We start from the raw sequence: 70,861 nt of genomic DNA on the forward strand, positions 1-70,861 counted from the left end.
AGGTACCAGCCTGACTGGCTGCAGGGAAAAGTCTGCAGCTGGGAAGAAAGCAACAAAAAGGGTCCCAGCGCTGGAGCTCCGATAATGAAGAAACCACCCTGCAGTTTGTAGCTGAGCTCACAGTTTTGGAAGCCCACCTCATGGCTTTTGAAGTGCAAACCGGCAGAACACCCCCCCGCCACGTTGACCAGCTCACTGCCGAGAAAAGCCCCCAGTCCTTTGTGCCACCTCCATCGCAGGAGGTTTCCTGAACCCGTGAGCAAAGCCCCTGCCGGACACTCGTGCAGACGAAACTGCTGAGCAAGATCAAACGTGAACCGTTCCCCAGGCTCCCCCCTGCCTCCTCCAGCTGCCCGGATAATCCCCCGGGCTGAAAGGGAACCTGAACCCTGAGTGGTTTCGTGCAACGGGAAATGGAGCTGAGCCCCCAAACGCTCTTTGTGCCGGGATAATGGTCACGGTGCCTTACATCCCTGCGCTGTCCCACTCCCCGCCGGCACCAGCCGGGAAGATGAGCTCTGGAGCTGTCACCGCTCGGAGCTTCAATCCAGCATAAACCAAATTTTTTGTTTAAGGTAGTAGGTAAAGAAAAAAAAAAAAAAAGGCAGCATATGTCTTTGATCTTGAATAAAGCTTTTATCACAGAGCCTTCAGTCCCGGTGAGCAAAGGGGATTATCTTTCTCTTGCACAAAAGTTCACCTCCCGGTGCAGGTCACGGGAGGAAGATTTCACTGGAGTGGGAGGCGTTTTCTCTGGGGCATTCACCCCAAGTCCGGCAGGCAGCTGCTCCCAGGGAAAGCTTTTTATGAGCTAACCTACTGCCTCAAATCCTTTCAGATGCAAAGGGAAGGGGAAAAAAAAAAACCCTCTGAAAGAAAGAAGCGGGTGCAAACTCCCTGACAATTGCTGCCAGCCTCATTTAGCAGGAGAGACCTCAGCCCAGCATCCTGCCGGCTATCCTAACTCCCAGCAAAGAGCCAGGTCTCAAAGAAGTCGCTTGAGGCTGTGTCCTGACCCAAACTCCAGCCTGCACGCAGCCAGACCACGGGCTGAATTTAGTCTTGTGTGGGGTATGGTCCGGATCCGGCCACTGGCTGTCCCCATGAAGCTGCTCCCCACGCAGGGCAGGCTGGAGCCACGAAGGTCATGGAAAAGGCCGCTTGCTGCCCACACCATGGGTCATTGCTGACGCACCAGGCAGCCTCCCTGCTTTCACCTCCCCTGTCCGTGCACCAGGGATTTATCACCAGCGCCTGGAAGCTGCTGCTTGCTCCCAGGGTCCGGCAAGAGGTGGGAGCAGGAGGCACATCACCAGCGAACGGGCGGCCTGCCCCAGCAGGGCACCCACGCACGGCGGGGCTGCCCGAGGCGCAGCACCCACCTCCGCTCTCCTCCGACAGCTGGGAGCCGCAGGGAGGCAGCCGCGGCCGGGAAGGAAGGGTGGGATGAGGGGGGTGCCAAGCTCCCTGCTCCCGGGACATTAATCGAAGTGACAAATACGCCTTGACACCAATTATGTTGCTTTCTTGTTCAGCCAAGAAGTAATTAACTTAAGTGAAGCAATTAGGTAAACTTATCAAGTGAGGTTTGCAGCACTTTAAGCAAACAGCTAATTGGGCTGTGAAAGGAGTGGGGGCAAAAGGGGATGGGGGTGACACACAGAAAGGGGACCTGGGGGTCCCCAGCAGCCACCAGTTTGAAGGGCAGATCCTGTGACGGGAACGTCTGGAGTGAAACATCCCTCCTCGCCTTCGTACCTCGGAAACACCCCGCGTCCAGAGCAGGCTGCACCCCCCGCCTCGCTGTCCCTCCTGCTCGTCTCAGGACGAAGGCAAGAGGAAAAGACACAGCCCCAGGGGTCTCCTAAGAGCAGAGGTAAGAAATGAAGCGATCGATGGGGAACCCCACCGCGTACAAGAGATTCAGACAAACAGGTCTCAAAGCGTTTGCTGATAATAGCAGGTGAGGCAGAGGATGGAGATGGACTCTTAGCGATGCTGGATTCCCTGCAGGGACAGCAAAGACACGACTGTCTCACTCCCAGCCTCCTACACCAAGGAGCAAGAGAAAGGGTTGGGATGGTCTACTGAGACAGATGGTCACGGGGCAGTGTCCCATGGGGAGGTGGGATGGCGGCGCGGAGATTGGTGCTGGACTAGGAGCCCCCATAGCCTGGAAGTGCTCCTGGAAGCCCCCCTTGCTGCCAGGACCCATCACATTAGAAGAGACTTAAAACTCTGCAAAAGCTGCCTCGAGAAGAATGACAGAGGGTCAGGGCAGCCAAGCCAGGTGCCAGCCTCCTGTCATGTGCGGAGACGGACACCGTCCCCCGGGCCAGCGCCACCTCCTCGGGCAGCGGGTGCATCCCTGCGCCCATCTGCGTTACGGTCACTTTTCAAATATTCTTTAAGATTTTTTTTCTCCACGGTGCATCTCCCTATCTTTCAAGCCAATGAACTACTAAACTTTCAGATTTAATTCCCAGATTTCAGCAGAATCCACGGCACGAGCCGCTTTTAAAGTTTGCTAAGGTGTGGAATCAAAATGCAATACTATAAATCATTAATGCACCCCTGTGTCGCAATGAAGCTGGAATATTTTAATCACTGAATAATGAAGTCAATACTCACAAATCTCAGCTGTCATTAAAAGATCTGCATGCCTCTGTGCACCCAGCAGGACAGGAAATCTTGCAAGTGGGCTGGATTTGCCCACTGGAGGTGCAGCCAGGAGCGCCGTGGCAGCAGTGGGACACGAGGGGCTGGTTTTTGCAGCCCTGTTTTGTGATGGACAGTGAGTCAGCATCCTTCGTGGCACCTGCTCTTTGAGCAGCGCGGCTGCCAAAAGCAAGCAAGCCAAGCTACCCCGCTGCATGGTGCCTGGTATGGAATAATGGTGACCTGAGCACGTTACAGCTTGGATGAGTGAGGGGTTTTCAAAGTGAACGCTACCAGGCTGCTCGCCTTGGTACCATGAGAGTTTTCTCCAGCTCCACCGAGGACAGACTGGAGCTGGCTCAGAGCAGGAGTGTCCTGTCTACGAGGTCAGATACCATCCTGGAGCTGGAGAGGCCCTGGAGACAGCAGCGTGGAGAAAATCAGAAAGGGCAGATCTGGAAGATGGTGAACAGAAGGCAGAAGGGCAAAGTTAAAACAACTCTGCAAATGCTGGGACGTGCCTGCAGGCAGCAAGAGACGCGGTGTCCCCGGCACAGATGGAGCATGTGGCTTGGAGCCACAGCAACAGCGCAGGGGGGAGGATGGTTGGCCCTGCCAGGGGAAAGGGGGACAAGCGTCAAGCATTACTGAGTAAGACCAGCTTCCTCGAAGAAAGGAAACCCCTGGAAGGACAGCATTGGGCTGGCAAACAGCCACGGCCAGCACAGAGACGTGAAGAGAGAGGTGCTGATATCTCTGCCTGCCCCCAGTTAGGGTGTTCACCATGATGCACAGCTCAGGTGCCTGGTCCCACTGCTTGCAGGACCTACCTTGTGGTGTCTTGCACAGTGACAACAAGCCTGAGGCTCCAAAGTTGCAATACTGGCAGGATGGGGCTTCCATCCAGCCAGATGTTTGGGTACCTGTGGAAACTGCAAGGTCAAATTAACATTACAGGGACAAGAGAGCAGTGTGGTCCAGCATGGAGGGACCCGCAATTTTGGTACCTCCAGAGGTGGGTCAAAGTCACCTTCACAGTAAGATATAGCTGATGGGACCTGTGGGAGGTGGAAGAGGTGAGAAATTGCCCCTTCATTTCTTCACAAAGGTAGGAGCAGTTGGAAGAGTGCTGCCACGGGGCTATTGCAGTGGGCACAGACCTGCCAAATGGGCACCTGAACCACAGGAAACCTCCCTGGCTCTGGAAAGAGCAGGTCAAAGTATCATGCACCAGTCTTTCTGGATCCATGGCTTAACTAGGAGTCAGGTATTCTTCCCCCAGGAGCCAGGTGAGACAAATTTTCCACCCTGAGTTGACCTGCTCCATCCCATTTTGGCAGTAGGATTGCACTGAAGCCCACACCAAAAGTCTCTTGGGTTTGGTCCACTTTTTCTCTAGCAGGAAAGTGAATGCAGTGCTCTTGAGCTCAGGGCTTGCTTGATACTGCTCTGTGCTGCAGGAGGGAAGCCCAGTTAAAGCCATAGACTCAATCCTTGGGGGAAAAATTGGAAAGATCTGTAAAAAAACTGCAATCACAGAATAGTTCAGGTTGGACAGGACCTTTGGAGATCATCCAGTTCAACCCCCCTGCTCAAAGCCTTGCTGTGCCTTTTTCCTTCCAACATCACAAAGCACTTGGAGATGCCACACTGGTGTAGGTGGTTCACGCTGCAGGGTTTAAGAGCACACAGAGGCACAGCAGGACATTCAGCCAGCATCCTTCTGCGGGCAACCATCAACAGTGCCCACCAGATATGACTTATGCTCTACCGTGTTAAAGGCCATAATTTCACAGGTGGAGCACCCTGGAGAATATATGTCCAGAGCTGGTACTCTAGGCATGAGGGTCCTGGAGCAAGTCCTGCCGCTAACTCCTAAATTAATTTCAACCTGGACAATGCTCAAAGGCTTTGCAGCAGTGTAACAGGGTTTGGCCCTCCAATAGGGATGACCAAAACCTTTACGTAAAAGCTGAGGGGCCTTCAGGGGTCCGAAGGGATTTCTTTCCCCATCAGGCTGCTGCAGAAGTGTTTGCATAGGTGACAGAGGATTTTCACCTTTGGAGCATAAGACCGGTGGCTTTTGAAGAGGGGACCCTGAGCGGGCTGGACCAGCATGGCAAATCCCATTTCCTCATCGATTTTCTCGAAGGATGCTCTGGAGGAAGCCGGGCGTATGTATTTGTGTGAGCAAGGGATATTAGAGACTCGTGCAGTGAGATTATAACTGACACCGAAGGTCGTTCTCTCCTAAACCCCTCTTTTCAGGTGTTAACAACTTTAAAAAAAAAAAAGAATTCTTTGTGCTGGAAATGTCTCAGGCTTCAACACAGACAAAAGGCATTTTGGGGAAAACTGAGACGAAATCTCCATGGATGTGTTCTGCATTATCTGAGCTTAAAAAAAAAAAAGGAAAAAAAAAAAAAAGCAGGAGGGAAAGTGCTCCCTGGTAATTCTGTTTGTCATAATCCTCTTCTTCCATCATCCTGCCCAGCAACAACCACTCTGCTCTGCCACTGCTCCTCCTACAAGATCGGGCACTGATGCATCCTTGTGTGAGCACCCCTCTGCTTCCCCCATCACCGCTGGAGCCATCCAGAGCAGCAGGTGGGTGGACCAGGGCACCTGTGCATGCCCGTGAGATGCCCTTCTAGATCATCCTTTGGGCCAGCAGCTGGAAGACTCTGTCCCCCCACCACCTCCCTGTTGCCTCTAGGGCAGTTTCCAGGTTGGTTCCCCTGCACTCAGGACCAACGGGGCCATCCAGTGATGCCAGGACAAGGCAGGAGGTGCTTGGTCTCAGCAGACAATTCTTCTGCACTTGCCAGGGTAGAGAGAGGAAGTGTAGTCTGGGTCTGCCCAGGCCATGCAGCGCTGCATATAGAGCATGGAGGAAGGCCCACAAAGAGAGCTCAGTGAAGACAGGGAGGGATGCAGCACGGCAAGCAGGACCAGAAGAAAATGGAGCAACCCACTGATGAGCTGAGACCTGCCCCAAACAAATGAAACCAGAGGATGGGGATGGCTCCCCGCAGTGCAGGGAGGGACACCCCCCGCAAGCCCTCATCACAGAGACCCCGAGCCAAACAGCTGCTGCAGGTTAAACTGCCAGGCTCCAGACCCCAAAGGCTTGTTTGGGGTCTCCAGAGCACCAGCAGTGTGTTTTTCCTCCACAACACCGCAGCACAGTGTGGTGGGCTCAGGGAGGGCAAAGGGCCAAGTCAGCAGAGATGCTCTGGGGGATTGGGGAGCACTGGAGATGTCAATGTTGGAACCCCAAGGGCCCACCCAGTGTCCTCAAGGGTCAGGCAGGTCCTACAGCCCCTGCTGAAGCCCACCACCAGCCTGGGGCTGCACACACTGGCAGCCACTGATCCCAGCTGCTTTCAGATTCCTTCTGCTTCCCACCACGGGAGACAGCCCGGCTGCTTTCACATTTAAACCAGTACCAATTAGACCCCCCCCCAAATTACAGGTCTGAGGAACAGCCCCCCTTGCCCAGGGGAAGGGATTGTTCCCTTGTTCCCAACAGGAGACCTCTCCCTGCAAGCACCTGGCAAGAGCATAGCCCCAGGAATGGGCTCATGACACAGAAAAAGCAAATTGTGTTCGATCGCTTTGGCGAGGTGAGCTCCCCCCGCTCCGGAGGGGAAAGGGGAGCTCAAGGTCCCTCCCGGGGCTGCAGAGCTTTGGCAGGGGGAAAGCAGCCGGGCAGGCTGCAGAGGCAGGAACACAGCAGTCAGCGGCGTGCCAGGCTGTCCCAGGGCCATGTCCCACATCTGCGCGGGACGTGGCCGACACACAGAGGAGCGCCGGGACCCTGATCACCCCGTCGCTCCCCAGAGCCACTCCGAGATGCCCAGAATAATCTCTCAGGCGTTTGCAATTCTCTGCCAGGTGCTGAATCATCCTCCTGCAATGTTTGCATTAGGCATGCAGGAGCGGTAGAGCCTTTTGCAGTGGGAAACGGGAAGGGGGGGACAGGTACCGACACACCAGCAACGAGAAGTATCAGCAGGAAGGCTCTCTCCACACTACCTGCTCTGCTGGCCCTCCTAAGATTAAGCAGAGGAGGGGACAGAGCCTGCCAAAACTTGGCAGTCACCTGCATGTATCCCAGAGGGACAAAGACAAAGAGAGCAGGGCTGATGGTTTGGTTTCTTCAGCATGAATACAAAGTCACTGCGAACCCCCCAGAGCCAAGTCCTACCCGTCCACATCCTTCGCTAGAGCTGTAGGCAGAGCCAACCCCAACTGTGCAAAGCTCGTGGGATCATACATCCCATCACCTACCACAGGGTCCCATCAGCTGCACCAACTCCTGGTCAGCTGGATCACCAATCATCTGAACTAGCCCATTGGGTGAACATTAAAGCCTCACCTCTAAAAAAGAAAAGCCCTCTTGAACTACCGAGAAATGGATGAGTAAAAGTGGTTTATTTATTTAGACTTCCAATAAAACTTTGACAGTACCCTGCACTGGGGGATTTGAAATCTTGCAACCTACCCTGGTTATGCACAAGGACACCAGAACTTTTGTGTGTTTAATAGATCTACTGAGATGTGGCAGATAGCAGAGGATTATCTGGGTTAGTCGATGAGAGAGGCTGTAGGGAGCTGCGGAGGGAATTCACTGCTAACAGAGACCAGTTTCGCTGCGAGGGAAACGTAGTGTTGATAAATGGAAGTTCATACACGCCATAGGGATCATCTGACCTACTCCTGTGTATCGCCAAATTCACTATCATCTATAACCACACTGGAAAAAGCCCTGTGTGTCTCTGGACAGCTCAATAACAACAGCTATTAAATGCTCAGAGACAAAAGAAACAACTTAAGGTTTGAAGTGCAATGGGCTAAACCAATGTAATATCATTCTGGCATTACGTACCGACTGACAGGGTGGTCCTGCTCCAAACACTGTCTCAATTGTAGCCTCTGGGCTGGAACAAGTGAAAGCAACACAGGTTGGATAAAGGATACCAGCCACATGTTTGTAATTGCCAAGGAGTCCTTCCAGCCATCCCACCCAGCGCAGAGCCCTCCCTGAAACTCCTGCTGAAGGCCAGAACGGGAGTTATTTACCAGCAACTGGAGACTTTACAGATGTGCATCCACACGTAGTCTCTACAGACAGCAAAGCCCTGCATGGGGCTCAGCTCATGGCAAGCTGCATCGAGACGCACCATCTCCGTGGGACGAGCTTTGGGTAAGACGCTCTGGGTGACACCAAAACTCAGGTGCAGGTGGGTGGAGGTCTGGGGTGAACCTGCAGGGAGACCTTGTCCAAGTGAAGCACAGCAGAGCAGAGGGATGAGGGTGGCTGACAAAGATTGGAGCTCAACACTCCCCTACCAAAGTGCTGGCCAAGAAGGCCAATGCCAAGGAGTAGGTGGCATATGGCCTTGGCCTCCTTGGGCGGAGAAAGCCAGATTTGCATGTCAGGGAAAGCCATCATCATGCCCATTAGCAGGTTCAGCACAGCTGGAGGGGCACGGATTATCTCCACAGGCACCTGAAGCAAGGCTCTGCTCACCTTATTACAGCCAAACTCCATCTCTGGCAGGAAGCCTCCAGTGACCAGAAGACCTGTGGGCTGAGATGATTTTGGACGGCACCAAGCTAGATCTAATCTATCTGGACAGACCCATTTGTTGGCAGCTACTTTCTGCTCAAAGCGAGGCAGCATACAACAGACCCGTCCTGGCCAGCCCTCCCCATCTGCAAGAGGCTCTGGGGCCTGTGGGAGAAAGTCTGGGAAGCACAGAGAAGAACGCAAGCAGACAGCCTGCCCAGACCAGGCTTCCATATGCCGCAGGGCTCTAAGTATCCCTGATCCAGGGGATGAAGGAAATATCAGCCAGCACACTTGACCCTGAGCTCTCCAGCAACAAGACAGGGATCAATGGCTCCCATTAGAAGTGAAAAGGTCACTGTCTGGACTGCCCTCAATGCTGGGCATCTCAAGGGTGTCCAAGAGGGGAAGGGAAATAAAGCAAATCCAAGCATTTGTGCTCTGTACAGATGCCCTAACGTCGATGCCCTTCAGCGCTTTGCCTTTGCCAGAGTACGGAGATGGGAGCGAACACAGTCCTCCAGCACCGGGCGGGGAAAGCTGCCACCAGGTCACTCCTTCACCAAGCTGAGCAATTAGAGCTCCTTTGTTCTCATGCAGTAAGACAGATTTTCCAGCCCTTGACTTGTGCTGGTAGTTGTTGCCTGCACAGCCTCCAGTTTGTCATTTACTTGTCATGCGCTGCTGCGGGTGAGCAGCTGTACGGGAATGACACGCTCAGAGAGGGGGCAGGAGTAAACACCTCCCGACTTCTGCCAAAAGCAGCTACTAAAGCCCCAAACGCCACTCGCTGCTCCGCACGCCTTCAGTTAGGACCAACAGAGCTCAGAATGCTTTCAGACATCCTGACCGCAGTCCCCTCCTCTCTCCATGCGGCCGGCATCGCCTCTTCCCAGAAACGCAGCCTTGACATTTAGCGATGCTAAATGCCCGCGTGCCAGGAAGTTTGGATCCCCGCTGCTCCTTACTGCTTACGCCTCCGTCTCAGCCACACTCTTTGCCAACAAGGACTTTCTGTTTCCTCGCAGGTCACAGAAACACGTGCCACAGGCTGACCCATGTGTGCTTCCCAGCCCCACTCCCGTCCGTAGATGACAGCTATAGATAGCAACTTCACAGCAGGCGCTACGCAGCATCCACGTGTCTCGTATGGAAGGGACTGAGATACGCTTTATCAGGTTTGCTTAAATATGATTAGAAACCTGGGCAGATTTCCTGCTTGGAGTGATCAGAAATGGAGCAGGGAAGGCAAAGCGAGAGCTTCTGCTTGTGCTCTCGTTGTGTGCGAAAGGCTGGCTGGAGTCCTGATAAAAGGAATTACTGTTTTAACGCTGGAAATTAGGAATTGTGGTGACTTACTGCAGCGAGGCATCGTACAGCTGACTGTGCTGGGGGATTAGATGCATTAACTGATGCTGGAGAGGCAGTCGAGCCCTCGCCGTTAGCAAGCCTGCTCCTCCCCGTTACAAAAGGTTACTGAGCCCATCTCCCAGGGAAGTGCCTCGGCTCTCACCGTCTGCCGTAAACCACCGATATTCGGGAGAGGGAATTCCCTCTGGCTGCTGAAGCGTCTCGTCTCTGCCCTGCGAAACGCCGCTCGGCGTTAGCTGAGCTGGAGGCCGCTGAAAACGTCGCTTCCCTTTCCCAGCGCTTGAATTCGCTGGGGACACGCTGGCAGCCTGCCAGATCGATAACGAAATCTGCCAAGACATCGGCATCAGCTGGGGCGCAGGGGCTGCCAGGGCTTGCCTGACTCACACGGAGAGTTTTCAGACGGCTGGTACCTGCTCTCCTCCTCCTCTCCCCCAGGAGAAACTTCAAGCAATGTCCGAGCTCTCTCCATGCTCCTGCTGCCTCTATCCCTCACTCCCGGGGCAAGCAGCAGCATCTTTGCACCTAATCACAGATGGGTTGGACTTAAAAAAACAAACCAAAACAAAACAAAAACAAAGCCCAGAGCACAGAATTTGCATATACTGTGTTAAAATAACACCTTGGGGCTGCAAAATTACACTTTGCATTGAGAAATGCCAAGCGAGGGCTGCTCACAGCCGTTGCCGTACCCAGCAGCACTCTGCCTTTTTCCAAAGGATCCTTCAGTGAACAGGACAGACACCAGGTCAGGATGAAAGTTATGCAGAAAACGGATATTTCTTAAGAGTCACAAGCTTAGTCCTGCACCCTAAATGGCACCAATTAATGCGTGGAGATATATAAGTCATTAACTGATGTAACATCCTCCATGGGACGTTAGTCCCCAGGCTTCCGTTACGGGCACTCCGCCCTTTTTCCAAAAGCACCTGGTACCTGCAACAGGAGGACGCAGCAAAGCGCGGTCCTGTGCTCCGGCCCAACCTGGCAACAGCTTCTCTGCTTCCTTACAGAGGATGGTTCCAAGGGCAAGAGGAGCACAGGACCCTACGCAACCCAACGGGTCATCCAGCACCTGGGAGAAGATCTCCAAAAATCACATTTTCAGAAATAAGGATTCTTCCTTTCGATCAATTGCTTCACATGACACCGTGCAGCCACATCATTCATTCTCCATGTTTTATTTTTACAGAGAAAAACAGAATATGCAGCATCACAAGAAACGCCTAGTGATCAGCATCTTCAGCGTTGTGCACACCAGACTAGGATGTGCCCTGGGAAACGCATCTTCCTTTGGGGTAGGACACGGGTGTTGCTAACACAGCAGTTTGCTTTGACGTCCATATTTCATCCATCAAGAAGGAACTGGGATGGGGGATCGGAGTTATTATCTCCTCATAATATGTGAGATGCTTGATAGTCTCTGTACAGCTGCAGAGCTCTCACGAGGTGTATACTGCTGGCAGGACTCCGCTGAGGACACGTCCACGCAGGCTCTTGCTGGGCACAAAGGCAGGAGAGATGGCCCTAAACAGGCGACATGAGCCTGAACTGCATCTGATGTGTGATTTACACCGTCCTCCTTCGACTGCGACAACACTCAAGAGGGACCAAATGGATCGAAGTCAAAATGCATCACTTGCGTGCTCTTCCCTAGCTAAGCCTCATGAGAGTGCTATAAATAAGGCAACTTCTCCCCAAATCCTGCTAAACCTTTAGTCTTCCTCCAGAGTTTTTCAGGAACAAAGGGAGATCAGCTTAACCTAGTCTGTGCAGGATCTCCACAGCTCCCAGTCCCCTTGGAGCCAGAAAAGAGGGAACAGCTTCCACCTCCACCAGCCTGTGGGACAAAATCCACCCCTTACCTCCCAACACATCTGCTCTGAGACCATCAAGACAGACTTGCTTGTTCTGCCATTATCGCTGTGCTCATGCAAAGTGCCATGCACAGTTCTTCTCCTTCCAGGCAGGCATGAGATGGTCTCCAGCAGTTCCCTCTCTGCTCTCTTCCTGGCCAAGGGGGGTCCCAGGCTTTTTCACCGCTTCACCTCAGTAACAGATGCATTGTACCCTCTCCACAGGTGGTCACAGCACAGTTTCAGGCTCTCCTTTAAGCAGCGATATCCAGGGATGGAGGTGCTCCGTCAGGGCTTGGAGTTGTCCTTCAGTTTGGCAGTGGCTCGAGGTCTCTCCACGCCTGCCAGCCCGGGAGCTGGGGAAGGCCTGGGAAGGCTAAGAGGAGCTCCAGCAAAGGTGCGGAGGCACCTGGACATTAGCACTAATCCTCAAGACCTTGAGCACCATCTCCTGGTCATTCCTGGATTCAGTGGCAACTTAACCTCACGCTTCCTCCACCCTCTATGTCACCGTCACAGCAAAGCCTGGGGGACGAGCCACGCGTGCCACCGAGGAAGAGAAAGGTGGGAGTGCTTCACGACATGTGCAACACTTCAACAGGGTCATTTGCTCGCTGCCACACACCCCAAAAATGCCACGCAGAACATTAGCTCCACCAAGCCCCTCTCCTAGGGGCACCCCTCGCAGTTGTGCCAGGAACAAGGAACTATCTCACAGACGCAACCACCTTGGCACACTCCTGTGCCATCATCTCTGCCTGGTTGCTGTGAGCAGCAGGCACAAGATGCTGCTGGAAAACTCCAATCTGTTCATCTCCTGCTCTCCCGTGGCTCCGAGCAGCGGGATAAAACGGGCGCTGCTCGCCGCGGGGTCTCGGGCTGCGCGGTGCGGCGGGGATCACCGCTCCGTATGTAAATATCGTGGTGGCAGAGTTCAACCTTTTGGCATGAGGGGAAGGAAGATAAATGCTACCAGTCCCCTCGGAGCCACAGGAACCCTGCATCTATCTAATTGCACTTCATAATGGATTCAGCAAACCATTAATTATCAGATTATATTTTAGGAAACTGCAGATAAAAAAGCTTTATGAAATTTAGCCTTAAAGGAGCCAGTGTGTGTTGCATCGTGCTGGCAGCAGAGAAGCAAACTTTATAGTAGGTATCTGAATGCACTTTGCAAAGCAATGCCCTGTGTGCCAGGGGAACATCTATGTGCAGTCACAGCAGCTACTGCACACTTAGACAGAAACACCTTCCTAAGTGCCAGTCCACTGACACCAGTAACAAAGGGCTCCGGCACACAGGCACAGCTCCTCCTCCTTTCTCAGATGTGGCAGCTTCAGCATGTCCTCAGTGAATTAGAGGAGGGGTGGGAGATCCAAGGGTGGTTTGCTTGGAAAGGGGATGTGGATGCCCAGGCCTGTCTGTGACTCTTCTCCATAACGGACAGCCGCAGCAAAAACACGGTTGGGATCAGACCCATGCCACCTGAGGCTTTACCTAAACAGCTCTGAAGCCATTTAGCACAGCTCCCAAGAAGTCTCTGCCTGAGCAGAGAGGCCCAAATGTCAGCTCTGCGCTGGAGGACTTTTCTAGCTGGCACAACAGGTAGCACAATGACACAGGGGAGAGCAACAGAAGAAACAAAGCAGCCCTTACCACCTCGCAGAGCAGCAGATATCTGGGAGCACATCACTGTTTCAGCCATAAAAATCTCCACCCTGAATTCTCAGGGCAGCTTTTCCTTTGGTTTCACACACCGTACCACCCCAGCTTTGTCCTGCACTGGTCTCCTCTCCGCTCTGTTCGCCGCAGTGGAGGAACACATGTGAACGCACCCAATTCCCATCTTTTCCTCTGCTTCTTTATTTCTCTTGAGCCAGGAGGGATGAGTGGTCCATCTCACCTGAGCTGACTGCAGGGAGGCTTCCCGGGGCTCTGTGAAACAAACCTCTCCTGTCCTTGGCCATGCTGTGTGTGCTGCGTGCCACTTTTGCAGCGTTGCACACCCGCAGTTGCTTTCCCAAAGAAACCCTGATCTCCTTGCTGAAGCAGCACATCAAGGTACAGCTCCTGAATGAGTCTAGTGGATATCAGGCACCACACATAGGCACCTGCCACTCACCCTCATTTGGTTTCTTCACAAATCAGAGTGACTTTATCATCAAACAAGTCCTCCATGGTCACCGCCACCAGCTCGGACCCAGCTTGGCTCACTTGGGATTCAGGCAACGTCACAAAGACTTGGGAACTAGTGAGTTGGGCTTCATCAAAAGAGATGATGTGCTCTGCTGCTCCTTGCTCTGACGTCTGAATCACCTGCGTGGAAGATGAGCTGAGAGTCAGACGCTTACAGTACTGCTTTCTCCATGATCGCTTTGCTACCCACATCTTTCTTGGCCCCAGCTCTGGTAATAACATTTAGCTTCACACCAGAGGTCTGCAATTACAATAGGCATGAGACTAATGGGAAACACCAAAGCACACACACCGATGATGCAAGAGAGAAGACAGGAGAGTAATTTAAATATTTCTCTCCACGAAATTGCTATAATTTAGCTCCATAAGCAGTTGTAGACAATAAACGCTCTGTGATTACCCACCGGAGGAATGCCAGCCCAGGGAATCTTGCACACTGGGCTCCCTCATCCAAGGAGCTGTTCTCCACTGATGGCCAATATATCGAAGTTTGGGTTCAAGCCTAGCATTTGGCCTCCAACAAAACAGCTATAATCTCACCAGGTATATCACCTGGGTTTTAATAGCCTCTGAGTAACCAGGCACCACTGCACTCACTGTCAGTCCCTTCTCATCAGCTTCTAAAAACCAGGACTGAGCTCCTTCCCTCCAGCGTGCCCACCTCGTGCTAGCACAGAAATCCCAGAGCACTGTGGACTGGGGGCCTTGCATCCCGGACCTCTCTGAGAAGGGAGAATCAAGGAGCAGAAGGGGTGACAGGAACCACAGAGTGGATTTAGAAAGAATAAGAGGACTGGAGGGGAAAGAAGTATGAACAACTGTGGGGGGTGCAGCATAGAACAGTCTTTACCTGCACAATCTGGGCTGTGGTGGCTTGGGAGAAGACCACCTTGGGATGCTCAGCACTGTAGTGCCCCTCCAGCTCGCCCTGGGAGGGGAAGAGCTCCCCACAGAGATCACAGGTGAAGGTGCTCTCCGTCTGCTTGAAGTGCTCGGTGGTGACGTGGTTCTGCAGGGCCCCTGGGAAGCGGAAGGATGCTGAGCAGTACAAGCAGCGAAACGGCTGGGAGCCTGCAGGGAGAAGCACTGCCTTGAGCCCGGGCTTCAATGGCCAGGGCCAGCCCAAGGGCACGGGGAGCTGCAGCCAGCCAGGACATGCAGGGCTGAAGCCCACCAGGGACGCAGGGCACAGCATGTGCCAGTGTCCCTTCTGGCTACACTACTGTCTGTCAAACAGTTTGTGGCTGCTCAGGTCCATTTTAGCCCCAGCTCCCTGCAGCACTGGCATTCAGAAACCAGGATGGTGTATCTGATTGCAGCTGCGCTATCCCTTCTCGCAAACATCTCTTCTCCCTGTTCCCTTGCACCATCCAGCACTGCTCCTTGTTGGCCTGGCTTGCACCTCCTGATTCAGCTATTGCAAACCCATTATCCACCCCAGGGGCTCTCTCCTCTCAGACAGAGCTATGTCTAGGTCTCCTTCCTCACTCTCCAGGCTGCTGCTGGCTGCCTCCTTCAATGTCTCCTGATCCATCTCCTCTCCTGCCACCCCATGCACAGCCCTGAGGACCCACCTCTCACAGCAGTCTGGTCTGCCAGTTCACCCTGCCCTCCCAGCCTTGCTTCGGCTTGCACACTTGCCAAAGAGTCCCTGACATGGTCTCCCCATGCCCAGGTGCCTCAGATCTTTCTGATGTTAAACTCTCTTTTTCTCCAGTTTCCCACTAGCTGTCCTCCACAAACCCCCATATGCTTGGAGTTCAGTTCCTTGCTTCTCTGTGCTGATGCCTCCTCACCTGCACTTGGCTCTCTTCTCCTGTGTAACAAGCAAATCCAGATCCCTCCTTGACTCCAGTGGCTCCAGAAGCTTAACAAACATGTCCCAGCCTCATCAAAACCAGTGGTTCTCCAGTTCAGCCGTATTTTCTGTTTCCTCACACTCTGCTTCCTTACTATGTCCATCTTCACTCTCCCACTTACGGCTTAGACATCACTCACTGAGAGGAGCACTCATTGCTCACAAGGTTATCATGAACAACAGCAAATGTAACAGACCTGAGTGCCTGCACTTGACGTGGACCTGCAGGAGAGCCAGTGTGGGGAAGAGCTCCTTGCACGTCTCGCACTCATGGAACTTCACATCTGCAAACAAGGCCAAGAACAGAAAAGTGGGCACCCAAGGTCTTCTACAAGTGACGTTCTGGACCACAGCTCTGTTCGTATTTCAGCAACACCACACATGCAGACAGAAATGAGGAACGTCTTCGGAGATAAGGCAGGAAAAGGAGAGGCCAAGAGCAAGTGAGCTCAAAATGCTGAGATGACACCTGCTAGAAGAGACTGCTACAGGACACAAAGAATCTACTGTGATTCGCAGGAAAATGGAACGCACAACCCTGTCCAAGCAGAGTTACTACATCTCTCCCAGCAGTTCCCACATGTTTTTGTTCATTAATGAATGGGTGGTTACCTCTGTGCTCTGTCTTGACGTGCTTTCGGTGAGCAGCAGTGCTGGAGAAGGTTTTGTCACAGGAGCTGCACTGCAGGGAGGAGAACTTGGAGGAGCGGTGATTCTGAGCTGCAAAGACATCAGGGTGGTGGGTCCGGTTGTGATACCATAACCCTGACAACTGCTGCAATGATAAGGATCAAACCATGGTTACAACACGGAGCTGTGCCAGGGACATCGTGACAGCAAGAAACAGTGGGTTTGTGTCAGCAGGTACAAGATCTGCTCATTCTCCCACAGGACAAGAGCTAACAACTCACTTCTGCTTCTCCACTGCCCCCGAAGAGCTGAACACTGCTGAATCCCTCATCCTTATCTCACCCACTGCAGGTCTCCTTTTGGTGTGAATTTTTGTTCCCTTGTAGGAATGTGCTCCCACACACATTCCCACTGAGGCATGCCATTTCCAAGACGAGTATTTTTATTCCTAAACTTCCTGGCAGCTAGAAACTTGGATGAAAGAGACTCCTGAAGGTCCAGACAGGCAGGTATGTAGTCCTTTGCAGTCACAGCCCATCTCTCCCCACGGACCTGCCTTTTCCCTACAGACTCTACCTCCTCTGTGCAATTTTTTTCTTCTGCTGACCACAAACTGCTGCACTGAGCATGCACAGAGAGAGAAGAGACATCCTGGTGCAGGAGCGGGCAACACCAACCTCCGGCACATGAGACCAAATCCTCGCTACACCAGCTCACCTGGTAAGCTTTGTCACAGATCTCACAGCTAAAGGGCTTTCCTCCCACGTGGGTGACCATGTGGCGCTCCAGGAGCGACGGGGCGCTGAAGATTTTAGAGCAGGTAGGGCAGGGGTGGTACTCCCGGGAGTGGGCTTCGTGGATGTGCTTGCGGTGCTCCTGCAGGGTGGCAAAGCTCATCCGGCACTTCTTGCAGTCATAGGGATCTTCGATGTCTGCGCCCAGAAATACAACAAAAACCACAGGGGGCAAAGAAATCAAGGAAAAAAAAAAGAAAAGAATTATGAGGAGAATTCAGCGAGGGAGGAAAGAAAAGGGAAAAAAACACTTGTTACTTCCCAGATGAAAACTAGCACTGGAGTTCTGGCTTTGTACACAGATGTTGCTGCTCCTGCTCACCTACCACATGGTGGGTTCCCAGCAGCTCGAGGTTTGCTGGAAGCCACTCCTGCCATTTTCTTTGAGATAACTCTACTCATAGCATCAAACCACTAAAGCATCTTGCTTTCCTTGGGAGGGAAAAGTCCCACCACGAGACACTCAGCCAGCTTGCAGGCACCAGGAAGACCCACACAAGCCTCTGCTGGCACGGATGGGTCTGCCATGACCCCGCGGAAGCTGCGCCTCGCAGGCTGGACTGCCCAAGCCGGGGAGGCAGCTGGGCACACTCACTGTGGAAGGTCCGGAGGTGGATGGAGAGCCCGTTGGCCTGGCGAAAGCCTTTCCCACACTCCCGGCAGACGTACGGCTTGTCCCCCGTGTGAGTGCGGACGTGGCGTGACAGCTCGATGGACTGGGCGAACACAGCGTCGCAGTACTGGCAGGCGTACATCTTCCCTGCAGTGACAGCGGGGTGAGAGCCTGCACCTAACAGCACAGCAGCTCTGCCAGGACTATGCCTGACTTCAGAGGGAGAGGGTTGAGATCATAAATGGGACAGGCTTTCCTGGCGTAGCCAGGGCATCTCAGCGCAGGGTCAAAAAGGTCCTAGAGATGCTGGAGAAAACCACGCATGCGCAGGGAGTATTAAATTACTACAGGTCTCAAGTATCTGGAGGTAGTACACTCTTCTGTGTGAACCAGGACAGGCTCGAGAAGTGGGCCCACGTGAACCTCATGAGGTCCAACAAGGCCAAGTGCAAGGTCCTGCACATGGGTTGGGGTGACCCCCAGTATCGATACAGGCTGGGACATGAAGGGCTTGAGAGCAGCCCTGCCAAGAAGGACTTGGAGGTACTGGTGGATGAAAAGCTGGACATGAGCCAGCAACGTGCGCTGGCAGCCCAGAAAGCCAGCCATGTCCTGGGCTGCATCTAAAGCAGCGAGGCCAGCAGGTCGAGGGAGGGGATTCTGCCCCTCTGCTCTGCTCTCCTGAGCCCCCCCTGCAGTGCTGCGTTCAGCTCTGGGGTCCCCAACAGCAGAAGGACATGGAGCTGCTGGAGCGAGTCCAGAGGAGGCCACAAAAATGATCCGAGGGCTGGAGCACCTCTGCTCTGAGGAAAGGCTGAGAGAGTTGGGGCTGTTCAGGCTGGAGAAGAGAAGGCTCCGGGGAGACCTTATTGTGGCCTTCCAGTACCTAAAGGGGGCTTTATAAGAAAGACAGGGACAAACTTTTTGGCAGGGTCAGTTGTGACAAGACAAGGTACGATGGTTTTAAACTAAAAGAGGGTAGATTTAGACTAGATACAAGGAAGAAATTTTTTACAATGAGGGTGGTGAGGCACTGGCACAGGTTGCCCAGAGAGGTGGTAGATGCACCATCCCTGGAAAAATTCAAGCACAGGCTGGAGGGGGCTCTGAGCAACCTGATCTAGTTGAAGATGTCCCTGCTCACTGCAGGGGGGTTGGACTAGATGACCTTTAAAGGTGCCTTCCAACCCAAGCTGTTCTATAATTCTGGAGGTACTACACACTTCTAGAGGTGCTACATACTGGCATGTTTCACGTTCAAAATAAACTGCCCACCTGCAACATGCTCATGCCCTGGTAGTGGATAGGCAGGGTACAGGGGCAGGAGAAGCACTGGCATGAAAAACTATCCGAAATTCAGCCAGAGGAGGAGACAGGAGAAAGCAGGTTAACTAGAGCGAGAACTACGCATCTGAGGAGTCTAGATGTGAAGGGACAGAGAGGAGCTACTCAGGAGAAAAACATGGAAGGCAAACAAAGAGGGAGATCCCAGACTGCTAAATGTGTGGCTAATTGGAAGACCTGGAGAAGGGGATGGGGGAAAGGCAGAGCTGGAGACTGCAGGCAAAACTGTGCAGGTGAAGGAGACCTGGGAGCAACCTGCTGCCCAGGGCTCTCCCAAAGGACAGGGAAGAAGCCAGGAGACAGATGAAGGAATAGGGCACAAAGGAGTGGATGGAGCAAGCTAAGCCCATGGCCAGGCTCCTGCAGGAAAGACTCACCCTCAGCATGCTTCTTCTTGGTGTGGTAGGCAAGGGCTGAGGCCTGCATGAAGGTCATCAGGCAATGCTTGCACGTGAAGGGCCGGTCTCCCGTGTGCAGCCGCAGGTGATTCTTCAGTGTGGAGTTGGCTGCGAACTTGGCCCCGCACTCCTCACAGGAGAAGGGCTTCTCGTCAAAGTGCTCCGTCAGCTTGTGGTACTGCATCCCTGGGGAGGCAGGCAGGACACCAGGGTGGAACTGGTGGGACCCAGCACCATGGAGGTCCACCAGCCCACCCGTGACACCAGGGGTCCGCCAGTGTCCTCTGGCCTGGAGGTCCACCAGGATATCACGAGCTGCCACAGGGAGCGCAAAGAGACTCAACTCCTCTTACTCATCCTGCTAAACCCGCCACAGAACTGGAACAGCTTGATTATTTTTAGAGACTTTTAAATTTGCCAGTAGCCCCACTTTTCCTTGATGAGCCATGTGGAAAACCAATTAGAGAAGAGCTAATCAGAAAGCGGTTGTGCTCAGTGGGGCAGAAGAAACGAGCTGAGCCACATTTCTCACACACAGCACTCACAGAGCTGCAGGGAGAAGGAGGAGGAGGAGATTTCAGACTATCACTTTATTATATCATCCAGACTTCTGTCCAAACAGCCCTGCTCCCACCAACCTTACCTGAGGCATGAGCAAACTCTCGGCCACAGATGTCGCACATCACGGGGAGACGTTTCTTCTTCTTCTTGGCTGTCCCCACCATCCCGTGGACCTCCAGCTGATGCTTCTCCAGCTCCTTCTTCGTCGATTTGACTTCACTGCACTCCTTACACTGGATTTGCTTTCCTCTGGCCACCCGACAACGCTTCATGTGCACCTTCAGGCGGCAATAGAAGTGGAAGGTCTTATCGCAGGCTTTGCAAACAAAACTCTTCTTGGAAGAAGCTTTCTCTTGGAGTTCCTTTGGTTCCTTGGCACTGGCACCTCCCACCTTGTCCTCCTCTTTGTCCAGAGCTTCAACTTGGGATTCACTGTTCACCTTCCACTTCCTGATCCCAGGTTTCTCCCCACTTCTCTCAGTCAAGAGACCTGCAGAAAAATCAAGACCTGTTTTGGTGGTGACCCGTAGGCACCAGGCTCCCTGGTCTCCCATCTCCTGAATGCTCCTACACAGACAGTTGTCCCTGCACAGCAATGATGACACACATTGGACACGCTGTCCCATCACAACAGTGGCACATGGCTCCACTCAAAAGTGGCCCTGGCCATGCATGGTACAATGCATGAAAGAGTGGTCCCAGAGTTTCTTCATCCACACATATCAGGGGCTGGATTAGATGGCAAGAGCCAGGGCCAGATTTTCCAAAGAGCTTGCTCCTCAAACAGGAACAACAGTTGCTTCCAAGCATCTGCCTCCTGCTCAGACACGTGAAGTTACGGCTGTGATGAAATGTTCAAAGATCTGAGCCTCAGGTGTGATACTGTCTAAGTCTGCCATTGAGAATGGATATCCAGCCATTAATTACAAGAAATCTCAGGAATACTTCCCAAATGCAAACTCTTTGAAAGGGAACAGATAATCTTGCTACGACCCTTTTGAGTCTTCTAGTTAGGGCCCCGAGGTATTTTAAATCGCTCGTTACATTCACTTCTTACAAAGTCTAATGCTTTTCTGAGTCCCTGTAACACCATCATCTCAAAAAGCACAAGCTGGAAAATTCACCTAGGATCTCAATCTACAGAAAAGACCCACAGGGAATGCACGTATGGAAGAAATCAAAATACAAACAGATATATTTGGCTTCTTTGCTATAATGAGAACCACGCAACTGTGTGGCCATGGAAACCAGTGCAGACTTCTCCTTTTGCCAATGTACAGGAAATTCGGCCTCTGCTTGCGAAACTTCATTTCTGCCTTCCTCGCTATGGGAAGAGCTCAGCAAAGTGCCCTCCCTGCACAGCGCTAGCTACTGCCCTGGATTTCCAACCAACTAGAAAACAGGTGACATTTCAACGGATTTGGAAATCTTAAGACATCACGTGGTGACCCATCAACCTCTGAACACATTAAGGGAAAAAAACAGACGGTTTCCAGTTTGTCCTGCTCTGTCAAGATAGAAATACACACCTATCACCTTTAAGGTCTCCTCCCACATCCCTACAGCCAACACCGCCAGTTTTTCTGACCCAAGAGAAGAAGTATCTTTAAATCTCCCAGAAATGTTGAATGTCAAAAAGAGACCTTGCTGAGCAGGATGAATGTGGACAAAGATATGAACACTAAGGAAACCAAGACTGGAAATGTCTAGAAGAAGAGTCATGGCAGCAGGAGTGCAACCTGAGTCAGATGAAGCAGAGTTTGCCAGAGGCTCCAGTGGGCCAAAAGCTGGCTCATGGTCCTCCTGCTCTTATGCCTGTGCAAACGCTTGTTCAGGATTACAAAGCTTTAGCCTAGACAACTGCACAAGACTGTAATGGTATAAAGGCAGGGGAAGCTCTAAACTTCAGTCCACGTTCATGGGGAAATGCATAAAGGGGCTCCAGGAGCAGCTCTCCATCTTCAGGAGGGTGGTGCCCTGATCATGTGAAATCAATGGCTAGGTACCTGCATCCTGTAGTCAATGTAATAATATATATCCTGGATGGCAGGAGGAATCTTGCCTGATGGTCGAATACATCCTCAAAAGGCTGTCAAAGTCTGGCTACCACGAGGTGGGAGAATGGGACATGCCAAACTGCATGACGCAAAGCTGATGTGACAGCAAGGTCAGGTGTCAGGCTGCGGAACTTGCAGGTTTCTTTAACGGCACCGAGTACTGCGGGGAATGGGGAGCTGCAGGTCCGTTCATCACAGGTTGTTTCTGCTGCTCCTTTTTTAACGGAGGAGGCCTCCTGACACTCTTTTCCCCTGCTCCAACGGATCCCCTCCTCACGGGACAGTCCACAGGCCTCTCCAACGTGAGTCCTTCCCACAGGATGCAATCCTGACCCATCAGATTGCTCTGGCACAGGCTTCTTCCCCACGGAGTCACGGCTTCTGAGGGAGCTGCCATCCACTTTGGCGTGGGGGTCTCCACGGGCTTCAGATGCCTCTCCGCCTCGTCATCAGCCTCCAGCAGCTCACAGAGGCCATTCTGTACGACTCCCTTCAGTCTCAGGCATCTCTGCTCCAGCGTGGGGCTCTCCAGGAGCTGCGGGTGGGTCTCTGCTCCACTGTGAATCTCCACGGGCAGCAGGGGGGGCCGTGGACCATCTCCCCCTGGGCTGCAGGGGAATCTCAGCTCCGGCACACCTCCTCCTGTTCCATCTTCACTGACCTGGTGTCTGCGTGGCCATTTCTCTCAGGTCTCAGTCCTCTCTTTGCTGCAGCTGTGCCGGACCCGATGGACCTCAGTAGTGGCAGCCCAGGGGCCAGAGGCCAGCCCCCCGCCTCCTCTCTCTTCAGTGCGGGTCCAGCCTCAGTTCGGGCTCCGTTGTCCCTGTCTTAAATATGGCATTCGCAGAGGTGCTGATGGCTCAGCCCTGGCCTGAGGGGATGGAGGGTCTGACCTGGCCAGAGGTCGGTCTGACTGGTTTTGGAGCCGGGGAAGCTTTTCACAGCTACTTACAGGGGCCATTTCTGCAGCCCCTCCCGTAAGCCCAGCACAGTCTGTAATCCTGGTGGCTGCTCTACCCTCCCTGCAATTCACCACAGATATTAGACTCCAGAAGCAGAAGACCTCTTGGTGTATGAACATACCGTCTCCCACTCCATCAGCGTAAACTAGAAGAAAATTCCACCCACCCCTTCGCATCTTGAAGGTCATTCCGATGGCTGCTGACAAACATGGTGGCTTCTAACACAGAACCTTTATAGAGCAGACTGGCATTTTGCCTGCAGAACCTACAATTTAACAATTCATGGGGCTGACTCAGGCCTGTTAGATGCTAACTGTCTTTTTTAAACACAAGACTACACAGAGGAAAAGACTTTTTGCTGGTTTTCTTGACACATGTCTGAGATCTGACAAACTTGATCTCCCAAGAAGTGACTGTACGGAGACCTGGGAAGCAGCTGGCTAGAGAGGAGGGTATGGAGTTGGCTGGAAGAGCCAAACCTTGTCCTTGCAAGCACCAGCTGCCAATAGGGAAAGTGCTCCCACTACAGAAGGGACCCAAGGAGAAGCCAACAAATTTCATATTGTACCTCCACCAAAGAATCCAACCCATTACTTTGATGATGCTGAGTGTGGTTGGGGATGGACGCAGACAGTTTCCTCCACAGGGATGTCTGCTGTTTTCCTTCCCAAGTGCTTCAGCTCACCTAAATTAGGTATCAGAATTTTTTTTTTTTTTCCAGGAGAGATGTAAAAACTGTTGCTTTCAAGTGCAAATGCAAACTGTACGCATCTCCATGCTGCACGTGTTCTTCAGAACTGTAAGATCTCCTCTGTTTCAAGTGGAAGCTCCCATCCCTCAAACATGAGGCCTGCAGTTATCATTCACATCTCATGCCAAGACCCACATGGCTATTGATCCATAAAGCCACCTGCAACATTTAGGGCTGGTAAGCAGCGATATCAATGCTGAAGAGACTGGCCCAGAAATTAAGATATGGAAGTTCAGCGGAAAGATCCATAGGATGCCAAAAAGGGGCTGGTAACTGGCAATCATCCTCTGGACACTTCATACAGAATACATGTTTTTGCCAAGTAAATGCCATTTTTCCAGGGCTCATGTTTTTGATGTTGCTTCTTGCTTGATTTTGTCTCTACCTTGGCTTGAAGCCCTGCAAAGACACGTAGTAACAGCAGTCTGCTCTCTTTGATATTGGTGCCAGGGAAGCAGGCATCTGCCAGAGCAATCTAGCTGACTCCCCAAGTCCCTCGCTGGTAGCACTGCAAGGTGTCCAGGAGCTAAGGTGGGCTGCACGTTCACTTGCACGTGCAATTTTTGTTGGTTTACCTCCTCTAGAATCCCCAGGGCATGTGCCCTGGCACATCCCATGGTCAGACAGGGTCAAGCGGAGTGGGGCAAGTGCTTGCAGCATCAGAAGGAGACAGAGAAGGAATGGTAGATAAGAAGGAATCACCTCGTCTCTGGAAATCCTCATCAGAGCCATGACCAGGTGAAAAAGCACACAGGATTGGCAGCAGCTCTTGCTAGAGTTAGAAGAGAGGATCTAGATCTGAACCGGGCATGAATAGTGGATCTAAAGTCTAGTACATCTCTCAGGGAGACCACTAAGGCCACGGAGCCAAGAAAGGGGAGCAGAGCATGTACTGTCATCCTCTGAGCCCTATGGCTACCGCAGCGATCCAGGTCCTCGGTTTCTTCTACACACACACTGCTCCCAGTCACCCAGTCCCATCTACCACCCCAAGGACATTTCCCCATTGCTCAAGAACGCAGACAAGCTAACAAACCTGGGGTGCAGAGGTCACTCTCTGCCCCTTCCCAGCACAGAAGCAATATTGGCTTTGCCCATCACTGTCCCATGTGAAACAGCGGCAAGTGTCAAAGCCAGGAGGCTTGTGTTCATTCATAAAGACCCACCATGGTCCTGACCCAAACATCCAGACAAACCTTCTACCCCTAAAAAAGACAAGACATTAATAACAAGATGCTTATTCTAACCACCTAACGATCTGCTAGTGTTTCCCCACTGCGCTGTAAGCCAAGCAGCTCTGGCTCCACCAGTAAACAGGGATGGATTGAGCTGAACCAGCGCCTGTGCTTGGACAAAAATCACACTGTGTACATCCCAGTGGACTCTGCAGCCCAAAGACTCCGGATGAGGTGGGAAACACGATGCCATAAAAATGTATGTGAGCAAACAGAATAAGCAAGTCACATTTGCATTCTTTTCAAGAGAATGCAAACCTGCAGTTAGCTTCCCGTCCCTCTGTTATCTTCTTCATGAAAGCACCAAATTCTGTTAAGCGTTCTTCCTTCAAATGATGGATGCAGAGATACAATTCAGCTCAGCTGGAAAGCATCCCACAGCTCAGGGCATGGCCTCACACGTGGTTGTTGCTATGCATTTGTTTCTGGAGTTCACCAAATCGCTATCTGCACATGTTTTGTTCATACCTTTGCTAAACTAGTACAGTACGTAACATTGCCCTACTGCTGTGGGACCCTCCCAGGGGACCATTTGCTCCGTAAAGCACATACATAGCAAGACCAAATCAAAGCACAATGAGAAAAAAAACTCAGAATCTAGTCTGGGACTACAAATGCACCACCATGGTCATCTTTGCACAAGACAAGCGCACTCCCATGTGACCTTTTCGCAATCAGCCGGTGAAGTATCCACACACACACTGATAAAGTCAAGGGATTGTAATACAAGTCCAAAATTATACAGATCCAACAGTACAAGAAGAGCTAAAGAAACCCCACAGGTTAAGGATAAAAATTCTGAAAAATAACCCAATATAGACACGAATTACATAACTAAGTTGCTTAAATGCCTCCCGTGCAAGGGCTGGGGTGGAGAAATGCAAACGCAGTTAAGGAATACCAGTGTGGGGTTAGTTACGGTCTCCACAACCCTTTTAATGTACAAAACTTTAATCTGGTGCCTTTTACCAGCAGAAGAAATGCACACTGCAGGCTTGGATCGAGAGGTCACCCCTGTGAATCCTTCTGCAAGTCCAACGCCAACACATGGCCAGGAGATAGTTCTAGTCCACTACCACTCAAACTGCCCAAGACTCCCATAACTGTGTGTAAAAGAGCACAGAAGGATGAAAGCTTGTGCTTTTCTTACCCACACGGCTCAGCTCCTGCATCACGGGCTGCAGGTCTGGGAAGGATTCATGGACATTGCACAGCAGCTGACAGATTTTGATGGCTGGGACAGACTTCTCCTGGACTGCGCTCAGAGCTGCTTTCAAGGAGGCCTCTGCACTGCCCTTCTGAGCAGAAATACTCAGTAGCTGGAGAAGTAAAAAGAAAACGTCAGATGACAGAGATTTTGGGCTGTGAAAGGTCGGGATGGTCTGGGAGCGAGGGCACATCCTCCTTGTTTCATCTCTACTGCTGGGAACCTGCTCTGAGAAACCAGAAAAGAAATCCCTTTCCATGCAGGTCTTTGTCCCTCCACTGATGTACGCACATGAGCTGAGAGAATTTCAGGATTAAGAAAAAGTTACAACAAATTAACTTCTCAGACTTTCTGTTTTGGTATTAGCTCACTTAAAACCACCTTTCCATGGAAAGAGGTTCCTCAACACCTCACAGCGTTACAAGCTTACCTAACTCATAAACCCGTCTTTCACACACAACGCTCTCTGGGCTCTTCTCTCCCTTCCAAGTCCAAACCTACTTCAGCCAGCACTGCAAAGAGAACCAAGGCGAGGGTCTGTGCATGCCCATACCCACCTCACCCTTCCACATGTCCAGCAGGAGCTGACCAGAGCAGGAATTAGCAACCGCAGACTACTTGGTGGAAAAGTCTAGCTCGTTACTAACACAGACCATTTTCCTTGTCAAAAGGAAAACAGGCAAGGCATTCTGGGACACTACGTAATTATGGCATCCTCAGTGCCTTTCCTAGGAGCTTTTCATTCTCATATGTCCTGGAACAACCAACTCAAATGGAAAACCACTCCCTGGCAGCTCTGATTTCTCTAGGACCTCAGCACCCTTGCAGAGCCGACACAGTTTTGCTGAGCTTGAATACCCCCATTTTCACCAACTGAGAATCTCACTGGCAATTTCTTTTATCTGAAAACTCCTGCAGAATTTATATAAAACATCCAATACCCTTCTGCTGAAGGCAGCGTGTGTCTCCAACTTTGGATGGCTTCCCCAACCTAAGTAACGTCTCTTGATTTCAGTGCACACTACGGCCTGTCAACCCTTTGAGCCTGAACCATGCTGGCTCCCAGAGCATCCCCCTGTACCTCTTTTACTGCTTCCGTGAGTCCTGCCTCCCCTGGAGCCAAACCCTCCAGCTCTGCTCTCTGCTGGATGGCCTCCGAGATCAGCTTGCTGTGCCTCAGGATGATCTCAATGGCTGTGCTCTCGCTAGTGGCCACTGAAGATGAAAACAAAAAGTAAAGGTATTTAAAAACACGAAACCCAAGGAGAACCTGAAGGCCTTAGTTTTGCTATCTTTGTCCAGCCCACTCCTGAAGCTGAGCCGTTCACAGCAGGAGGGAATTCTTTAGGGCGCAGCAAACAGCGAGCAACTTCAGGCAAGCTTTGTTTACACTGACTGCAGCACTGACATCCAGCCTCAACCCCAGCACACCTCCCTCTCACTGATGGTCCAACTTGGGGTGAGAAGATCAGGTTTCCCAAAACATGTTGCTGAAAGAGATGCTGACAACCTCAAAAGGTGAAACATCATTCTCCCAAGACTCAGGATTTCTCCTCTCCTCCATGTATTCTGACATTCTATTCTGACTTTTGCAGAGAAATAGGCGTTTCTAGGCACAATTCGCCTCCTCCGAGGACAGCCATGTAAAAAGCAGCTGGAGGTACCATGCACCAGAAGTGCTGGTTTCTCTGGGGTGTGCACAGAGGGGCTGGAGGAGAGGCTGGATGGAGGCAGCTACACCACAGGCACCTGACTGCAGGCAGGTGAAGCCCAGCTTTGTGCCCACCGAGCAGAACACACAGCCAGGCTCTGCACAGCCCACCTCTCCTGCCCCTTATGACCACCAACCTGAGCACTCCTCACACTTGCACGAGATTTTGGCAACGATTTTGGGGGAAAAGCATGGCTTAGCTTTTAAAGTACAAAACCTCAAAGCCAGAAGCCATGGCTCTGGGAGGACAGGCTGGGGGATGCACACAGAACTCCGAGGAAACCCATGTTTTCCATCTGATGAGCATCCAGCTGGTTATTAGGGCAGGATGGTGGTCAGCTCTCAAAAGGTTGACTCATTACAAAACCTGAAGGCACAGAGCCACAAACAAAGCAGCCATGTTTGCAGACAAAAGTGCTTTTCCAATCAATCAACTGTTTCACTGAGGACACAGGTGTTGAGACCCATTGGAAGAGAAGAGATTCCTGGCCAGGGAGAGGGTGAGGAGTTAGAAAGCAGCTCCTGCCAGCAGCAGGAGAAGCTCAGGGAGAGCATGGGGGGACACCAAGGCTGTTACCTGCTTGGAAGAAAAGCTCCGCGCCAGGTTGTTTCCGGATCTCCTCCATGAGCAGGCTCAGCGGCGCAGGCTCCCGCAGAGCCAGCAGCAGCTGCCAAATGGCAGCGACCGACAGAGACCGCTCCTCCAGCGCCGCCGACACCAGGGGGGCGAAGCCGCCAGCCTCGCGCTTCACGGCCTGCTCCATCGCCTTGGAAAGACCCACAGTGAGGCACGACCGAGGCACCCACCCACCTGCCCTGCTGAGCCGTGACCGGGGCTCACCCCAGACCCAGCCTTCCCTTGCTGCCACCCTGCTTCCGACCGGGCTCACGGGGCAACTCAAGTGGTGACCACTTGGAGCTCAAGCTCTTCACCTGAACGCATCAGCCATTCCCTCAACTCGCTCCACGGCTGAGCATCTCTCCTCAGCGCCCAAATCAGCCGCTCTTACTTGCCAACCTTCAGCTGCACATACGTTACCTGCTTCACTCCCGCTATGGGATACTATGGAATCGTTAAACTGAGTTCTGCTGGAGGACTGCCCCAAACCAAGCCACGACAGGTAGTAAAATTAAGTCCTCGGGACTTAACAGGGATCCCAGATGGGGATTAAAGCTCAGTATCTGCCTGCTCACACACAGGAGACCGCTCACCTCTCTCTCAGCAGGAGCCAGGCTCTGTGCAGCAGAGATGCCCTGCAGCAGCATCTGGGTGTCTGTGAGGAGCTCCACTAAGTCTTCTTGGTATCTTCTCAACAGTTTGGCTCCATAATCCTCTGGGCTCCATCTGGCTGAATGCAAGTGAATGACAATAAGAACAGCTCAGCCTGCAACATCTCCCCAAAGGGCTTCAGAGCTAGGGGAGACCAAAAAAGCCAAGGCAGCCAGTTTTCCCTGGGTCATTAACACTCAGGGCCTTACACTCAGGACACTTGGATTCATCTTCAAGCAGAGGATGAACATGAAAAATCAAAACTTCTTCAAATCAAAGACAACACAGAAAATCCTCTGCCCATACCTAACTACAGAAATAGATCTCTGGCACTCAAATGCCTTCTGAGTCTCAGTCTTGGTCTAAGCCCAAAAGAAGAAAATCTCAGTTTTCATCCATGTTCAGCAGGCAAACATGTGGCCTTGTCTGTGAAGACAACACCTCAAAATGTTCATAAGCCTCTTCTGATGCCCTGGAATCAAGAAGACTCCATTACTGACTCCTAAGCGTAGTTTCACTGAAAGAGGTCTGCAAGTGAGTCTTTGTTCCACTCCACTGAGCAGGAGCTCTGCAGCACACTCCATCTCAGCAGTACATGACCATCAAACACACCAACACTTTACAAACACCCAGATGGTCCGAGGTAATCAAGAACTTAGCGGGCTGAGTTGTCCTTGGTGAAAATGTTAAGGGAACACAAACCAGAGTTGTGATTGCAAAGCAGCAGTAACACCCTCCTCCCTCCCTTACACCAAGAAAATTGAACTTTAAACTCATTCCTTCCTCCTCCCCTACCCAGTTCCAAGCTGGGTTTGCTGAGGTTTGCCCTGACGAATCTGAGAAACGATTACTCTGCCGTACCCTTTAAAGACACTCCGGTATCGGGACACAATGGACTCATTCAAGAAAGAGGAACAGTGTTTATTCAGGATAACAGAGACTTGGGTAAAATCCATTGTGTACCAAAAATAACATATAATTGTACTTGTCACCAGGTTAGTTGATAAATAAAACTGGAAATTGCCAAATAGATGAATCTGAAAAGGATTTTTTTCACTGTTGGAGTTACTAAATTGGAGAAGATGCCTAGTTATACTTCCGTAGGAGAAAAGGAAACAAAAAACTGTAGCTCATCCAAGACATCTGTGTGTGGTTTTTTGTTTGTGTGCTTAGGTCTTTTAATCATTTTGGTTCAGTCCCAAACAAAAATATTTATTATTCACACAGCACTACTTGGGAGAAAAGCAGCTAAATATACACAGCTTGGTGAAAATAAAATACAGTCTCTGGGACCCAGAAGACATACGGTGCCGGTTAAGAAGAGAATGGTGAAGGAGGCAATGGCAGGCTGTGGGAATACTCAACAAAAGATTTTGAGCTAATATGGAAAACTCCCTGGACAAAGACTTCTTGGAGACATGAGTCTACTCCCCAGCAAAGCTAAGGGAACCTCATTAAGCACGTGAGCCCCATGGAGTTTAGGTATGTATGACCTGGATGTGCCCCACCTGGATCAGGGGGTGGTTTACAAATAAAAGTGTTTCCCCCCTTCTCCCATTGGAACGTTTCTGATTTTATATACGCAAATTTGAGTTGCTACGAATACGCTCTCAGCTCTGCTGCCCTACCAAGGTGAGCTCCATGACCAGAGCACACCCTGCACCGCTGTACCAGACGTCCTTCTTTCTGTTAGCAGGACAGCCCAGGACATCAAACGCTGCCATCAGTGGCTCAAATCGTCCTGTCCCTCTTCATTGCCACGATAAGAAATATTTGTGCTTCTGTTTGCTCAAGTTGCAATTTGAGGAGATTCAGCTCCATGTAATTAAGGAATGCTCCTCCTTGGAATGGGTATTACCACCAGATAATTAACCATGTTGGGAGTCTGGTGTTTCGAGAAAGCAATCGTGCTTAACAAATGACAAAGCAAACTGCCTGTCGGGAACGTTCGCTGCAGACGAAATTATCAGCACTATGAGCACAGTTTTGCTTTCTATTAAACACTCATTTACATTTCACTGCATGTTAATTTAGTTTTTAATTTTTATGTGACTTCAGAGCTGGTGAAATTTGCCCCTCTATCTGAATTGCTCAGGGGTGTGCCTAAACCCACCCAAACTTGGAAGGCTGTCCCACCAGTCAAAAGACGAGGACTCACGAGTCCCTAAAGCCATCACAGGCAAGCAACAAACAATAAATCCCCACCAAAACAACAAGAAGGAGGGGACTAGCTGCCCAAGATAAGGATGTCTAACGGGGACACTAAACGTGGGACTCCGACCAGCACACTCTGCTCCACACAGGGGACAAGTCAGTGACCACGATGTGCAGCAATGCTCCCTGGATCAAGGACAGGAGCACAGCCCAACCAAATTTTCCCCACAATCTGTCTCAATCACAAGGAGTTCACAAAGACAGCAGTGAGGTAAGACACTGTATTTAATGTCAAGACATCTACAACTTTGGGGAAGTTTAGGTATTTGCTCTCAAAGCCAGCAAGTACGACAAGTTAAAGTCACCAGTGGACCAGACTTTGGTAAAGATGCTTTCACCTATGAGGCATTTATTACGTGAAAAATGTTCTATTTATTTTGGAGACACGCGTCACTGCTGCTTTTAAGTGATTCAAACCAAAAAAATAATTTGACATCCTAGTTTCTGCCCTATCAGTGACAAACTCAAGGAAGGAGTCCAGCAGGCTTCTGCCCCACACTGCTCATTTCATTGCAAAGCAGAAGCCTTCTTGCTGGCATAGTCCCCCCACTCCAGTGCTCCCAGATCATTTTTGTTTGAATAAAATGGCCATCCCATTCCCTTACATGAAAGCAAGATTATAAGAGCATGCTGAAGTCCAGGTAAGCATCCAAACTGCCTGGCAATTCCCTGAACTGAGTCCCCAGGCTCTGAAGTTTAGTACACTCATACCTTTGCTATTAGAGACGTTTGCTGTTGCCACCAAGTTGTCTAGCAGAAGGTGGAGACCAGGGAATGATGATTTCACAGCCCCCAGAAGTTTGACCAGACTTTCTGCTTTCAGAGTTTTCTCTTCATCCACCTTCCTGAGCAGATTGTCCATGGCTTCCCTCTGAGAGCCGCCTTCACAGCAATCCAAAACTACCTGCGACAAAGAAACCGCCAAGAACCTGTTTGTGAGAGCTTCCTACAAATTCTTGGATCTGAATAGAGATCAGAGAAATAGGAACGGTATCACAGTACGCAGTTCTGCAATAAATCCGTATCCACCGCTTCCACTAATTTGCTTAACTGGGAGGTGTTACAGGGTGCTGGTTACAGGAACATCTAAACACATCCCAGGTATACCTGACGTGCGTCACCTTGAAAACTACTCTGGTGGGTTCTTCCATCACGTCTGCCTCTTGGAAGTGGATGACAAGCAAAGAACATTTTTTCAAAAGACACAAAAATAGACTTAAAGACAGGGTTCAAAACGATATTTCATTTAATATTTTTAATAAGTACTTTTAAAATTGGCAGTTTCTTTTCCCTTGTGTCCTCAATTCTTCTGCTTGCCATCAAAAGACACAGATGGACAGAAAAAAATACCTAAAAGCTCTCATTATTTAAATAAGCATCCTATTAATTGAATAATTATTTCTATGACAGGGCCACATGAGGCATCTCTTACGTGAGACGCAATAACTACAGCCTGGAAAAGCTCTCATATGCCAGTGTAGTACCTAGGAGGCTCCTACAAGGGAAAGCCAGTTGGCAAATACAGGCTGACCTCCTCTCTGCAGACACTGTGCTCCCAAGCATTTGAAATGTAGGACTGGCAGAAACTCTGTAGGTCACCAGCCCGGTTCCCTGCTGTCGTAAGCACAGTCCCATTAATAAAATTATTAAGATCTGTCCTAAAACTAGTTACATTTTTCCTCCCTTTCCCCCGGTTGGAAAGCTCTTCCACAGTCTCATTCCCTTGTTGATTCTTCTAATTTTCAGCTTAAATTTATTCATGGCCAGTGTATACCCATTTGTTCAGGTGCCAACATTATCTTTTAGCTTAAAATGCTCTTCTCAATTCTCCGAGGGGTTTACCCTACCCTTCCTCTGCAATTTCTTTATAAGAGCGCGATCACATTCCCTTTCAGTTTTCATTTTACTCGTCTAAATAAGACAGCTCCTCTCATAAAACAGCTTCTCCCCTTCCCTGATCCTACGACTGCAGATGTGTCTCTGCTGCAATGCGAATTCACCTTTTTTGAACAAAAAAGAAACGGAAATTTCAGACGAGGTCTTAGTTCCTGGTTCTCGTTACTGCAACTAAACGCGCCCTTCGCTTTACACTACCACGGCATTCAGTCCTCACTATTGCGTTCTCCAGCCAGGTAATCCTTCTCCCTCTTGCAGATCCTCAGCTTTGTGGACAAAAGATCCCGGTTTTGCTCACCAGTAAGTTTTGCTTTGATGTTTTTGTGTCAGTAACATTAGTGTTAATATTAAGTAAGTGCCAAGAATCCCACCGGAAATCTTGCTCCGACCTGTCAGTCCTGCCTTCAGCACAATCTGTAGTCACCTCCCCGTAACGTACATCCTTTTTTAATACTGCTTGCTCTAGTTTAACAATTTCCTCACATGAAATTCAAATGCTTTGCTCGTCTAGATGGAGGCAGGAAAAACCCATTTTTATCTCATCAAATAAAGATTCCAGGTCAGGCAGAAGCAATTTACTTGAACACCCTTTGCTGCGTTTTATCCCATTTGTTTCCTTATACACAGTGCTTCGGCTACATGCGTCCTCCAGCCTGTCCCAACACGTATTCCTGTGCACCCACAGAGCTGGCTGCCTGGATCACTGCTTCCCTCTCCATGTTTGTCCTGGTCATCAAATGTAGGGACCACTCTCAACTTGCAAATACAGTAATAAACCTTGCTGTCACTCTCATAGCCACATGTGTCAGCTCCTCCAGTCTGCTAAGGGATGCCCTTTGAGTTGTGGTTTCACTTCAGCTGCAGGAAATTTCTGTTTCTGTGTCTCTCCTGGATTTGTCCCCAGGCTCAGTTGTGAGTTCGAGGGTCATGTCTTCTCGTTATTCTTTTTCTTTAATTGATGGGACAAATGTTTGTTGCTTATCTCAAAATAGGCTGTGATCACAGAATCACAGAAGGGTTTGGGTTGGAAGGGACCTCAAAGATTATCCAGTTCCAACCCCCCTGCCATGGGCAGGGACACCCTCTGCTACACCAGGTTGCCCAAAGCCCCATCCAACCTGGCCTTGAACACTTCCAGGGATGGGGCAGCCACAGCTTCTCTGGGCAACCTGTTCCAGTGCCTCACCACCCTCAGAGGGAAGAATTTCTTCCTTATATCTAATCTAAATCTCCCCTCTTTCAGTTTAAAGCCATTGCCCTCTGTCTTATCACCACATACCCTTGTAAAAAGTCCCTCTCCAGCTTTCGTGATGTCCAGCAGCCTGACGTACTGCAAGACTCTCTTCATACCTCTAAAGTACATTTCTTTCCCTGTCAGACATCTCAGCCATTCCTTGCAGGTCCTAATACTATTCCTCAAGTTATTCATCCACTCAGGTCTGTAACCTCTCATACAAATTCTCTTCTCTCATTGAGGATGCAAACTTCACATAGTTTTCCTACCTTTAACATGAAAGAAACAAATCCAACAGCTCCTCCTGCACTCTTTCGAGCCACGGATCTCATTAATTAGTTTCTCTCATTTCTAAAAATCTGTCCTTTTATAGCCAAAACTCTGTTAGTGAACCTGTTAACATATCCTCCCATCTAATTCACACTGAGCTGATTCTGGATTGCTCAGTCTGAAGTCATCTTTTAAGAGAACACATAAAGGGGTACAAGAGCAGCGTCTTTTTGGGGAGCTCATGCTGTAACCCACCACTGCTTCCAGGCAAGTGTCAGCTGGCACAGGAATGATGGCCCTGGCAATGAGGGATGCAGCGCTGACTTTTTGATACTCATTTTGACAACAACTGAGTGAGACAGTCAGAAAACATACTCCTGTTCTGCCTGCAATTGGTCTTCTCCATCCCCCAGCGCATCCAGCTACGATTGCTCCTGCAGCGGCCGGTGACCTTGCTCGTGTTGCCATTCATACCTGTCCTAGTGCTGAAGCAGTTTGGTTTGAACATCAAGCTGTGTAGGCACTGCAGCCAAAGGGGAGGGAAAGCACATAGCTCAGAATGTCCAAAGTCTCCTCTAGAAGAGAGCTTGGACAGAAGGAAAGGACGATGTTTCTACTAACTACTCTGATGCTCCAGGTTCAGGGCTGTACCATGGACAGGTCACTCTGAACTCTGTGATGACCTAACCCATGGAACACCACGCACGAGAGGCTACCTGCTCTTCCTTTGTATCCAGGCTTATGTCTCTTAAGTGAGAATCTGCACCCAAAGCCATCCCCCAAATCCTCCGCCTTACCTCCCCACATTACAGAAACACTAATGAAGCCACAAAGTTAAGCACTCAAAAAATAGAAATGCTACCTAAAAAGTTCCCCAGAAAAACAGGAATTTACAAAGAAGCTTCACAACACATCATGTACTGGTTTTCCAGCAAAGAAAATTAGACTTTCTCCACACACAGCTTGGTCCAGGCACAGAGAGAACCCAGTTGTCTAGAAAAAAGGCTGTTACATGTAAAACCCGCGCTTGTCTTGCTGAATAAATGTGTAGCTAATGAGGCAGTGACTGTGAGAAGAAAAAGGAAAACCTCGTCTTTATGAACCCTTGGAGAACTAGATCCTATCTCTGCCAGCCCAGAGCTCTAGTGCAATCCTGGAGGAATCAGGTAAGGCGAAACCTTCAGAGGTGGTTGCTAATTCCAGGTTCGTTTTCCCAGTGCTGCACCTGAGACATCAGAGATATCAACTGCACATCTGCCACAGGCCCACCGTTTTAATCAATTTAACTTCCGAAATAATCAAGTACTTTCCCACTTGTCTGAAGGGGGGGTGGAAATAAACAAATAAACCAAACCTGGAAAAAAGGGAACCCCCCAAGGTCAGTCTACACTTGGCAATTTCTGCCTTATATTCCTGCACTACAGCAGGGAAAGACCTGTGCACCCAGCCTCACCGGAGTGCTCCCCAAACACCTTGGTTATTTGCTGGGAACCTGTGGGCTAGAACAAGAGCACGAAGGGATCTCATGGAGAGGAGACGGATTTAGTATTCGGAGCAGGGTTTGGAGGCTCTGCAGCAAACGGAGCATACAGAGACTGAAGAGGATAAAAAGAAACACTGAATAATGCTTCCCCTTCACCAAACGAGGCAGGACTCCCGTAGTATATGGTGGTGGTATGTGTATATATATATATATACTATATATACTTATATATAGTATAAAGGCTGGATCCTGTGCCCAAGGAGCAGAAATATGGCAGCAGAATGGTTTGGGTTTATTGTTTGGGTCTTTTTTTTTATTTTCAGCAGGAAAGGAGATAAAAAATGGCTCCATTTTAACTAATTTCATGAAGACAAAAAGAAGAGGCATATATGAAATATCCTAATCCCCCCACTGCTGATGCAGCTTTCACGGCCAGGAGCTCAGCTCCAGGCACCCCTGCGCAGTCTCCGCTGGCAGTCACAATATCCCCAGCAGATGCCGAGTCCTTTGCTGTATTCACGCCTCCCTCTCATCTCTCACATCCCCATTCCAGGCTCAGGCATGCTGCCTCCGCAGGGGAAAACTCATCAGCCATGAGTCACACCCTCGCCCACAAGGACAAGGTGGATGCTGACAGCACCTTCTCCGGCCCTCCTGCACTGAGCTGCGCCCATTCCCAGGGATGCTCCATGATGGACACTTGGACAGGGACCATGTGCAAGACATTATTGAGGGACTTACAAGACGGGCAGAGGTTCTCAGCCCACCTGTGGGCTTTCCACTCTCTATAATCCTGCATCAGGGGAACTAACTGATGTGACAGACTAGGACAGGAGGTGTGCAAGCTGCGGACCAAACGCAGCATGCGAGGGCACCCTGCAAGTTTCAGCTGCAGAGGCAGGGTATAGCCAGCTCCCACCAAAACACAAAAAAAGAGCAGGTTATGCACAATATTTTGTCCGTTATGGCTTCTGCAAATCGGCACGCATAATGCAATTGTTTACAGGAAAGCAACAGCCCTCCCCACCAACTGCCTCATTAAACACATAAAAAATAATAATAAAAAAAAAATCGGTCAGTGGATGTGCTACTCTTGCAGACAACTGTGAGATAAGAGTTAAAGAAAAGAGTTGAAGCCTGGGGGGTCAGCTGAAAGGTAAGCTGATGTCAGAGTACACGAGGACAGAACTGGTAGACTTGCAGCACAGAGTTTTTAGTGGTTCTGCTGAAACCAAACTGCACTACAGGGCCTTCTCCGGGCTCACAAAAAGGCATTTTCAGGGCCTGTGAGGAGCACCAGGCATCTCCTCCGCCCCAGGGGCGGTCTGACACTGCACCAGACAGCCTTCATCCTGGTGCTGATGCTGCCTTCGCAGCTCAGCTTTCACTTTTCCCACCGTTGAGTGCAGAAGGACCCGAGACACGGCACACGGGCAGCCCGTGCTGTGCAGCCGGGAGGTGAAATCGCCAGGTAAGGCTGGAACATCCCTCGGCGAACCACGCGGTCAGACGGTGCCTTGCAGACACACACCCCCCCCCTCCCTCCCCTCCCCCACAGAGGTTTCCTTATTTCAGATTTTTTTTTTTTACCCGCTTCTCCGAGGCGGTCAGGAATCCCTCTTCTGCCGCCTCCAGGAACTCTACGACGGGGCTCAGCTGTGTCACGCTCTGGATCAGCTCCTCCCTGCGTCCCAGCAAGCGAGCGGTCAGCGTCTCTCCCTCGTCTGTGCTCTCTAGGGGGAAAAGGATTCAGAAACACAAGAGAAGAAACAAGTCAGTCTGAAGGAACTGACAGGCTCCTGAAACTCTGTGAAAGATCTAAGTGAATAGCAAAGCTCATCCCGAGCACAAGCGGCAGAGGAAAACCACTTTGCTATTCTCTTTAAACTCTATGAAAGGAAAACGTCTCATTTATCTAACGGAGCACAAAGCCATAAAGCAAGCTGGAGGTTAACACCAGGTTTGCGAGGCCACTGCTTTGTGGCAGACTCCAGCAAGAAAGGAGCTTTCAGTCCCGAGGCTCAGCTGTGCTCTGACCCACGCTGGCTGCGCAGCCATCGATCCAGCCCTCCAGGCAGCAACGGGGAGAGCCGGGTGCTGCCCGCACCCCACGGCTGCGGGATGGAAACACTCCAGGATTTTCGCCAGCATGTGATAAATCTCCTGCATCCCAGTAAGGACAGAGGGTTTCTGCAGCTGCACCCACTTCTTTACCTGTTTGCTGCAGGGCTTCTCCGCTGCACCCTTCCATCTCCAGCAAAGCCACTCCCAGCTTGGGATTCACATCTTGGAAGAGCTTCAGTAAAGACACGAGGGTCTGAGCATCCAGGGTCTGAGCACACTTCACTTTGCTCAGCAGCTTCTGGAACACAGATTGCTCCCCTGCCTCTGCCAGACAGGCAGCCAGAGCCTGCAACAGAACAGGAGAGCGCACGGAAGGTTTTAATGAGTCAACTGCCTCATACGAACCAACACAATAAGCAAAATTCTGAGGGTTTTGTTCAGGGGACAAAAAAACTAAACAAACAAAAAAAACCTCCACAAACAGCCCACGTAGACACAAGCTGAGCTTGCTGTCAGACAAGGCCCTGCGCTGAGCTCACGCTCTGCAGCCACCAGCCTTGGGCCGGAGGGCTGCAAACCCTCCCCGCCAGCTCTTATCTTTGCAGCGAGCCCCACAAAGTGGGGCTGCTTTCCTCACCAAAGACATCTCTCCATTTCTTTCCCGAACAGCCAAACACCAGTAAGTCTAAGGGACCTAATAAAACACGGTTTAAACACTGTTACTTAGGAAGCCCGAAGCCAGGGCAGGGGATACGAGATGTCACTGCAGAACACGATCACCCGCACAGAAAGCAGAGTACATTTTAAGTGGGGCTTCCAGGAATCCCCACCTTCACGGCACAAAGGAGTCGCATCTCCTAAAGAAAGATTTGGAGTGGAGGCACGCACGCGCCGAGCATCGTGGGCTCCCAGCACACCTGCAATCACACCCAGAGCTCCAAAATCCACTCCGGTGACCTCCGACGGCAACCGGAGGCAAGCGTGCCTGTGCAGTTACGGAAATAAAAGGAAAAGAAATAAGCTGTAACTCGTGCTCCCATTTCCCCGGAGCCCTTTAACGCTGTAAATATTGCCCCTAAAGACACAGGCTCCCCAGCTCTCCAGGAGAGATGCCAGCCTTTCAGAGCAGGCGGCCTTTATTGGAGACTCCAGGGATGCTATGAAAGTACCTTTGAAGTGGAGAGCTCAGCCCCGCTCCGGAGAGGCGGCCAGTTTCTGCTGTCATTGTCATTTTTATTTCCATGATAAAAAGACTGGATGCAACTGCTTGGGGCCGCACCAGGGGGATGGTGGACTGGCTTTTCCTCGCAGGTGTAAATGCTCACATATTAGGGCAGCGTGACAGTGCAATGACCTACTGCACAGAGTATCCGCAGAGGGGAAGCTGCAGGAGTCCCAGCTCCTACCCGCTAACGGCATTTCGCCTGCCAAACAGAGAGACGTGGACATGAAGGGCTCTGTCATAAAGGAAGAAAGGAGACGCCGCAGACGTGCTCAAGAACAAGCTGAAAGGTATTTTTTTTTTAATGCAAACATTAATTTGTAATGAGACTTGATAACCACATCATGTTTGTTCTCAAGGTTTGCATGCCTGGCCCCTTCCAGATCAAAACGAGCCCATAAAATACAAAATATCTTGACTCTCACCATCTTAAAGGTGCTCAGCACCCTGCCAAATCCATGTTTTTACTAATATGGATGAAAAGTAACTTATATCATCACAATATTTTTTTTATTTTTTTTTAATTAAAATCAGCACAGCATTGCTACTCAGAGCTCCCTTCCTCAGTGCGTGGATTTGGTTAATGGAAACAAGTTTTCAGAAACTGAAGGGCTCTGCTATTTATAGTCTCCTTCTGGAAGACCCTTCCTCAGACATGTTGCTCAGTGGGAACAACAGCCTTTTAGCATTGTTTTGAAAGAGCACACAGAGCATTTCAGATTTACTTTGAAGCACTAACGATTCCCAAAGATCCTGGAAAAAATTTAGAAATACTGATACTAGCTGAAATCCCAGCTTTCACTTGGTCATGATGTGCCCAGGCATTACAGCCTGATCCATTACACTTTCACTGCCTGGGACACTTGCAAAACATGGCCAAATTAGCATAAATTAGCACACATCCATCTTCCAGGCTGAAGCAAGAGACAGGCCCTCTGAGTAGGGAAACCAAGTCACCAAGACTGGGTTTAAGCTTGAGCTGTGCCACCAAATAGGTTCAACATCCACCAAGAAGTTTGGTCCCAGTTGGGGGTGTCTGTTCTGATGGCCACAACACTCCTAACTCAGTACCCCAGTGGTCACACACCATGAATCAGCCCTCCCAGCTCATTCATCTCAAACCTCCCCATTTCCAAGGCAGCCTCAAGGCAAGCTCTGAACAGGAACCTCAGAGCAGGAAACACCACAGGAGGTACATCTCCTGTCTCCATAGGATCTCCAGATCTTCCATGTTTTTCCAAATTTCTTTCCTACTACATTCAATTCCTACACTGCTGTACCACAGGACCTCTTGCTCTGCCCCATTGCTCCTTACTATCTTCTGCTCCTTCCAATGTCCCCTGCGGCTCCGGGTAGGAAAACACACAATGCTGCTCATGCAGAACCACAACCTGCTTTTGAAACGGGGAAGAGCTGCAATAGCACTGTGTCCTCCCAGCCAGGCACTAATCTCCCTCCCCACATCAACCCACAGCACTCCTCGGAAGACAGCGCCTCTGGGACCTCCATGTCCCCCTCCAACATGAGCATGAGATGAAGTTCTTCTGGGTGGGGACAGAGATGCTCATAGAGGAGCTGTGGGCTGGCCCTGCAGGGAGTAACCCTGAGCCTGGGCTGGACGGAACTCAGTGGCCTGCTGTCCTGATGGATGTCCTGGGACACAGAGAGGACCTCATCCAGATGGCCAAGTAATGCACATCCCACCCAGGACTGCGGTGGCCTGTGATGAAGGAAGGATGTGAGAAGAGAGGGAGGGCAGGTCAGTGTGGCTACTAGCCCAGATGGCCACTAACCTCTACCCTGCGGGTAGGCAAGCTTACGGCTTTTCACGTCTCACTCATGCTCCTGCTCCCCCAGCGAAAGCACGTCCCAGCAAAAAGCCACTTCAGTGGCTGTTACTGAGTGATCCCACTCAAGCACCAGCTTTAGAGTGAACTCAAGCACCCAACGCCTGGTGGGGAGGGATTTGCAAGAGAAAGGCTGGAAAGCCATGGGGTTTAAGGTGACAGAAGCAGCTGTCTCCCTTCAGACCCCTCCCTCCCAATCCAAGGCACATTCAGTTACAAGGCTCACCCCCAAACTCGATTAATCCTGTGCCAATGCCTCAATGCCACCTCCATTCCCTGAGAGCTGCCAAGTCCCTGACCACAGGAGGCTGGGCACCGTGGGGAAACTTCCAGAGACACAATGATCAGTCCTCTGAGAACGCAAGCTGCTTTGGGTTTTTTCACTCATTAAATTTTCATGTGCATAACATGAAGAAAATATAAAAAAGCCACTGGAAACCTGCACAGACGGAGCCGCTGCCCACAGGGTCGGTGGCAAGGCCAGCACAGGGACTGGCTATGCACATCTGGACCACAGGGACTGGCTATGCACATCTGGACCACAGGGACGCTCGCAGGTTACGACTGCACCGTGAAGTCAATCGGCTGCCACTGTGGACATAACCACCAGAGAAGCACTAGGCTCCCATGTCTGGTTCAGAAATCTGAAGTGCTTTTTTTTCAAGCCTGCATTTGTACATGACTGACGAAGGAGATCTCCACAGCACCTCTCTGGTACTGGGCACGCTGACACCTGCTTGCTCCACACAACAGGAACAAAAGCTCAGCCCAAACTTCCACACAAGTACACCAGAACAGGAGGGAAAAAAGTTCTCCAGCTCTGCCACCACAAAATAAAAACACTCGCAACCTATCACTCCTAATCAGGATGCAGAAGATAACAGGAAACTTCTTTCTTCTGCTGCATCCAGAAATCCCTGCAGCTGCAAACGAAGGATGACAATAATTGGACAGGCCCATAGGCAATGGAAATGATCCACAAGCACAGTGACATTTATTCTACGTGGGAGAATCAGCACTCTCCCACTTCATCTGAACCCAGTAGTAGAGAGAACAAATGAGCTGTGCAATAATTTGAATTGAGTTTCTCTAAGAAAGCACGGGAAGATAAGACTTGACACCAGCAAAGCTCTTACGCTTCCCCAAATTACTGCAATTTCAGTCTTGTTCTCATTTCCAAGCAGGTTTCATCCAGGCCAGAACCAAATTAGATGGGAATAGTTTATGTGAGATGCACAGAGAGACTCTAAAACAAAACCAACACACAAAAATCACATCTCCCTAAACAGAAAAGCAACGCATTCGCATTTTTCAGCCCAGGGAGCAGAACGTAACATCAAAATTCGACCGAAGGAACAATTCTCACAAAAAGCAAGCCCTGCACCACAAACCTCCTTGGCGAAAAGCCCCACAGCCTAACAAATCTCCACTGGAGGTAGCAGGAAATAAGGCAGCAACACCGAGGGGAGCAGACAGGAGCACTGCGGGGACAGGCACCCATGTAGGTACGAGCTCACGGGCGAAGGAACAGAAATATAAAGGCCATGTCCAAGGCAAAATCTCACTGAAACCAGAGGAGCCTGAATACCAGGACAGCCTCAGTGCCAACAGGCAGGCTTGCAAACCCCCCCAAAACACTCACGAGCCCCCACGCTGCCCAGGCTTTGCTGTCCAAAACACATCATTGCTTCCCTAAAGAGTTAAGCCACCCAACGAACGGCTCTGGCTCCGGAGCAGAAAGAGGACGAGCAGGAGGGACCACACGGGAGATCTCCCCTGCAGCATCTCACCAGCTTCCAGACCAACTTTTACTTGCCCCGAGGCACTTAAGAGACTTCAAGCAAATGACTGGTAAAATAATACAAAAAAGGAGAGGTGGGGGGGGGAAAGGAGGAAAAAAAATGATCCACTGATGCCTACCACTGGCACAATCTCAGCCTAATTATGCATCCCGAGCTGGGCTCTTTGGAGCTGAACTTGCACTTTGAGCATGACTTTAAAAATACACTGTTGTGTTTCTCCCAAAGAAAACACCGGGCCCTTGCGGGAAAAAGCTATTCCGCCTGCTGGAAACAGAGCCCAGGCTCGCTGCCGGGGCCCACAGGTCCTGCTTGTCCCGGAGGGCAGCTCAGGGAGGGACGGATCTGGCTCAGCCCTTGCTTACAGGCTGCAGCCTGTCCCCCCCACTGCCCTGGGGCTGACACTTTTCATGCTTGTCACAGCTGAGAAGCGATTTTTCGGGAAGGCTTAAAGAAAATCCATTTCTCATTTATTCAGCGTTTATTTATAGCTGCAGAAAAATTGTCCAGTTGCTGTTTTGCGGCCAGACACCCAAACTGCCTCTGAGCTCCACAACCTCCTGCTTGGCTCCTGCTGCAACGGCTCATTTGGGAGCACAAAGGGCCGGGCACCCGTCTGTGAACCTCACCTGCTGGGTCTTGGAGGTGCTGAAGAAACATGAAACCACAGTTACTGCAAAGCAGTAGAAAATGGGGCTGTCACGCAGCGCAGAAGCAAGGCAGCACACTGGAGCTGCCCACTGGCACGGGGGCATGGAGCTGCCAAATCCCTCCTGGCAGCACCCATCCACACCACACTCCGATTACCAAAGTGTAGAATAGGTAAAACCTTCAACCTGATCTATTTTTCTGAACAGGGTGATGAACAAACATACGAAAACCTAATTGTTCTCAGGGTATGCAGCCATGCTGAGAGCAGTGAACTCACAGGTGCTTGTCAGACTGGCCGGGCTTGGGCTTGCTCCTACAAACACAAATTCGGACCCACATCTCCCTCCTAAAGCTCCAGAGATGTTAAGTTCAACACCGTCAGGAGGGTCAGCAGCTCAGGGAACACTGGCTTTCCTACGTGAACATTTAAAGGCTCATCAGAAAAGAAACCTGCACTCCCTGACTCAACGGAATTCTCCCTGCTGTCATATGGGATTTTTTTCCTAATAAGCATGTTACCTTGGGTTTTTAAAAGCAGAATGCCACCACGGCTGAAACATCCCTTGTCCCATGGTCATACTGATAATGGAGGAACCAAGTGACTTGGAATGAGGCAGCTTCCCAGCCAGCAAGCACAGGAGAATGTAGAGAGCACTGCAGCCTATGGAATTGCATTTCTCGGCTGCAAAAGGTCATCCAACCATGGAACCACCGAACAGGCAGCAGTAAAAGAGTCAGGCTCTCAGTTTTCCACATACAGAAAAGGTACACAGGGCAGTTCACACAGCCTGGTATGGAAAATACTCTCTCAGAAACAGCTCCGGTGAGGAGAGGAAGCACAGTCCCATCCTCACCCTGTATCGCAGACCCTGCGATTGCGCAGCAGCATGCAGCCAGCACGAGGTTCACCCAGACCTGCCACAATCATTTCCAAGCTCCGTGTCCTCCTGCACCACTGCCACACCAACACAGCTGCAAACTGTGTTTCTACGGTGGCTTTGAGCCCGTATCTGGCTACTGTTGTTCAGAGCCCAGAGTATCCTTCAGCATTAACCAAGCACCAGACTCAAACATCCGCTCCAACGGTAACTCAAGCATCGTTCATGAGTGATGACTGCTTTTGAAGTAGCACATTGCCAGGAGAAGGGCAGTGGGGTGGCACCCGCAGCTCCCCCTGGATTGCTCCCCACGAGCAGCCTGCCGTACGCGGAGCAGAGCAGATGCTCCATGGCAAGCCCTCACCAAGGGCTCAGGAAGTCTATTCTGGGATCTCATATGTCAGTCGTTTACAAGTTGATACAGTTCCCGAAGCAAATGCCATACGCAGGAGGAGAGAAACGAGCGCTGGAGCTCTCCTACAACACAACGAAGATTTCTTCAAGGCAGGACAAATATTTCTTTACCTACGCACACAAGTAGCTCCTCTCCAAAGTGTTGCTCAGGTGAGCATTGTTGCCCTTCAAACAACCAGGCACCAGAGCCCCAGTTTCCCATGAAACAATTTCCTAAGCAGGGCACAAACTGTTCTATCCCTCAGCAGGGTGAAGAAAAAACTTGTGTCATTTACCCAAGTAAATACACCTACCTCCTTTTGAGAGGCATCAATTTCTCTGCACTCTTCTAGTCTTTTCAGCACAGCTCGGGCATCAGAAAGGGCCTCAGAGAAAACACTTTCATATCGAAGAAAGAAATCCAGTTTACAGCTTTTGCTCTCTGCTGCTGTGTGAGAGAAACAAGACGAGTTATTTGCTAATTGAAGGGATTCACAGAAAGCATGATGTGATTGAAAGGCATCAGTTTGTAACCGGCACATCGGCTATAATAGGGAAACTGTGACTCACAAATCCCTTCTAAAGATATCACGCAGCCTGGAGGGAAAACCAACAGTTTATTTAACACCAGTCATAATCGGAACATTTATTTTATACCCAGTATAGCCTGTGTTTTCCTCCCATGCTGAACAGCAGTTTAAAGGATAAGCAGGTGACTCTGTTCACTTACTGTTATACAGATTGCCTTATCAACTTCACGTCCTGCACTAACGCACATCCCACCGTACGGCAGATGCAATCACATGCGTGGCTAAGAAAAGTTTTGCTCACTACGGCTCTGGTGAAGCGATAACAGTGAAACAACTGCAAAGGCCAAAGGACAGTATTGCACAGTGCCAAAGGAAGAAAGTCCCTGCAGAAAAGGGGTATAAGTTGGTGCTGCTCTCAACCCAGGGCAAACTAAAAACAACAAACACAGGGGAAAATATCTCCCATAAGAGTAAAACACGAGTCAACGCAGCCACAAAGAAGAGGCAATGCTGTGCCCAGACCTGTGAAGTCTCACCTAAATCCTTCGCTCCTCCTTTCTCCTCCGAAAGCTCAGCAAGCTCCTCTTCTTCCGCCCTGCCGCCCTGCTCGGCACGGGCAGGCTGATCAGGACAAGAGTCTGAATCCTCCCAGAGGGATGTGGAATCACTCGGCATCGCACCCTGGTGAACCCAGGTGTGATTCACAGTAAGTTCCTGGCCAGGAGGAGAAACATCTGCTTCCATTTCTGCTTCTACAGGGCCAGGAGAAGGGGAAACTCTCTGAAGGAGGAGGATATCTGTTCTTCCTTCTGCAGGTTTTTCAGACTGGGGCAGGTTATTAGTTTCAGCATGGTTTCCAGATGACTCTGCTGCCTGACTGGAGACTTCTCTCACTACCTGGTCCTGAGTTGAACAGCTGATAAGGTCCCTGAGGAGGTTTTTGCAACTAACAGCCACATCAAACATCTGCAGACTATCTGCCACGGAGATTACTTTGGTGAAATTGTGCTTCCCCAGTGGGAGTTTGCCACTGTACATCATCTCCAGCAAGAGCACAAACTCCTCAGGGGTCACCACAGAAGCATCGATAGAGATGGTGTCTGTACTGTCCAACAAGGATTTAAAAAGCAGGCTGGCAGCAGCCAAAACTACCTTGTGTGCTCTAAACCGAACGTTTCCAATGAAGATGGTGCAATCACAGAACTGCTGCTCTTTGCAGAGGGCGTACAGCTGCTGCAGCAGCTGCTTGCTGTAACTGGGCAGCTCCATGACCCGGAGGTCTACTGGCCTCCTCTCGTCGTGGTCTCCACACCGCTTTCACAAAGTCCAGCTAGCAAAAAAACAAAGGATCCTGTTAGCACTTTGCTCAGACAGTAGCAAGACAGAACGCGTAAGCAAAAATTACTTTTCAGTTTACAACTGTTAGTAGCTTCCTATGCTGTTCACCGGCTACAGCAAGAAGAGGCCCCTTTCTGAACCTGTACTCCCCAAATTCAGCAATTACCCCACTGGAGCTGAAGAGTCCAGATAATGTTCAAATAGAAATACTTCAGAAAGAGCTTGGAAACGAGTACTGAGTCCCAGAAGTTATAAAAAGGGAGAAGAAGGTCCCTGATGTGCCCCTGATAGAGCTCAGGGAGGCGTGAATGCTCTTCAGATCAGGCACTGATGTTGGTGTCCGAAAGGGCAGGCAGGGAAGCAGTGAGAGAAGATCATCTACCAAACACAGAGGAGAATCTGAGGTGTTGGTTTTGACCTGCAAAGCACTAAGTGGTTTGGGACCAGTTAATTTTCTGCCCACATCACTGCTAAGATCAGCAGGGGCACACAAGTGTTGGAGATAGAGGTCTGCTTGCAGCCCGGGGCCTTCAGCACCTCCCTTCTCAGCACACCACGGCCCTAACTCATCAATTCACCTCTTTCCCCTCAAGCTGTAATTTCTTGCAGAAGTCCACAGCCCTAATCCCATCCACCAGATCCTCCCTTTTACGTTTTTCCACCCCTCGTTGCAGGAAGGAGAACAGATAGGACATCTGCCAACAGAATTTTTTATCAGCAGGATATGTGGAGTTTTTATCTAAGCTACACAAGATAAAGATGTTACTGCCTTGTCTACACGCTGGGATGCCTAACACTGGTGTCAGCAATGATGCTGGAACAAAACAGCATGAGCGCTAGAGAAGGAGCCCCTGGATGGACACAATTTACATGACCTTTCACTGCTTAACATCTCTGCCCCCAGCTTCCTACTCTCTCGTAGGGAACAGGAGTAACATTGTCTATCATCAGGGCACAAGCTTTAGTGAGCCGATGCTCATACACCACCCTGAAGCACTGCCTCGCACAAAAGCAGGCTCAGAGCAACTCCCAGCTTGCACCAAATTTCAAGTTGCAAGCAGATGCTGGGCACAGGTTGAGCTGGTGTCTCACTCCCGCAAGGTGCCCACCCCTCTGGAGTTCAGACTTTGTGGGAACTGGGACCTCCTGCCCACAGGCAGGCAGGACTCCAGCTGTCCTTCTGCATGGCACTGCCTGCGATGGCTGTGGGAAGACAGGAGGCACCAAGAGACATCACTTCACACCAAAGCTACAGACGGCTGAGCAACTGGTTGGTGGATACCACCCATGCATGAGAGCTCTCCTGCTCAGCCAAGAGCTCCCCCATGCTTTATAGATGAAGTACTATGTAATTCATTTTCCAATCATCAGGATAAGACCACAGATGGTTTTGACATCACCTCAAAGCTGGGGTGTCATGCTCTCCATCTGAATACCTTTCAAGTGAGAGCACAGGGTAGGTGGGTCCTTTTCTGGAAGGGAGGGAAACCTAAGTAGTCGCTGATACCCACCCCACCCTCCTGCTTCCCAGGAGCCAGAGCTTCTCTGGGCGCATCATGACTGAAGGCTGTCTGGTCTGCAGCTCATCTCTGCTACTTTGCAAGTAGCAGATCCACCCCCCGACCCATGCACAGGGCCGGCCACCTGCGCTTCCAGCCTATGAAACACACAGGCTCTGCTATCCTCCCACGCCAGTGTAAATCCCGAGTAACCGAGCTGCCATCAGTGGAGCCGCTGCTGATTGTGGGAGAAGAAGGAGACGCGTTTCTTTTGCCAGGCTCGATGTAATCGTGGTTTTAGTCCACCCACTCCTCCCTGGAGTTGAACGACTTCCAGTATCTGAGATGAAATTGAGTCTGCTGGTTAAATAATAATAGCTGTGGCTCTTCCTACAAAAGGACAAGCAGGAAACATCAATGTCCTGGAAGAGACGTCTGCTCACTTTGCCATGAATAGCCTTCTGCATAAAATCTATTGCTTCCACCGTGGCAAGCTGGAAGAAGCAGCAGCACCGTCTGCTCCCTCTATTCCTGGCAAGAACATAGAGGATATATTTGCCCATGACAGCTCAAAACAGTAAAGCTCTAAGCAGCCTACCAGCACGTCCCCTTCTTTATTACAGCAACTCAGAGCACTGCAAAATGCGGCCTGAGCGCTTAGGTCAGACATATTTGTTTAAATACATTTTACTCCTTTAATTCTAGGGACCCAAAGATCCAGTACTGCCAAAGAGAACAGACTTCTTTTAACAAGGGGTGATGGCCAAGACCATCCTCAAGGCAACTGCTCCCTACTTAGAACACACTTCAGGCTTTTATTCAAAGCTTAAGGCCAGAAGGGACCACCACCAGCAATCTGATTTCTCATCCATCACTGCCTCCAGGATTTCCAGACTCAGTAACTTGGGTTTGGCTTAAGCTGCTCTTCCACAGGGTGCCCAGTCATGATAAGAACTGATTTTTAGGGGGAGGACCCTCCACTGCCATAGTTACTCTAACTGTTAAATCACACGCCTTGTTTCCTACCTAAATTTGTCTGGCTTCATCTCCCAGCCACCTAAATTTGTCTGGCTTCATCTCCCAGCCACCTTCTAGATGGCTTTTGAGAGATTTGGCTGGTGGACTGGGCTGAACTGGGAACCCCTCTAAGAGCAGGCAACTAATATTTCAGCAGTGATGGGTGCTTACAGAGTGCAAGCCATCTGCCTCCGCCAGCACCACTGGTAAGAAAAAGCCATTTGTCACCTTTTCAGCTTAAAGCTGCTTCTCTGCATCCTCTTTGGAGCCAGGCTCACTGGGGACTTTTCAGGAATTTCAAACTTCATGAAAAACATGGTTTAACTGGGCTGCTTCTGGGGCCTCTGACACTTGAGCCACATGAGCACTGCCCTCCTCCAAAATATCGGCTCACTTGACTCAGAGGCAGCAACAAAGAAGACAGAAATAATTGCTCATCTTAGCTGTAGAACAGCTTTGCAAAATGAATCTTTTGAGGAACATCAGGGGACATCTTAAGCCTCACCCTGCCAGCTTCCCAGGGAGAACACCAAGGTGGCTTCGGAGTTTTCATTGCTAACTGACTTCCAGTGAGACTGCAAAGTCAATCAATTTAAGCCAAATTTTCAAAAGTTCCTAAAATTCCTAAGGCTGTACTTGACATATATGTATCAATATATGTCCTCCTGTCGTCCTATGACCTGTGACTGCTCTCAGGACACCCACTTCAGCAAAGAAGCCCCTTCTTCTTCTGAACCTCCCAAGTATAAGAGGTCCAAAACAGATCTGCAGCAAACATTACCCTCCACAGCCCAGTTACAGCTAATTTCTTCCTTTTCCCAGGTATTTCTGTCCTCACATACCTCCACAGTTTGAGGGGATTATGTCTTTTTCTTCAAGCTACATTAGAACAGGAAAAGGATATGTCGATAGCAACGATGCTTCTCCACAGAGAAGAAGGAAACAGGAACATCCAACTCTATCTACATAACTGAAAAGGAGTTTCCAAATTAAATTACTTCTCTTCATTATTCATATAATTACTTTGATCCAGATTCAACGGATTCAAAAGCCATGCACGTCACTGGGTTCATCAAAAGATAATTGAAATTTAGGACTGAGCACTTTAGCAATTAGACGCCACAGAGACAGGTGCTCCAAAGATGCACAGACGAGGCCACCCCTCTCTCGCAGTTCCGAGGCTGCTGCAGCACCTCTCACCATCAGAAAGCCCATCACAAGGCACTGAAAGAATTTTAACGCCGCCGTGGCCTTAGCAAAAAGATTCTGTGCGGCCCTCGCTGCCATAATTCAGGGCTTTTACAAGGGGCTGCTCAACCCACCCGCTGGCATTCATAAAACAACGCCAAAGGCCGCTCCCTGCATTGATTAGTAGCATCTCAGTGGCCACCTTGAAGATGCATTCCACGACTGAAATTCCTCCTTGGGATGCACATGGGGCAGGCTTTTTTCAGCTTTCGGAAAAAAAAATAAAATTAAAAAACCCCAACCCTTGCTGCACTGCCAAGAAATTAAGCAACAGCATCGCATTGCTTTTTAAAGGCACAAGCCCGCAGCCTGGTGCTCCCTCTGCTGCCAGCACAGCCCAGCACAGTGCCATGCACAGGAGGGTCATGAAGCTTACTAAAAGCAACCTATACACCCGGTGCAAAAGCAGAAGAAAGCAAAAGTAGAAGAAAGCAATGCCTGTGCAACCTCTAGAAAGCTAAAACAAAGCAGGCAGAAGAAAAAAAAAATAAAGTGGACAGAAAGAGATAAGCAAAATGGAAGAATCCAGCTTCTCTGTCTTAAATAAATGCCACTTCTCTTAGAGCTGATCGGAGGGTCTCGCAGGAGCTGAAACCCGAAATGGTCACCAAAGCAAGCCTAGTCTCAGCCCAGGAAGGCTCCCTGCCCCTGGGAGAGGCGCTCATCCCCTCACTGTCCATTTCGCACTTAAAGGCTTCTTTCAAAAGGCTCGTGGAAATCGGTGAACGCAGCAGGACAGGAGGCTGAGATTCATTCTCGTGTTGCTGTGCCCCGCAGTCCCTCGGGTATGACAGCAGCCTCCCAGCAATGGGCAACGTTCTGGTTTGAGCTCTGAGGAGTTAAGGGCAGTGACAGCCTTAAATCAGAATCCGAATACTTTTTGTGCGTGTTTACCAGTTTCCTGTTTTCTTCTTACTAGTATGATGACCTTACAAAGAGGGTTACTGGAAAGCCAGAAAATCATGGACTGCAATTCAGTTTTCTTACCTCTCCCACCAAAAGTAATTCAGTCTTTGAAGTGTTGAAAGAGGCTGAGGGGTCATTACCTTTCTCTGGGGTGCTCCAAAGGGCCAGAGCAGGCGGCGCTCCCAGAGGATAATGTAAAATCCAGTACGAGGAGCCAGGGCGCACCAATTTGTTTTTCAATCTATTTTATTTCAGTTCAGAGCATCAGTGCAGACAGATAACAGAGGAAAATAAGCAACACTTTGACTAAATTCAGCGCTCCGCAGTCTCTAAAGGCAGCAGAATACGCCGCTCAAAAAACATGCACCACTTTGGTTATAGCTGCACTGATGCTCTGAATGAAAAATAATAGATTGAAAAACGAATAGGTATGCTCCAACTTTTAACATCAAGTTTTCCATTACTCTTCAAAGCGAGGGCTGCCCCAACAAGAGAACAAAATCATGCTGTGGAAAACCAACACAAACCCAATGCAACAGCCAAAGTTTGCTCCAGTCGCTGCTCATCCCTGTCTCTCTGTGCCCAAGAACACTGAAAGCGCTAATTATATTTTACAGGTTCCTGTAACATCCTCAAAAAAAAAAAAAAAAGTTGGGCATCTGAACTCCTGTTTGTCAGGTAGGTTTACATCAGAGGACACTGCGTATTGTAATTTATTAGTGGCTTTTTTAAAAAAAAAAACAAAAACAAACCCACTACTTTGACCTGCTTTCACAATCCATTTTGCTGTCAAGAAGCGCACAAGACATTAGTTGTTCCTCACCCAAGAGCAGAAGAAGGCACAATGCACTCATAAGGTGCCTTAATTCAAAGTCCTCTTCAAGCACACAGGGAAAAAAAAATAGCTTGAAAATGACACTTCTCAAGTGCCATCAGCCCACAACGGGGACCGATTCCCTCAGACTCGTTAGTGAAGTACACAGAATTACTTCAAGCTGAATCTACCAAGCAAGCCAGGAGGCATCTGGACTTCCACCACTGTGGAAGTCCAGATGGTCCTGCTTCAGGCCATCAGAGAGGCACCTCCACAGCCCCAAAACTCTGTTAAGGCAAAAGGACCTACAACAACTCTTCAAACGTGAGTGCAGCTGCTTTAAAACAGAGAGAAAGATGCAGCTTCGCAGAGAGAAAGATGTAAGAGCTTTGTGGCATTTATCCCAGGAAGCCAGCTGGCTTCCTCCATCTCCTGGAAGACTTCTGTAACTGCTGAGCTGCAGTCTGGGTGACAACGGGCACGTTTTCAGCATCCTCTTTAAGCAGCACGTTGTGGCAGCTAACTCAAAATATACTGGAAAGAGAGATGAAACGAGAACAAATGAGCAGGGTATGGAAGCTGGAGTGGCTGGCTGGAAGAAGACCTCTGTTCTGGTCCATAGCCCAGTTCCTGCATCACTCTGTCCTCGGACCAGGGTTTGAAACCAAAACCACTTCTCAGACGCAAGGCACTTGGTATGTCTTAACCAAAAGGCTGCAGAATCATGCTGCCTTATGTCATATCTGAGCAAATAAACAGGTGTGCCAGCCTTCCTTTCCACGCAGGAGAAAAAAATCTCACCTACAAGCCTGTCGCTCTCTGGGGAGGTGGTGGGTTTCATTGACCAGCACCCATCACAGCACATTTCCATAACACATCTAACCCAACCTGGGAACACAACCCTGCTCCCTTCTGCTCCATCCCCTCTGCAGCAGCTCTACTGAGCTGGTGGTCACACGAGAAACCGAATCAGACTGCCGATTTCTTGGCTCAATGCAAAAAAAAAATAATCTTTATTTGTCTCTTGATGGGTCAGTCTTCCAACCGCTCATCTCAATGAACAAACACGATTACCAGTCCAACGCAAAGGAGAAGAATCTGCAGCAAAAGGCATGGAAGAACAAGGTAATTCCCTTCCCTGCCTACCTTTAAAATACCACCTGGGAGGTTCCCAGCTTCTGCCCAAGCAGGGGACCATTCAAAGAGCCCCTCAAGTACATATGATGAGAAACACAGAATCATAGAATGGTTTGAGTTGGAAGGGACCTCCAAGATTGTCAAGTTCCAACCCCCCTGCCATGGGCAGGGACACCCTCCACCACACCAGGTTGCCCAAAGCCTCATCCAACCTGGCCTTGAACACTTCCAGGGATGGGGCAGCCACAGCTTCTCCGGGCAACCTGGTCCAGTGCCTCACCACCCTCAGAATGAGGAATTTCTTCCTTATCTTTAATCTAAATCTCCCCTCTTTCAGTTCAAAGCCATTGCCCCCCATCCTGTCACCACACACCCTTGTCCAAAGCTCCTCCCCAGCCTTCCTGTAGGCCCCCTTCAGGTACTGGGAGGTGCTGGAAGGTCTCCCCGGAGCCTTCTCTTCTCCAGGCTGAACAGCCCCAACTCTCCCAGCCTGTCTCCATAGCAGAGGTGCTCCAGCCCTCGGAGCATCTCTGTGGCCTCCTCTGGCCCCGCTCCAGCAGCTCCATGTCCTTCTGCTGTTGGGGACTCCAGAGCTGAAACATCTTCGAGCGATGTTTTGGACAGGGTTTGGCTTAGAGGGAGCGCCAAAATTCTGGCAGAAACTCGCTTGCTTTTAAGCGCAGGTTACCGAAGGAAAGAGCTCTGCAATATTTCCCACGGCGGTGACGCAATCAGCCAGCCCCCTCCGGCGGCAGGGACACGAGCGGCGTTTGCCATGGGAGGGACGCTCGGGTTTTTGGGAACCCACCGAGCGCCCCTGGATTTCAGCCCGCGCTCCCGCGAGGGAAGGGCTCCCTACAAGCCCCTGTCCGCCTGCAGCGGCCCCGCAGAAGCCGGTAGCTCCCCGCGGGGCAGCACGGACGGGACGCGGCGAACCGCCCCGGCCCCGCGCGGCAGACCCGGCCCCCCCCGCGCGGGGTCGGCACGGCGGCGGCGGAGCCAGGCGGAGCCCGGCGGGGGCCGCCGGGGCCGGGGCCAGCGCGGCGGCGGCCGGAGCTGCCCGCCGAGCCCCTCCGGGATTCCCGCGGGGGCGGCGCGCAGCGGCGGGGCCGAGCGGGGCGCGGGCGGGGCGCGGCCCCCGGTGCGGCCGGCGCCACCGTCGCCATGGTTACCTTTATTGGGAGCGGCGCGGCGGACACGGGAACAATAAAGCTTCAACAACAGCCGCCCCTCCCCCTCAACGAGGCCGGGCCGCGCGCCGCCATCTTGAGGCGGCAGCGGGCCGGCTCCCGCGGCACGTGACGGAGGGGCGGGGCGGGGGCGATCCGGCGGCTGCGCATGCGCAGTTGTCTGCGCGCGCTCCCCGCGCGGCGCCGCAGTCGTCCCGCCCGCGGAGCCGCCCTGAGGGGCTGATGGGCGCCGCGGCGGGGCCATCCGTCCTCAGGCGCCCTCAGAGTCCCCTCAGGTGACAAAACACCGTTCTCCTGAGGGCAAAGCAGCCACCAGGTGCAGAAGGCCGCCATGCTTGTCAAGGCCCTGCGTACATACGCTGTGTGTTAGTCTGCGTGCGGCAGAGCACGGGTGGAACAGGCTGTCCGCATGGAGACGGTGCTCAGTGCTGAGAGCCTGTTCTCAGGGCAAAGGTGATGAGACCCTCAACTCATATTTCTGCGTGGCATGGCAGGGGTGCTCCTCGTTCCTCCCCAAGAGCCTGGCAGGACCATGGTGTGCTTATGTTCCCTGGCTGGCAGTAGTCTGAGCCAGCCTGCAGCTCCAGGAGGGCCTCTGGGTGCGTTTTACAAGGGCAGGTAGTGATAAGACACGAGGCAATGGCTTTAAACTGAAAGAGGGGAGCTTTAAATTAGAGATAAGGAAGAAATTCTTACCTCTGAGGGTGGTGAGGCACTGGACCAGGTTGCCCAGAGAAGCTGTGGCTGCCCCATCCCTGGAAGGGCTCAAGGCCAGGTTGGATGAGGCTTTGGGCAACCTGGTGTAGTGGAGGGTGTCCCTGCCCATGGCAGGGGGATGGCAACAAGGTGATCTCGAAGGTCTCTTCCAACCCAAACCATTCTGTGATTCTATGATTCTATGATTTCATTTCAGTGGGCTCTAAGAGCTTCCAGATGGCCCCAGTAAGCAGGACTGCCCCTGCCATCAAACAGCCAGGCCACCAAGTGTCCCTGCTGGCCTCACTAAGTCACGACCATAGCTCATACCCTGGCTGGCAGAGATGTGATCCCTGCGTTACGTCGGGCGGGTGTTTTCTGCTTTAACCAACCACTTGCACAGTGCCAACGTGCACACCTCAAAGCAGCTATTTCCTCTACCCACAGCTCTGGGGAAGTCTTGTCCGACTTGTGTCATTGTGATAGCAGAAAAATTTTTTTTTGCATTAAAATAATTTTTAAAAATTGCCAGACAGTGCAGGGAGCAGCAGGGTCAGGCATGACCGTTTGTATTTCCAGGCCTGGAAGGGGGTTATCTGCTGCCATCTGTTGATGGATTGAGGGGACGCCTAATGAGCCGGCTCATCTGCATAAACAAGTGCTAATTTCGGGATAAATACATGGAGGTGGGGAGAATAGTATCCTCGGCTATATAGCTCAGAGACCAGGCTGCATGTGACCTGGTAGATAGTGGCGGGCAAGCAGACAGGGCCTGGGATTGTGGATCCTGGAGACTGTCAAGCCATCTCCGCAGGAATGTGGATGAAATTCTGGGACTGGCGTGTGGTTGGGCAGATCAGCTTGCAAACAAATGAGTGTTAATTAGAAACCCACAACATGGTGATGAGACCTGCTCTGCTCTGGGGCGTCTGCACTCTGCCAGGGAAATGGGTTTTGGCTGGGATCCTCAGCCATGAGTGGCATAGCCATCTATTCTGGCCGTTAGAATAGAAATGGCATCGCAGCAGCAGGTTTCAAGGTCACTTTTGGTGAATGCAAGAAAAGCAGGACAGGTGATTTTCTTGCAGAGGTGTGGAGAGAGGTTCCTGGGGCATCTGATCAGGCTACGGTCCTTTTCCGGTGTCCTGCAACTAGTTGTCTCTGTAACGGCTGTCAATTCCCGCTCCACCAGTTTTCTCATGAGTGTTCCTATTTATGTGCTGAAGAGTTTCCCATGAAAAAGCGCCGGACCCAGATCCGGTTATTTTTATCCCCAGGACGATGGTGCTCACAGCAAGTTGATGCTGAAGCCCTGAGAAGTCCCTAGTGTCTGTTGCTCTGTGGCTTCTGACAGCAGCAGACCTGAAGATGATGACCAGGCTGTGTCAGATGAAAAACTTGCTCCTCATCTGCTGCAGGGAGAGGCTGGCATGTGCCAAGGAGCATCAGTGAGACGAAGGGCAGCAAGTGCTGCCTGCTACACTAGAAAGATCAGCCTCATCGCTGTCGGACCTGCGCTTGCTGGCAGGGTCATCTCCTGCTGTCTGAGGCAGTGATGGACCACAGCAGAATGGGAGCTGTGCCTTCTCCAGAGCCTCTGGTACCTTGAGAATTGGTCCTCGGGGAAGAAACTTGCAGCTCTGACACTGAAAGGGATCTAGTGGGGCATGAGGTTTTGGCTCTGTGTTTGTGAGCTTCCTCGTACAGTGTCTGCTTTGGCTTTGTGGTGTGGTACTTCCCACGAACACCTGAAGCAGGCACCTGCCATAGCAGCTTCTCACCAGAATTAGAGAGAGGAAAGAGCTGAATGCCCATCCCTGCCCAGATCAAGGCAGCGCAGCAGAACTGTCTCACTGGGAGCAGGCAGAGATCCAAACAGGCCTTATCTCTTGCTCCCCGAAAGAGCCCCTCGTGCTGAGACGCAGCCCACTGAAGGAACGAGGACTGCCCTGCCTTGCTGTGCCAAAACTGTCTCCACACAGCTTGGAAAGCTCATGGGAGGGAGTCAGATGAGGTGAAACACAACCTCCCTCCGAAACCAGGACGCTGAGGCTCAGTCCTCTCCTCTCCGGAGGGAGTCACATCTTCTGGAGGGATGGGTGCAGGAGGTTTGGCTGGGTGGGATCACTCCAGTGGCCAGATCCAAACCACATTGTGTTCATAAGCTTTTGACGTGTGTGTCTTTTCCAGGCAACATACATGCTTTGGATGCTCTTGGAGCAACGCTTGGTGGCAGCTGGGCTGTCACACGGCACAGATCTGCCCCCGCAGGGGAGCAGAAGTAGGACGGGGGGATACAGCAGTTTCGGCTCGGCGCAGGCAGGGACAGCGGTGAGCCAAGCTTGAGGCACTACGGCCACATCTTTCCCCTCCTACTTCATAATCCCTCCTCTGCACCGCAGCCTGGGTGGCAGCAAGCGCCATCCCTGGCTTGCGGCTTCTCTTTCGAGCACTTGAGGGCACTGTTGGAGTTTGGAAAGAGGCAGATCTCTGAGGGGAAAGATGTGTTTCATGAGTTGCCCTGCAGAGGCACATGTGTGTGCAGGGACCCTGGCTTCCACTGGAAACCTTGCTGTTCGCAGGGTTTTCTAACTTTGGCAGGAGCGCCCCGACTCGGGCAAAACCTTGTGCAGAATATACCAAGAAATGGAGACAACTTCTATCTTCCTTTTTCTGTAAGTATTTTCCACCTTTTTAACCCCAAAGCTTCTCTCTTGAGGGTCTGATTTCAGGGAAGGGGGTGAGCCGCACAGTCAGCTCTTGAGGGGAAGCAGTGAGTTTGATCCCATGGAAATACACTTCTCCTGCATGGATACTGTAAGTTTCCAAAGCATGTCGACGCATGGACTTGCAGCCCGTCCGTGTGTGAACGCAGAACTCATCGCTCCTGGTGTCGGCCTCTGAGGGAGCCAGCAGAGCAGGCTGTGCTCCGGGGTCAATGCTATGACAGCTCTGAAGGACTGCACACAGCATTCTGCTGGGAAGCTGTGCCAGAATAATTATTTACATGTGCTGGCATAAAGTAATTACTAATGGAGCGGAACACCGTGCACAACCCCTCCAAGCCGTCCCAGAGGAGACACTGGGAGTTACCAAGCAAAGTGCGCTCTCTGTGTACCAAACTCCAGATTTCCTCCCACTCCAGTCCTTCCCCTGCCTCCCAGAGGAGCAGCTGTTTAATGACCGAGAAGTCTCTGTCACCCCTTTTGCCCCATCCTCTCGCCTTTTTCAGCACACTCCAGGGTTGTACTCGGAGACTGTAAACTGCCCTGTTATTCCATATAAATTGCCCTGGAAACTGAGTCTGAAGAGGTCTTTTGGGGAAGGGGACGTTCACGTTAAGAAGCAAGGACTGTAAATGGGTTTGGAGTATTTCACTGCTGTGTTTCTCCAGCCAAACTGAATTTTCATTCAAGAGGTGACCCACTGGCACCCAGACTGGCTTCCTGATGCCCTCTTGTAGTTTCTGGTTCATCAGCTTCCTTAGTTTTTGACCTCATTGCTTTTTATTGCAATGATTCCCAAGGGGGGCCATCTCCTTGGCATTTGCTGTTCCTCCTCCTTTCTGTGTCATGTGCAGGGAAAGATGTCTCCAGGTTCCCACGGGATGCCAGACTTTCCACTCTGTTGCTGCCTATGGTGGCCTAGTGTCTGAGGAGAAGATGTTGAGAACATCAGGCTTTGCGAAGCGCATCTCTGTGCATCTTCGCCTTCTCTATTAGATTTCTGACTAGAGTGGCCTCTAGAAAGTCCAGTTCCCGGGCTCTGTGGTTGCTATTGCAGTGATCACGTATCTGTGATTCATTACTAAACGTGATCAAGTTTCTTCCAGTCTTTTCACAGGCAGGTTGGAGTTTCAGGAGGCTGCAGAGATTCCTTTCAGGATGAGGCACAGTGCTTGCCTTCAGCTGAGCATCAATATTCAGCCCTGGCACCACTCCAGGCATGCCTTCATCCTCAACTCAGCATGCCTAGGCATCTGTCCATGATGTCAGCTCTTCAGTCCCCTGGTATTAATGCCTGGCTTCTTTTAAGCAAAATCCCACCCTAAATGTGGCCCAGAACTCACCCCTCACCTGCTGGTAGGAGCTGCTGGTATCTGTCACATATCGATTTTCTGTGATCTCACCAAGCTTGCTGTACAAATTATTGTCCTGTCTTAGTACCCACTTCTCTTGGGATCTTTCTAGCATCCCTTGAGCCTCTCCTTCCAGCCACACCAGTGCCGTAACAAGCTAAAAGACTGCAGATCCATCTGCATGTGCAGTGCAAGGTAAGCCGAGCTCAACTTATTTGAACTCTTTTTTATTCTCATAGCTCATCTCCAAAGCTCCTCAGTAGAGCCTCCTTCATGGTGATCAGGGATTGCTCAGTGTGTGCACTGCAGTGAGCTGGTCAGTTCATCCACTTCCAGAGGACGCAGGCAGCAGCTCCCTTTCTGTCTGAGCACAAGCTCCTTCCTGCCCATAGATGCTCTGTTAGCAAAGCAGCAAGCTTCTGGCTTGGCAGGGTCCCTGCTCCTCGATCTGCAAGCTGCAGTCTGCGCTGGGCACTGTGCACGGAGCAGTTCCTCCCTGCTGCTGAGCCACACGTTCTTCTGTCCACTCTGGTCCCTCGTGTCCGTTGTACATCACTTTCAGCGTCTCAGATGCTAGCAACTACCTCTCGTTGTCGATTGTTTCTCGTAACTGTTAGTCTTGTGACATTTCTTCTGTGTTAGATCTCCTTCTCTCAGCATCTCCCCTACATGTTCTCCTTTCCTACCTCTGCAGGCCTGTGCTGATGCAGTTCCCCACTCCAGAGTCCAGTATCTATTTCTTCTCCCGTGACTTGGCTTTGGGTAAAAAACAGTATCTCTGTGCTCTCGTTTTTTCTGGTGACAGCACCCATCGACACCTCACTCAGCTGTTCTAGTGCTTCAAACACCATTCCTGGGCTGAAGAGTCTGTTCTTCCAGAAATTGTGTCCCTGTTTAGATAATAAAGGGTTTTCCTCCCATTTTCCTGTCTTTACTCCTGGTGGCCAGCTCCGCTCTCAGCCCGTATTTCCTTCCATGCATGTGCAATAGGTTTGTCGCGATTCAGCATCCCCGGTGGTCTGGGTCCTGCGGTGTTGTCCGTTTGCTCCGTTTCTAGGTGCTGGTTTGTTTTCCTATTAATCTCACTCCCTCCCTTGCTGCAGCTCTCCCTAGACTGACCGCTGCCAACATGTTTCATGTCTCATGTGCTGCGTAATACCACAAGGGAAGGGCACTCCGTGCCCGTAACCTGGCTCTCTGTGAGAGCTATTTCCAGAGGCGGCAGGTGCTGGCGGGGCTCCAGCCATGCGCTCGCCTGCCGGTTTAGCTGCTGTCCCTCCAAACTGCCCCCTGGGGCACATGTCCCTCTGCACGTCCCAACCCCGTTGCTGTATGGACCATGTTCCTTCACTCCTGCCAGTCCCCTTTTTGTCCCTCAGCACATACAGGCAGCTGCACGCCAGTGCCTATGGCTGGCTGGGAGCGGAGAGCATGCTCAGTTTTCCCACCACCTCGCTTTCCTTTTTCTCCTGGAGGAGCAGGGGATGGAAACTCCAGCGGCTCCCTGATGGTGCCAAGGTAGTGCCATGGTTTGGGTCACAAGCTCCTTTCCAGGCAGCAGGGTTGAGCTGCAGAACAGAGAAGGTGCTCTACTCAGCCACGCAGGTAAATCTGTGCCCTGTGCGCCTGCCTGGGAAGCATCCTGCTTCCAGGCCTCTGTCACAGAGGGATAGTGCCCTGAACACTTCAAAAGGGTCCTTTCTCATGGACTAGGACCGGTCCTGTGGTGGGATCAATGAAGGCTGAGTAGGACAGGTCATGATGTCTGGCATCTTGCAAGGTGAGACCTATCCCTAGCTGATGCAGGCAGAGCAACCTGCAGCCCATATGCCATCCCTTGAGTATCCCAGTCCAAATGCCAGGCAGGACATTTTGGGAAGTGGTGTTACAGAGGAGGCTTTTATATCAGGGAAAATTGGTTTATGGAGATGCTGGTGGTCATCTCCCCATCCTCATGCCACAGCTTGTTGTCCCTACCATCTGCTGCCACATTTGTTTGTGCTGAAGATCAAGCCGTGAAGATGACTTGGGGGTTAAATATAACCTCCATTTGCTTTCTGCAGCAGTCCACAGTCAGCTGGACAGGAACAGTGGAGAGGATGGCAAGGCGTGAGAGAAAGGAGAGAAATTATTGAAATCATCTTTGTCACCCAAGGAGACATGTTGTGTTACTCCCCTGTGGGGACAGGGGGCAGGCGGACTGCCAGTCTGGCAGGAAAGGACAGCTGTCCTGGTCAGCGCTGGGCAAGGGCTGTGTTTGCTCTCTGGTTTGGGCCTGGAAAATTGCAATCCAGAAAGCACGGTTTACAGGGAGCCAAAAGGGTTATTCCTTATTGGCTCCAACTTTGGTTATGTCTGTGGAAGCTGGGACACTGACCTCCAGACTCCTCTCCATGCGGGCAGGACAGGCTCCTGGGAAGAGGAAAGCTGGTCTGAATCCAGGCATGGGAGGATGGAAACAGTCTCCTGTGTCCAGGGGGTGCCCCATGCTCCCTCTGCTCTCACAGAGGAGCCCCCAACCTCTCCTGATGTGGGAAAGCAGCTCACCACTGGCCAACTCACCTGACAACTTCAACCCGACTAGGCCAGCACTGGCACTGAATTTCCTCAAAAATTCTTGATGTTTTCACATGGTAGGAAAATGCAGCTGCTGTGTGAGCTGCCCCTGCCCAGCAGCCTCCCTGCACAGCTGAGACCTCCTCCTCCAGCCATCCCAGCCCGTCCTGCTCCCCTGGGGAGCAGCCAAAATGACTGACACTGTTAACGCACGGGGACCCAGCTGGGGCTGCAGCAGCCCTGCCCAACAGCCCAGTTCCCGTATAAATCACCGGGTCACGGAAGTCGCGGCATTTATAAATATTGATCCTGTCTTCGGGGAAGCTCACCATTTCAGAGAGGGAGGTTTTTCTAAATAGCATTAAATAGAGATGCTGGAGTTATTTTTGGCTCTGTCAACAGCGCGGCCCTGTGTGGCTGCCCTGTGCACGGAGCTAAGCACACCAGCACACCCGCTCCCTGCCCCTGCTCCTCCGTCCCCTGGGGCTTGGTGCCTCTGGGATCTTTATTTTGGGGTCTCTGGGCAGGGCAGGCCTGGAAAAGGTCTGTCACAGAGCTCTTTGCAAAGGAGGTGGTTTAGTCCTCCGACTGTTCTAGCCTCTCCCCCCACGCTGAGGACAGGTCATGCATGGTCACCCACCCACCCACCCTGCAGAGCTGACTCAGGGCAGCAGTAACGCTGCTCTGCTCTACGATATGCTCTGTCCTGATGCCTGGGACCCAGCAACAGTCACCTTCTGGGAAAAACACCACCGACACCTCCTCTGTGCCTCCTGGGCATCTGCAACATCTGGAAAAGGGAGGGAAGACTCAGAAATAGGGTGACAAGAGGTTTCCAGGGCCTTGCAAAGCTCCAGAAAGTGTGTTGTGTGAGTTGTATGACTGAGATAGCATTTCTAATCCAGGCTGTGAATGCTAAGGGCTGCCCTCGGATGGTGTTTTACTCCAGCTGCAAAGGATGCACGTGCTCTGGTGGTCTGGGACACTGTTCTCTATGTGAAGGACCACTGGGTGGGCACATCTGCATGGAAACCAGAGACCTTGATCTAGCCTGATCTGGGATGGGCAACCTCCAGAGAAAGAAAGTGGTTCAATCAGGGTAAGTGGTTGCAAATTCAACCAGACCATCCAAACTCCCCATTCCTGAAGATGAGGGCTTCCATTTGGAACATTTCCATCATACCCTGGTCTTGCTGGGGTGATGGACCTTAAGGGCCACCTAATCCCTCAGGAGACAGTGGTGGACATCTTCTCTCTAGCAACAATTGCTTAAATGTTTGTGTGGATAAGACTGCCCTGGCTGGGACATGGTGCAGATAAGACAGAGGCAGCCGTATTAGGTTAGCAGAAGCAACCAAACACCATGCTTGTCCACCTGGGTCACTTGAGGAGGGAGCTGTGAACCGGGAGTCTTATTCTATACGGGCATTCACAGACCTTTTGCCCTGACCTGGCAGCTGTGGCCATTTCCTCCTGAGGCTGCCCTAACCCAGTCACCATCTGTCCCAGGTCATAGCCACTGGGATGTGGGAGGGATCGCAGGATGTGACTGCTGAGGGTCGTCTCACTGTGATCATTTGGTGCTGGGCTTCCTGCTCATCACAGCTGCCTCGGTGTCAGAGGACTTTAGAGAAGGAGCTGGTCATGACATTTAAAGGACAAAATGGCCTGCATTGTTCATCCTGGCTCAAGATACTTAACTGGTGTACAAGCAGCATCGCAGAGCTGTCCCTGGGCAGGCCTGGCCACCAGGTAGCAGAGCAGCACAGCAGGTGGGCTTCCTATCTGAGGACCCCTCCCTCCAAGTCCTGTTGGCTGGAGGCAGTCACAGTGGCAATGGCAGGGATGGAGGTGGTGCAGAAGAGGAATAAAGGACAACATAGACCTTGGGTGGCCTTCACCTGCCAGCATAATTTGGATCAACACTGGGAGGCGAAGAAACACCTTATCATCTCTGGGCACAAAAGCTCATCCATCCCATCACACGAGTGGGACTGCAGCCTCTCCACTGCCATTCATCGTGGTGGCTCAGTGTAACAGCAGGGTGCAGTTAAACTGGCCATATGGTGCCCTGTGATGCCAAACTGGCTGCATGAACCAGGACAACAGCATACAGGACCTATCGCCCTCCTAGTCAGAGCTGAAGAGGAACCAGCTTTGGGCTGCAGCCCATGAAGAGGAACAGGGCTTAGGCCAAACCTGGGCAGGAAGGAGCCAGGGCAGGCACGGGAGGCTCTGGGGACAGCAAGTGTCCCAGAGATCCCCACTGCTTGACTCAAACCAGCCGGGTATGAGCCTGCCCTCCCTACCCAACACAGTGGGTCTGCTGCTCCAGCGGTGCCGTGGCATGGGCTGTGAGCAAAGGCAAAGGTGGGCTGAGGAGACCCCATTCCAGGGACCAAGAGAGACGAATGAAGGGCCAGTCCTGCCCTCCCTGATGCAGTGCAGATCCTCTTCTTCGTCCAAAGGGAAGAGCTGATTCTCACACCTCTCAACCAGCACAGGGACCTGTCAGAGGGACACCTTCCTGGAGGATTGTGCATCTCTTGGGGGTTGAGAGGTCTCTGGTGAGACGGGCTTTGAAGCATAGAGTGGACTAGATATCTTAAGGCAAGATGAGCCACTCTTACAGGCAGCCAGAGTAAGCTCTGCGCTGGCACACACTCATTCTGGTCTCTCCTTTCCTCCTGAGCTCTGCATCTCACAGCCCCCTTTACCACTTGGGCAAGGCTCTGCATCCCTTCCCAAGGAAGAAGGCAAATTGCTCCCTGTGTCCCCATGTGCCCCATTCCAGAGGGGAAAGCAGAAAGGCTGGTCTGCAGCACTGGGCAGCGCTAGCCAGGTGGTCCACTGGTGATTCATGTGGCCAGCTAGGAGCAGAGCACACCTCAGGCAGGTCCTTGGGTGGCTGCAGGGCTGGAGCCCTGGGCTGAGGCCATGGAGCTGCAGATCGATGCAGTCAGACAGCTCTTGTCCCAGGCAAGCTCCTTCTGGAGGCTGACACTGGAGGCTGGAGTTGGCCTCCTGGGCTCACCTGCCCTGCCCCAGGGAGCAGGTAACAAGAACAGGGGCTCCGTTCTGCACGTGCTGCAGCCAAACCGTGAACCCGTTTGTCATTTCTCAGCCACTTTGCTGACTCCCAGTAAAGCTGCTGCTCTCCTGCCGCAGGGCTGAGAGCCTCCCTGCCAACGGGACAGGATCCCCACGGGTGGGGGGACTCACGGGTTAGTGGAACGGACTGACTTGGGGCAATGGAAATTCAGCCTTGGAATGAGTCAGACTCGTGAGTCAGCAGGTCCCAAAGCACAGACCGCAGCGTCCAGCCTCGTGCAGGGAAAGGTCAGCATCCCGCTCGTGCAGCGCAGGATCCGTGCGGGGACAGCCGAGGGCTGGCCTGCACCCACCCACGTGGGATGCAGAGGTCTCAGAGCAGTGGAGCAGGACAGATGGTATCTCCTCGCCCACCACCCTCTGCTCCCTGGGATCTGTGGCCATGGCAATGGGACTCTACGGAAGTCATGATCCTGGTCAGCAGGACACCTCCTTCCCTGGGAGGAGAGAGCCCCCAGGTCCACGCTTGCCTGCCGTGGTTCAGCATGCAGGAGGGAGCGGCAGCTGATCGGGTGAGTCTGTTCACTGCAGTCCCTGTGCCATTGGCCCCGCTCCATGCAGTGGTTCCTCTCTGCCACCCGCCAACCTGGTTTTGTGCAGGCATCTGAGTGCTGGCACTGCCCCATCCTGCCCCATGGCTTCCTGCACGTGCTCTGCTGATTGCAATGACCAGGAGCCTGATGTCCAGCTGTCACTGGGATCCTCACTGGAGAGCTGCCACTGTGGGCATCAGGGTCAAGGGCCAAGTGCAAGCTCTACCCGGTCTTTCTGAGGGTGGGGACATGCAAGCATGAGGCCAGGAAGGAGCAGGAGACGTGGGATGAACGTAAAGTTGGGGAGATGCTCAGCTTGATGCTGTGCTCAAGATGAACTTTCCCCATTCAGCTGTGCGTGAGGTGTACGCTTTTGCAGAAGGCGAAGCAGATGAAACATGGCAGAGAGTTTAGTTTTTATTCATTCACTCATCAGCAAGCATTTCAGGAGACCAGAAAATTTACAAATAAGTAGCTGCATTCTCTGTCCCAAAGCCCTTCTGATGGCCCGATGGACCCTCACAACCACACAAGCTGCATACTTGTACACCAGAGCTCTGTCTTCAGCCCTGACTCTGGAAAACAGCTTCCTTTGATGCAGCTTATCCTTTGCAGTGAGCCTTGAGAAGAGACTCGACTTGGGATCTCCAGACAGCTCTGGAAGCAGGGTGAGACACATCAACCATCCTGCAAATGCTCCAGGACCACATGTAGCCCAGTGTTAAATAAATGCATGTTTATGGTAAGCCACCAGGGACATCAGCCTGTGAGATTTTTGACCTCAATCTGAGGTTGTCTTCACAATTTTGCTGCTTCTCAGCCTGAGGTTAAACCACAACAGCCTTTTCTTTTTGCAGACCTGAGAGAGTTCCTGAGATTTTCTTTAGCAATAGGTCACTTATGTCTTCAACTGCCCATACAGGTTACTTGAGCAAGAGCCATACCCTATACAGAAACTATAAATCCAAAGGGCTATAGCAAACATCACAAACAAGGCATTTAATATTTTTAGGATATTTTTCCAAGCAGCTGAGTGTTCACTTGCCACAATTACAGCCCCTAGAGAAGATCCTCCGGATCTTCTCCAAGATTAAACAGAGGATAGAAACAAACCTGGAGGCTTTACTTTTCCTATATGAAGGGCAATTCAATTAAAAAGCAAAATAAACAAGGGGCCAGAGCAGTTGTATTGCGAAGAGGCACTGAAAGGGTTCAGATTCATCATTTTGGAGAGGAGAAAGCTGGGAGGGATGTGACTGAAGTGTACAAAATCTCCAAGGTGGTGAATCGGTGAAGATGAAATCAAATTCCAAGGACAAGAAGTAGGGGCAGTCAGTGGAACTAGTAGGATATCACCCTGAAACAGTGAAAAGGAAAGATTTCTTCATGCAGTGAGTAAAACCTCAGGAATTTACTGCTACAAGGGGCTGTGGAGGGAGATGCTGTCAGCATGGTCAGAAAGGAATTAGACCAGCTAAAGGACAGCAGGTCCATAAGGGAATATCAGACGGAACAGGCAGGGATGTGCCTTCTCCTGTCCCAAACCCAGTGACTCTGGATGCTAAAGTATGAGGTGCTCAGGCTACAGAAGACTCACCCAAAACAGTATCTCCTATTGCCCCTGCTAGGTGAAGGCTGGACAAGCTGTAGCTCTGACCCAGTAAGGTGTCTCTTGTATTCCTATTCCCTCTCCTGTTCCAATTTTCTCCTGCAGGATTTTCCATGAGTTGGCAGTCAGCCAACAGGGCGTCTCAGCACTGGGACTGAGGGACATACCCATGAGGATAATCTCCACTCTCACCATGAGAGGGGCAAGCTTTTATTGATGGGGAAGAAACATGCAGGGAAGCATGTGCTGTGTCCATGTCCAGGCATTGAGACCATCCACATTCAGCTACAAAGATAACACCCTTGGCAGCTGGATCCTTGCCTGCACAGCCCTGGTGTGCCTGTGGCTCCTGCTGGAGCCGGTGGTCTTGCTGGGTCTCTCAGTGCTGGAGATGGAATCCAAGGGTGGACCACAGCTCCAAGCACCTCCTCAAAAAGAAAATGCAGGCAGTGGATAGAGATGTCCTGGTCCAGGGGCAAGAAGGCACATCCTGTCCCAGCATGGGTCCAACAGGGACTTGCCAGTGTTGCACAAATCCTGTACACCCATCAGCAGAGGCTGTGTACCACATATCATACAGAGACCCATGCGGACCGTTCAGTTCTAATTCTTTCTCCTCAGGGTCTTTGTAAAGGCAGATAACCCATCTGCTTTTTCCAACATACTTACCCTAAATTATTGGGACTGCTTTATGAATGAATCCCACCTGAATGGGAGGCATGGTGTGAGGCTCAGGCAGACCTAGGACATCATCATAATGATGAACCGTCTTCCCCACCAGCACATACAGATCTTACTACGAGTGCCCCATCACAAGAAAGTGCTCATTAAAGATACGTAGGAAGCAACTAGGGATGGGTAAAATGGGTTGGGCTGGGTTAGGAGGAAGGCTCCGTCTCCATCTCTTGGTTTCCAACATATTCCTAGTTTCACAGAAAAGTCATTTAGAAGATCTTGGTCCTTCCCAGGGCCCAGAAACTGGTGCGTGAGGCTGCAACTGTGTTTCTGCACACCTGTGTCAGGATCCAGGACTCCTCGCAGCCTTGGTATCACACCTGGATAAACCTTGTCTGCGGCAACCAGCTGAGCGGTACAGTTTAAGTATCCCAGGGTTTCAGTGTGCTGAATAGTTTGACCAAAGCATCCACTCTGGCTTCAAGCACGAGACGCATTTTGAAACGCAACTGGTCAAGGATGAAAGCTGCGATTGTCCAGCGTGACAAAGGAGCTGATGAATTTCAGCTCAAAAATCCTTCCGGGGTGATCTCAGTTCCAAATCCTTCCCGGGGTGATCTCAGTTCCTGCCAGTGACTCCCTCATTCAGGAGTCTCGATAAAGTAACTTGGACAAACAATATTTATCCTCCAACTATTTTCAGAATATGTTTTGCTTATTTGTTGTTCATTCACCACAGTGCCTGATGGGGCTGCCCGGCCTCATGCGATGGTCTCTGGTCATGGATTGGATGGACCTGAAGCTTTACAAACAGAAGGAAGCTGGGTGCCGAGTAGCAACCAGCGAATGGCACAGACGTGTGTTTGTGCTGTCCCTCTGCCAGTGCCAGCATCCACAGCTGCTATTTGCATCAGCCTTCCTGCTGGGCAGCGGACCAGAGAGGTGGCCAGCTTGGCTGGCACGTGGGGAGCCTGCAGTTCAAGTCACGTCAATGACAGATGCAACCTTCCTGCCACAATGCTGGTCCGAGCCGTTTCACATCAGAGGAAGGACGTTTGAGGTGCAAAGACCTACCCACATCATCTGACTGACCAGAAGACGTTTTACCCTGGCAGGGCTGTGACCTTCTTGGGCTCATGAGACATGGAGGAGGACTCCATACGCACAGAGCAAAGCTGGGTTACCTGCATGCTGTAGTTGTTGTAGCATAATCCAGCAGTCCCCTGAGAGCCCCTGCGGCGTGTCCCAGGAGTGACAGTCTCCCTAATTCAGAAACTGTGTGTTGTTGTGATACCACAGAAGGTGCCTGAAGAAGTGGTGAGTCCCCTAACTCCTCCTGGGCAAAAGCAGCCCCTGAAAGACTCTTCTGCTGCTCCAGCTGCAGTCCAGCACAGTTTTCATCATTGCAGCCGTGACAGATATGATATGGTATTGATCCTTCCTAGAGGCAGGGGGGCAAACTCTCAAAACGAGTCTGAGCACATCTGCTGACTCTCCCATATAACAGGGAAGAGGGAGTTCCTAAGCAAAGTGTGTTTAGGGAGGGAGGCAGACCTGAGCTGCCCCATTGGCACCTGCATCTACAGGACCCAACAGCCCCTCTGCTGACCCTTGAGCAGTACTGGCAGAAGCTCAGGATGGGTTTTTCTCATTTCATCTTTTCTTTGAGCAAGTTTATTTTCAGTTTTGTTCTGAAAAACTTAGCCTTTGCCTTTCTAGAGTAATATTTGTTTCTGCTGTTGTTCTAGATCTGCCTCATAGGGGAATTACAGAAATTTCCAAACAGGGCAACCAGATGAGTTTGAGACTGTTGAGACCTGGGGACTGCCTCCAAGCAATGCATGGGGAAATGAATTTTATTGCATGTGGAGGAGAAAGGGGAGACACCCCCCCTCTAAGGGTCACCAGCCAGGATCCTCACCGAAGATGACAGTCTGCACATTCACAAAATCCTGCCCTTGATACCTTGATATCATCCTTGTCAGGCTGGGCTGAGAAGTGCTACAGCCAGTTCATGACAGAGAAGCTGTGGGCTGTGCTGAAGGTGAGAAGGAGCAACTGAACAGCCACAAGACCCAGCCACGACACTCCTGTTTCAGGAAGTTTTGTCTAGATGACTTCCCAGGAGCTTTCTTGTCATGAAAATACATTTTCAAAATATCTTTCCAAAATATCAGTCAGATGCAGAAAGGTACTCTTTCACATTTGTCAGATACAGAATGAGCTCCCAGGAATATTGCAATGACACAAAATAAGAAAGGATTAGCATGGATGAATGCACCAGAAAAGGGAGGTTCAAATAGCAGAAGCTTTGCAATCTCAGTAGGACTTTACGCAGAGCAAGGATGGCTTTGTGCTTGTCTGCCTTGGCAAGTGTCAGCAGGAGCTAAGCCTGGCCCTACTGCCATGTCAACGCGTGATGAAGATGGGATATCTCTCTCTTGCCACCATGGGTCATTTCACATTTTCTTAGCTGAAAATTCACATTTCTAACTTTGCCAAGACCAACGGCTTGCATTTCAGTTCACATTTTCACGAAAGAGTGACTGGTCTACGTTTCAAGGCTGTATGGGGTGGAGGCTTTACCACGTCTCCGCGCTCCTTGTTCCAATGGTCAGTTATTCCCACTGTTAAAAATAGTTACTTTATCTCAAGCCCGACAACCACCAGCTTTGCTTTCCAATCCCTGGATCTTTTTCTGTCTTTGTCTGCCCTCTTAAAGAGCCCTTTGCACTCAGAGTATTCCCCCACATCGGTTCTCACAGAACATGATTAAATCACCTCTTAAAAACTAGATAAACTAAACAGATCATGTTCCATTAGTCTCTCACTGGGAATGATTTCTAGCCCTGGGATAATTTTCTAGTTCTTTCCTGAGTCCTTTCCAAGTTTTCAGTGTCACTCTCAAGCATAAGCACTAGAC

The 70,861-nt window shown here is 51.0% G+C and overlaps 1 protein-coding gene across 5 annotated transcripts; it reads right to left on the bottom strand.

Annotated features, from left to right (window-relative positions):
• Positions 1 to 13,066: 13,066 nt before the first annotated feature.
• ZBTB40 (zinc finger and BTB domain containing 40) lies at positions 13,067 to 54,681 on the bottom strand. Of its 5 annotated transcripts, XM_086625600.1 has the most exons (19): positions 54,663 to 54,681; positions 46,068 to 46,861; positions 45,316 to 45,449; positions 38,362 to 38,557; positions 37,738 to 37,880; positions 31,976 to 32,168; positions 28,993 to 29,129; positions 28,358 to 28,547; positions 27,151 to 27,284; positions 26,013 to 26,181; positions 19,940 to 20,347; positions 19,276 to 19,482; positions 17,537 to 17,701; positions 16,865 to 17,079; positions 16,130 to 16,292; positions 15,715 to 15,801; positions 14,510 to 14,730; positions 13,586 to 13,779; positions 13,067 to 13,398 (listed from the first exon to the last, which is right to left on the bottom strand). In XM_086625600.1, the coding sequence occupies exons 2-18, from the start codon at positions 46,798 to 46,800 to the stop codon at positions 13,588 to 13,590; spliced, it is 3,687 nt and encodes a 1,228-aa protein (XP_086481726.1). In that variant the 5' UTR covers positions 46,801 to 46,861; positions 54,663 to 54,681; the 3' UTR covers positions 13,067 to 13,398; positions 13,586 to 13,587. The 5 variants fall into 5 exon arrangements, with proteins under 5 accessions (XP_086481726.1, XP_086481727.1, XP_086481729.1 ...); XM_086625601.1 differs by having other exon boundaries at positions 13,067 to 13,779; positions 16,130 to 16,289; XM_086625603.1 differs by having other exon boundaries at positions 13,067 to 13,779; positions 14,510 to 14,679.
• Between the last annotated feature and the right edge of the window lie 16,180 nt (positions 54,682 to 70,861).

The sequence above is a fragment of the Tauraco erythrolophus genome, chromosome 23 (genome assembly GCF_009769465.1).
Source record: "Tauraco erythrolophus isolate bTauEry1 chromosome 23, bTauEry1.pri, whole genome shotgun sequence".
In the NCBI taxonomy this organism is placed as follows: Eukaryota; Metazoa; Chordata; class Aves; order Musophagiformes; family Musophagidae; genus Tauraco; species Tauraco erythrolophus.

Excerpts from the sequence above, each read along its gene's own strand:
- ZBTB40 (XM_086625600.1), bottom strand. The coding sequence starts at position 46,800 with ATGGAGCTGCCCAGTTACAGCAAGCAGCTGCTGCAGCAGCTGTACGCC. Across the intron at positions 28,548-28,992 it reads TGGCTCCTGCTGAGAGAGAG|GCGATGGAGCAGGCCGTGAA; the intron begins GTGAGCGGTCTC and ends GGTCTTTCCAAG. Across the intron at positions 17,080-17,536 it reads CCACCTCCGGACCTTCCACA|ACATCGAAGATCCCTATGAC; the intron begins GTGAGTGTGCCC and ends TTCTGGGCGCAG.